The sequence below is a fragment of the Haematobia irritans genome, chromosome 3 (genome assembly GCF_050003625.1).
Source record: "Haematobia irritans isolate KBUSLIRL chromosome 3, ASM5000362v1, whole genome shotgun sequence".
NCBI lineage: Eukaryota > Metazoa > Arthropoda > Insecta > Diptera > Muscidae > Haematobia > Haematobia irritans.
The window spans coordinates 132,314,295-132,370,605 of record NC_134399.1 but is presented as its reverse complement, the minus strand read 5'-3'; the positions used below and the strand labels follow the sequence as shown (position 1 = coordinate 132,370,605).

Genomic DNA, 56,311 nt, shown 5'->3' with positions numbered 1-56,311 from the left:
AGGTCGGATGGTATTGAAAATGGGCCACATCGGTCCACTTTTACGTATAGCCCCCATATAAAGGGACCCTCAGATTTAGCTTGTGGAGCCTCTAAGAGAAGCATATTTCATCCGATCCGGTTGAAATTTGGTACAAGGTGTTGGTATATGGTCTCCAACAACCATGCAAAAATTGGTCTACATCGGACCATAATTATATATAGCCCCCATATAAACCGATCTCCAGATTTGGCTTGCGGAGCCTAAAAGAGAAGCAAATTTCATCCGATCCGGCTGAAATTTGGTACATGGTGTTGGTATATGGTCTCTAACAACCATGCAAAAATTGGTTCACATCGGTCCATAATTATATATAGCCCCCATATAAACCGATCCCCAGATTTGGCTTGCGGAGCCTCAAAGAGAAGAAAATTTAATCCGATCCGGCTGAAATTTGGTACATGATGTTGGTATATGGTCTCTAACAACCGTGCAAAAATTGGTCCACATCGGTCCATAATTATATATGGCGCCCATATAAACCGATCCCCAGATTTGGGTTGCGGAGTCTCAAAGAGAAGCAAATTTCATCCGATCCGCCTGAAATTTGGTACATGATATTGGTATATGGTCTCTAACAATCATGCAAAAATCCGATGTGGACCAAGGTTCATAATTATATATAGCCCCCATATAAACCGATCCCTAGATTTGGCTTGCGAAGTCTCCAAGAGAAGCAAATTTCATCCAATTCGGTTGTAATTTGGAACATGGTGTTAGTATACGATATTTAACAACCGTGCCAGAATTGGTCCATATCGGTCCATAATTATATAGCCCCCATATAAAACATTCTCCAGATTTGACCTCCGGAGCCTCTTGGAGGAGCAAAATTCATCCGATCCGGTTCAAATTAGGCACGTGGTGTTAGTATATGGTCGCTAACAACAATACCAAAATTGGTCCATATCGGTTCATAATCATGGTTGCCACTAGAGCCAAAAATAATCTACCAAAATTTGATTTCTATAGAAAATTTTGTCAAAATTTTATTTCTATGGAAAATTTTGTCAAAATTTTATTTCTGTAGAAAATTTTGTCAAAATTTAATTTCTAGAGAAAGTTTTGTTAAAATTTTATTCGGTTCATAATAAAATTTTCATCATTGTCAAAATTTTATTTCTATAGAAAATTTTGTCAAAATTTTATTTCTATAGAAAATTTTGTTCAAATTTTATTCGGTTCATATTCATGGTTGCCACTCGAGCCAAAAATAATCTACCAAGATTTTATTTCTATAGAAAATTTTGTTAAAATTTTATTTCTGTAGAAATTTTTGTCAAAATTTTCTTTCTATAGAAAATTTTGTCAAAATTTTTATTTCTATAGAAAATTTTGTGAAAATTTTATTTCTGTATATACCACGTATGGACTTACATACAATTTAGAAGATGGTGTTAGGAGGTTTTAAGATACCTTGTCATCGGCAAGCGTTACCGCAACTTAAGTAATTCGATTGTGGATGGCAGTGTTTAGATGAAGTTTCTACGCAATCCATGATGGAGGGTACATAAGCTTCGGCCTGGCCGAACTTACGGCCGTATATACTTGTTTTTTTTTTTTCAACTTCCGATGCAGTCCCTTTGGACAAGTCCACAAACATTTCTTCTAAATAAAACTAAAATTTTTTCCTATGAAGACTATATCAGATTCTGGATTTATAAGAAACATTTAACAGGTTGGCTGATAAGTCCCCGGTCTAACAATGTAAAACACATTTTTTTGTCAAAATTCGTTTTTATTATTCAACCTGTCGAAACCAGAAAATCATATATATGGGAGCTATATCTAAATCTGAACCGATTTCAACCAAATTTTGCACGCATAGCTACAATGCTAATTTTACTCCCTGTGCAAAATTTGAATTAAATCGGAGTAAAAGATTGGCCACTGTGGTCATATGAGTGTAAATCGGGCGAACGATATATATGGGAGCTATATCTAAATCTGAACCGATTTCAATAAAATTTGGCACACTTGACTACACTACTAATTGTACTCCTAGTGCAAAATTTCAACCAAATTAGGGTAAAACTCTGGCTTTTGGGACCGTATTAGTCCATATCGGGCGATAGATATATATGGGAGCTATATCTAAATCTGAACCGATTTCAATAAAATTTGGCACACTTGACTATAGTACTAATTGTTCTTCTTGTGCAAAATTTTAAGCAAATTAACTAAACAACCTCTAGATTTCCAATTGCAGCAAATTGGTCAACAACTATGGTTTCTACAAACCCAAAAAGTAAAATCAGGAGATCTGTTCTATACTAAAACATTGACCGATACTCACTATTTTCGGCATATCTCTTTATGGTCCAAAAATAATGCTAGATTTCGAATTTCATGCAAATTGGATAAAAACTACTGATTCTATAATCCCAAGGAATAATATCGGGAGATTGGTCTATATGGGGGATATACCAAAACATGAACCAATACACGCCATTTTCGGCATACCTCTTTATGGTCTAGATTTCGAATTTCAGGCTAATTGGATAAAAACTGCGGTTTCTATAAACCCAAGATGTAAAATCGGAAGATATGGGGGATATACCAAAACATCGACCAATACGCGCCATTTTCGGCACACGTATTTATGGTCCTAAAATACCTCTAGATTTCCAACTTTAGGCAAATTGGATAAAAACTACGGTTTCTATAAGCCCGAGAAATAAAATCGGGAGATCGGTCTATATGAGGGCTAAACCAAACCATGGACCGATACCCACCATTTGTGGCACACCTCTTTGTGGTCCTAAAATACCTCTAGATATCGAATTTCAGACAAATTGGCCAAAACCCCAAACCGGGAGGTCGGTTTATATGCGGACTATATCAAAACCTGGACCGATATAGCCCTTCTTCGAACTTGAGGTACCTGCAGACAAAAGACGAGTTTGTGCGAAATTTCAGCACGATTGCTCCATTATTGAAGACTGTAGCTTGATTACAACAGGCAGACAGACGGTCATGCTTATATCGTCTTAGAATTTCTCCCTGATCAAGAATATATATACTTTATATAGTCGGAAATCGATATTTCGATGTGTTACAAACGGAACGACAAACTTATTATACCCCCGTCACCATTCTATGGTGGTGGGTATAATTAAGGGCTACGCCACAAAATACCAATATTAAATGCATCCACCATAGGATAGTGGAGTATATTAACTTTGTCATCCCGTTTGTAGCACAACGAAATATTGCTCTAAGACCCCATAAAGTATACATATTCTGGGTCGTGGTGAAATTCTGAGTCGATCTAAGCATGTCCGTCCGTCCGTTGAAATCACGCTAACTTCCGAACGAAACAAGCTATTGACTTTAAACTTGGCACAAGTAGTTGTTATTAATGTAGATCGGATGGTATTGCAAATGGGCATATTGGTCCACTTTTACGTATAGCCCCCATATAAACCGATCCCCAGATTGGGCTTGCGGAGCCTCTAAGAGAAGCAAATTTCATCCGATCCAACTGAAATTTGGTTCATTGTGTTAGTACGTAGTCTCTAATAACCATGCAAAAATTGGTCCACATGGGTCCATAATTATATATAGCCCCCATATAAACCGATCCCCAGATTTGGCTTGCGGAGCCTCTAAAAAAATCATATTTCATCCGATCCGGCTAAAATTTGGTACATTATGTTGGTATATGTTGGTACATGGAGTCACTATATGGTCTCTAACAACCATGCAAAAATTGGTCCACATCGGTCCATAATTATATATCGCCCCCATATAAACCGATCCCCAGATTTGGCTTGCGGAGCCTCTAAGAGAATCATATTTCATCCGATCCGGCTGAAATTTGATACATGGAGTTGGTATATGGTCTCTAACAACCGTGCAAAAATTGGTCCACATCGGTCCATAACTATATATAGCCCCCATATAAACCCTTCTCCAGATTTGACCTCCGGAGCCTCTTGGAGGAGCAAAATTCATCCGACCAGGCAGAAAGTTGGTACATGGTGTTGGTATATGGTCTCTAACAACCATGCAAAAATTGGTCCACATCGGTTCACTTTTACGTATAGCCCCTATATAAACGGACCTTCAGATTTGGCTTGCGGAGCCTCAAAGAGAAGCAATTTTCATCCGACGTTTCTGAAATTTGGTACATGGCGTTGGTATATGGTCTCTAACAACCGTGCCAGAATTGGTCCATATCGGTCCATAATTATATAGAGCCCCCATATAAACCGTCCTCCAGATTTGACCTTCGGGGCCTCTTGGAGGAGCAAATTTCATCCGATGTTGCTGAAATTTGGTACATGGTGTTGGTATATTGTCTCTAACAACCATGCAAAAATTGGTCCACATCGGTCCATAATTATATATAGCCTCCATATAAACCGATCCCCAGATTTGGCTTGCGGATCCTCTAAAAGAAGTAAATTTCATCCGACCAGGCTGAAATTTGGTACATGGTGTTGGTATATGGTATTTAACAACCGTGCAAGAATTGGTCCATATCGGTCCATAACTATATAGCCCCCATATAAACCATTCTCCAGATTTGACCTCCGGAGCCTCTTGGAGGAGCAAAATTCATCCGATCCGGTTCAGATGAGCAACGTGATGTTAGTATATGGTCTCTAACAACCATGCAAAAATTGGTCCATATCGGCCCATGATTATATGTAGTCCCCATATAAACCGATCCCCAGATTTGGCTTGCGGATCCTCTAAAAGAAGCAAATTTCATCCGATCCTGTTGAAATTTGGAACATGGTGTTAGTATATGGTCTCTAACAACCGTGCCAGAATTGGTCCATATCGGTAATTATATATAGCCCCCATATAAACCGTCCTCCAGATTTGACCTCCGGAGCCTCTTGGAGGTGCAAAATTCATTTGATCCGGTTGAAATTTGGTCCGATCGATCTCTAGTTATATACAGCCTCCAGATAAACCGATCCCCAATCACAGACAAATCAAGATTGCAACTCGCGTCAAAAATAATGTACCAAAATTTTAAATTTTATTGCCATAGAAAATTTTGTCTAAATTTTATTTCTATAGAAAATTTTGTCAAAATTTTATTTCTATAGAAAATTTTGTCTAAATTTTATTTCTATAGAAAATTTTGTCAACATTTTATTTCTTTAGAAAATTTTGTCAAAATATAATTTCTATACAAAATTTTGTTAAAAAATTTTTTTCTATAGAAAATTTTGTCAAAAATTTATTTATATACAAAATTTTGTTAAAAAATTTGTTTCTATAGAATATTTTGTCAAAAATTTATTTATATAGAAATGTTTGAAGCGCCTCTTAGTTGGAGAGTAATATTTTGCAAAATCTTCCCAAACATCAAGAATTCTACCAATCTACCAAACAGTAAAAAATCTGCCATTTTTGGTAGAGTCGTATTCATAATTGTATATAGCCCACATACAAGGCGACCCACATATTTCAATTCTGGCTCTATAATCTTTAGTAGAAGTTTCTACGCAATCCATGGTGGAGGGTACATAAGATTCAGCCTGGCCAAACATACGGCCGTATATACTTGTTTATATTTAATAAATTATGTGCCTTTGTTTTGTCACATGCAAAAATCTGAGAATTTGTTATTTTTGTAAATAAATAAATAGGTTTAATTTTGTTTTGTCTAATACAATTTAGATAATTACTTTTTGTGAATAAAACAAAAAAAAAAGAAAAATAAAAATAATCTGCATAAGTTTTCTTAGTTATTAACCACCTATCGAATTATATATGAGCTCATGCACTTGATTTTGAATTAGCTTCCAACTTGTAGTTCATCGTGTAATGCATAATTGCGTATTTCCCTGAATTAATATTGCAAATTAAAACAAAAATAAAAAGAAATGCCATGGTAAAAGTCATTCAGTGTGGCAACAAATAAATTAGCAATAGAAAGTATTTTACTACAAATTGAGGAGCATTTACCATATATAAATAAATATAAGCTATTTTCCCTTACATAAATGTCATTTAGTTTTCAATTGTATACTAATGCATTTAAAGTGAGTGAATACAGTGAAACCGCTCAAACTTGGACACTCTGAAAAGGACTCACCTCTCAAAAGTGAATAATTTTCGTATGATTTTAATGTTAACCTGTCATGAGTGGATACCTTCCAAATAGGGGCAAAATTTAGGCGTTTGTGGTTGTCCACTTTTGTGAGGTTTCACTGTATATATATTTTGTATAAAGACTATAAACATGCATGCATTCAGTAAGTCATCAAATATGTTGAAAGCCGAAGTCAGACCGCTTAGTTCCTCCTTTTTCTTTAATGCGTTGAATGGTATCAGAAAGTTCGGAAAGACATTTTTGGAATTAATATTTGTAATAAAGTTTTTTTCTGCGTGCAATGTTACAATGGAATTGTTCGTGGATTTGTTGCTTAGTAAGAAAATCACCATAGAAATACTTAAAGGAGCATTGAACTCAATCAATTGGGTTAGGATCATAAAAAACTTTATGCCACTGAGCTGTGAAGGATATTTGTTAACTACTTGCCAACAATCGCGGTGAAATTGTTAGCATCCTCACTTTGCCCATAGAGGGTAATGGGTTGACCAAATATCAAAAATGTTTAAAGCGGGCCATTACCCCCTCTCAAGTCAAGAAGGTCACTTGTTACACAGAAAACAAGTATATACAGCAGTAAGTTCGGCCGGGCCGAATCTTCAATACCCACCACCATGAACCAAATATTAGGATTTCCTTTGAAATTTCAGGAGGGCTTGAGGACTTGAGGACACTTCCCGAAGATAAATTTAAAGATTTCACCTATGAGGACTATATCAGATTCTGGATTTATAAGAACCATTTTGAGTTTGAGTTTTAGAGGAATCATTAACATCTCTTGTAAGTGTGCAAGAAAATTATAAAAGAACGTCTTGATTTGAAATTTTAAATCTGTAGAAGTAAAATCTGGAAATTTTACATTGAGTTTCAAGCAATTTTCATGATCAGTGCGCCTTCTACACCCTCAAGAAGTGAATTCGGTCTATATGGAGGCATTATCAAATGGACCGATAAAAACTTAATCCGATACACGTTTTGTGAGCCTAAAATACCAGAATATTTACAATTTCAGGCAAATCAGATAAAAACTACGGTTTCTAGAAACCCAAGGAGTTAAATCGGGAGATCGTTCTTATGGGGGCTATACTAAAATATGGACCGATACTCACCGTTTTCGGCACACCTCTTTATGACCCGAAAACACCTCTACATTTTCAATTTCAGGCAAATCAGATAAAAACTACGGTTTCTAGAAGCCCAAGACCCCCAAATCGGGAGGTCGGTTTATATGGGGACCATACCAAAACATGGACCGATACTCACAATTTTTGGCACACGTATTTGTGGTCCTACAATACCTCTAGATTTCCAATTTCAGGTAAATTGAATAAAAACTGCGGTTTCTATAAGCCCAAGAAGTAAAATCGGGCAATCGGTCTATATGGGGGATATACCAAAATATGGACCGATACTCACCATTTTCGGCACACCTCTTTATGGTCCTAAAATATCTCTAGATTTCCAATTTCAGACAAATTGGATAAAAACTACGGTTCTATAAGCCCAAGACCCCCAAATCAGGAGGTCGGTTTATATGGGGACCATACCAAAACATGGACCGATACTCACAATTTTTGGTACACGTATTTGTGGTCCTACAATACCTCAATATTTCCAATTTCAGGTAAATTGAATAAAAACTGCGGTTTCTATAAGCCCAAGAAGTAAAATCGGGAGATCGATCTATATGGGGGCTATACCAAAATATGGACCGATACTCACCATTTTTGGCACACGTATTTGTGGTCCTACAATACCTCTAGATTTCCAATTCCAGGTAAATTGAATAAAAACTGCGGTTTCTATAAGCCCAAGAAGTAAAATCGGGAGATCGATCTATATGGGGGCTATACCAAAATATGGACCGATACTCACCATTTTTGGCACACGTATTTGTGGTCCTACAATACCTCTAGATTTCCAATTTCAGGTAAATTGAATAAAAACTGCGGTTTCTATAAGCCCAAGAAGTAAAATCGGGAGATCGATCTATATGGGGGCTATACCAAAATATGGACCGATACTCACAATTTTTGGCACACGTATTTGTGGTCCTACAATACCTCCAGATTTCCAATTTCAGGTAAATTGAATAAAAACTGCGGTTTCTATAAGGCAAAGAAGTAAAATCGGGAGATCTGGCTATATGGGGCTATACCAAAACATGGACCGATACTCACCATTTTTGGCACACCTCTTTATGGTCATAAAATACCTCTAGATTTCAAATTTCAGGCAAATTGGATAAAAACTACGATTTCTATAAGCCCAAGACCCCCAAACCGGGAGGTCGGTTTATATGGGGACTATATCAAAATCTGGACCTATATAGCCCATCTTCGAACTTGACCTGCCTGCAGACAAAATACGAGTTTATGCAAAATTTCAGCACGATTGCTTCATTATTGAAGACTGTAGCGTGATTACAACAGACAGACACACAGATAGACGGACATCGTTATATCGTCTTAGAATTTCTCCCTGATCAAGAATATATATACTTTATATAGTCGGAAATCGATATTTCGATGTGTTACACACGGAATGACAAACTTATTATACCCCCGTCACCATTCTATGGTGGTGGGTATAATAATATGCATTTAATACTAGCGACGCCATCTATGTGTCAGACCGGGGAATTATCAGCCAATCTGTTAAATAATTATGGACCGATGTAGACAAATTTTTGCATGGTTGTTAGAGATCATATACCAACACCATGTACCAAGTTTCAGCTGGATCGGATGATATTTGATTCTCTTTGAGACTCCGCAATCCACATGTGGGGATCGGTTTAGATCGAGATAGCAGAGGCCTTAAAGATATCAAAGGAACGTGTTGATCATATCATTCATCAATATTTGGATATGCGGAAGCTTTGTGCGAAATGGGTGCCGCGCGACTCACATTTGACCAAAAACAATGATTCTGAGCGGTGTTTGCAGCTGTTAACTCGTGATACACCCGAGTTTTTCCGTCGATATGTGACAATGGATGGAACATGGATCCATCACTACACTCCTGAGTTCAATCGACAGTCGGCTGAGTGGACAGCGACCGGTGAACCGTCTCCGAAGCGTGGAAAGACTCAAAAGCCCGCTGGCAAAATAATGGCCTCTGTTTTTTGGGATGCGCATGGAATAATTTTTATCGATTATCTTGAGAAGGGAAAAACTATCAACAGTGACTTTTATATGGCGTTATTGGAGCGTTTGAAGGTCGAAATCGCGGCAAACCGGTCCCATATGAAGAAGAAATAAGTGTTGTTCCACCAAGACAACGCACCGTGCCACAAGTCATTGAGAACGATGGCAAAAATTCATGAATTGGGCTTCGAATTGCTTCTCCACCCACCGTATTTTCCAGATCTGGCCCCAGCGATTTTTTCTTGTTCTCAGACCTCAAAAGGATGCTCGCAGGGAAAAAATTTGGCTGCAATGAAGAGGTGATCGCCGAAACTGAGGCCTATTTTGAGGCAAAATCGAAGGAGTACTACCAAGATGGTATCAAAAAATTGGAAGGTCGTTATAATCGTTGTATCGCTCTTGAAGGGAACTATGTTGAATAATAAAAACGAATTTTGACAAAAAAATGTGTTTTTCTTTGTTAGACCGGGGACTTATCAGCCAACCTGTTATATCTGGGTGTGTAAAATATATCTTCGATACAATTTTTTTTATTATGTTATTTCTGTATTTTCAATATTACATATTATGATCTCTCCTATTAGCGACTATTCCTCGAATAGTAAATATATCGAATTTTAAATTTTATAATGAGTTTAACCAACAGTACCAACAGTAGAAAATATTACTACTACTCAAAACGCATGTACTAACTCACAGCGGACATTGATCGTATGATATATCACGAAATTAAAGCTTTTAAAGACATTATATATAGAAAATTTTGTCAAAATTTTATTTTTATAGACAATTTTGTATCTAAAGAAAATTTTGTCAAAATTTTATTTCAATAAAAAATTTTATCCAATATCCAATAAAAAATCCAATAAAAAATTATATCCGGCTATCAATGTAAAACCTTTTTTCGGAGGGTTCAAGTGTGGTTTTTGTTGGGTTTAATAAACTGCCTGAATTTATTCTGATAATTGGTTGATAGTTTTGCTGCAAGTAGAGGATGCTGATGAGGAATGTGGTAATTCCGAAACGTGCGTCCATCCAACCATCTTGCAGTCTATAGGGCTTTGCCCAAATAAATTTGACAAACATTCTTTTCCTCTGTTGGTTAAGCTACTCTTGTAGTTTAGTCAATGTATGGTTTTAAGCTGAAATAAAAAGACAACAACAATGCTTAAAGAACAAAACCAACAATAACAAAACAAAACAAATGCAAATTTTGTTTCTGTAGAATATTTTGTCAACATTTTATTTCTATAGAAAATTTTGTCAAAATTTTAGTTCTAAGAAAATTTTGTCAAAATTTTAGTTCTTAGAAAATTTTGTCAACATTTTATATCTATAGAACATTTTGTCAAAATTTTATTTCTTAGAAAATTTTGTCAACATTTTACTTCCATAAAAAAAAAAAAAATTTATTTCCATGGAAGATTTTGTCAAAATTTTATTTTTATAGAATGTTTTATTAAAATTTTATTTCCATAACATTTTTTTTATACCCACCACCATAGAATGGTGACGGGGGTATAATAAGTTTGTCATTCCGTTTGTAACACACCGAAATATCGATTTCCGACTTTATAAAGTATATATATTCTTGATCAGGGAGAAATTCTAAGACGATATAACGATGTCCGTCTGTCCGTCTGTCTGTCTGTCTGTCTGTCTGTCTGTCTGTCTGTCTGTCTGTCTGTCTGTTGTAATCACGCTACAGTCTTCAATAATGAAGCAATCGTACTGAAATTTTGCACAAACTCGTCTTTTGTCTGCAGGCAGGTCAAGTTCGAAGATGGGCTATATCGGTCCAGGTTTTGATATAGTCCCCATATAAACCGACCTCGCGATTTGGGGTCTTGGCTTATAGAAATCGTAGTTTTTATCCAATTTGCCTGAAATTTGAAATCTAGAGGTATTTTATGACCATAAAGAGGTGTGCCAAAAATGGTGAGTATCGGTCCATGTTTTGGTATAGCCCCCATATAGACCGATCTCCCGATTTTACTTCTTGAGCTTATAGAAACCGCAGTTATTATTTAATTTACCTGAAATTGGAAATCTAGAGGTTTTGTAGGACCACAAATACGTGTGCCACAAATTGTGGGTATCGGTCCATGTTTTGGTATGGTCCCCATATAAAACGACCTCCCGATTTGGGGTCTTGGGCTTATAGAAACGGTAGTTTTTTTCCAATTTGGCTGAAATTGGAATTCTAGAGGTATTTTAGAACCATAAAGAGGTGTGCCGAAAATGGTGAGTATCGGTCCATATTTTGGTATAGCCCCATATAGACCGATTTCCCGATTTTACTTCTTGGGCTTCTAGAATCCGAAGCTTTTATCCTATTTGCCTGAAATTGGAAATCTAGGGGTATTTTCGGGTCATAAAGAGGTGTGCCGAAAACGGTGAGTATCGGCCCATATTTTAGTATAGCCCCCATAAAAACGATCTCCCGATTTAACTCCTTGGGTTTCTAGAAACCGTAGTTTTTATCTGATTTGCCTGAAATTGTAAATATTCTGGTATTTTAGGTTCACAAAAACGTGTATCGGATTAAGTTTTTATCGGTCCATTTGGTAATGCCTCCATATAGACCGACTTCACTTCTTGAGGGTGTATAAGGCGCACTTATCATGATTGAAACTCAATGTAAAATTTCCAGATTTTACTTCTACAGATTTAAGATTTCAAATCAAGACGTTATTTTATAATTTTCTTGCACACTTACAAGAGATGTTAATGATTCCTCTAAAACTCAAATAAAAATGGTTCTTATAAATCCAGAATCTGATATAGTCCTCATAGGTGAAATCTTTAAATTTATCTTCGGGAAGAGTCCTCAAGTCCTCAAGCCCTTCTGAAATTTCAAAGGAAACCCTAATATTTGGTTCATGTTGGTGGGTATTTAAGATTCGGCCCGGCCGAACTTACTTCTATGTATACTTGTTTTAAATTTAATTTCTGTAGAAAATTTTGCCAAAATTTTATTTCTATTGAAAATATTCTAATGTTTATATCTATAGAAAAATGTATGAAAATTTTAATTCTATAGAAAATTTTATCAAAATTTTATTTCCATACAAAAATTTGTGAAAATATTATTTCTATCAAATTTTGTCAAAATTTTATTTCTATAGAAAATTTTGTCAAATTTTATTTCTACAGAAGTTTTGCCAAAATTTTATTTCTATAGAAAATTTTGTCAAAATGTTATTATTATAGAACATTTTGTCAAAATGTTATTTCTATAAAAAAAATTTGCCAAAATTTTATTTCTATTGAAAATATCGTACAATTTTTATATCTATAGAAAATTATATCAAAATTTTATTTCTATAGAAAATTTTATTTCCATAAAAAAAATTTGTCAAAATTTTGTTTCTATAGAAATTTTGTCAAAATTCTATTTCTACAGAAAATTTTGTCAAAATTTTAGTTCTATAGAACATTTTGTCAAAATTTTATTTCTACAGAAAATTTTGTCAAAATTTTATTTCTATAGAAAATTTTATTTCCATAAAAACTTTTGTCAATATTTTATTTCCATAGAAGATTGTGTCAAAATTTTATTTCCATAGAAGATTTTGTCAAAATTTTATTTTTATAGAATATTTTATTAAAATTTTATTTCCATAAAATTTTTTTTCAAATTTTAATTTATGTAGAAATTTTTGCCAAATTTTTTTTTTCTATTGAAAATATCGTACAATTTTTATATCTATAGAAAATTGTATCAAAATTTTATTTCTATAGAAAATTTTGTCAAAATTTTAGTTCTATAGAAAATTTTGTCAAAATTTTATTTCTATAGAAATTTTGTCAAAATTTAATTTCTACGAGTATAGAAAATTTTGCCAAAATTTTATTATTATAGAAAATTTTGTCAACATTTTATTTCTATAGAAAATATTGTAAAAACTTTTTTTCTATAGAAAATTTTATTTTTATAGAAGATTATGTCAAAATTTTTTGCCAGATAGGTGCAATGGTTAGCATGCCCGCCTTGCATACACAAGGTCGTGGGTTCGATTCCTGCTTCGACCGAACACCAAAAAGTTTTTCAGCGGTGGATTATCCCACCTCAGTAATGCTGGTGACATTTCTGAGGGTTTTCAAAGCTTCTCTAAGTGGTTTCACTGCAATGTGGAACGCCGTTCGGACTCGGCTATAAAAAGGAGGTCCCTTGTCATTGAGCTTAACATGGAATCGGGCAGCACTAAGTGATAAGAGAGAAGTTCACCTATGTGGTATCACAATGGACTGAATAGTCTAAGTGAGCCTGATACATCGGGCTGCCACCTAACCTAACCTAACCTATGTCAAAATTTTATTTCTATAGAAATTTTGTCAAAATTTTATTTCTATAGAAAATTTTGTCAAAATCTTATTTCTATAGAATATTTTGTCAAAATTTTATATCTATAGAAAATTTTGTCAAAATTTTATTTCTATAGAAAATTTAAATACCTCTTAATTAGAGATGAATGTATTGAATATTTTACCAAAACATCAGGAATTCTACCAATCTACCTAACACTAAGAAATCTACCATTATTTTTAGAATTATATAAACTGTGCAAACGTGCTCTTGATTCGATCCAGCCATGCCTGTTCCTCTGCCTGTGAATACATTGTCGTCGCAATTTCGTCCGATTGACTACAATCTTGGCACATATATGTGTTTAGGGTCAGAACAGAACCCTATTGATTTTGGAAGAAATCGATGATATACACTTATATGGGCCCAGAGGCCAAAATTTTACCATGGCAAATTTTGTAAAAATCGACTTTATAAATATAACTGCTTGACTGTTTGTGATGCTTGTTGATGATAGTGTATTGGTTTACAAACTGTATGGTCCGCGGTTCGATACACCGTGCGGGCAAAAGGTAAAATTTAAAAAAAAATTACAAAGTTGAATAATTTCTTCTACATTGTTTGTCTAACAGAAAAAGGTGCTAAGAACTAAGAAACCTCGTGAAATTGAGAAAGATGTGGGGGAAGATGCAATTAGCCAGAAAAGAAAAAAATCTTTTATGAGTTAGTCTTTATGAAATTATTTTTATATCAACGTTTATCGCAAAATGTATATACTTTACTTCCAAACAAACTTCCGTACAGCGGAAAGCAAATCGGAAACTATATTTGTGTGTCTAAAATATCGTTTGGGAGGAAGGAGTTATTGTTTTGCTTGTATATATGTATTCCATATAATCGACAATCAATATTTCGATATGCTACAAACAGCATGACAAACTTATCAAACCCCCCTCACAATCCCAAAAATATTTGTAATATTTGTTCTTTTTTTGCATTTACTTGAAACTAATAAAACTTAAAACTTAACACATTATTCATGGAGCTAATTTACTGTATTTTCTTCGTTTAATTTCCAATTGTGGTTCCTTGGTTAAACAGGTAGAGATGTTATTTTCACAAACCAGGTCCTCTAATTTGGCTGTCGTTGAAAATGTGTACCGTTTAATAAGTTTGGCTAGTAGAACTTTCACACTCATATCGGCATATCGCATACCTAGAAAGAATAGAAAATTGAAAAATGAATACAAAGTAAGAGGCTTGTAATACTCATGGCTATTCCGAATATTTAACAAGTATATACGGCCGTAAGTTCGGCCAGGCCGAAGTTTATGTACCCTCCATTATGGATTGTGTAGAAACTTCTTCTAAACACTGTCATCCACAATCGAATTACTTAAGTTGCGGTAACGCTTGCCGATGGCAAGGTATCTTAAAACCTCATAACAGCATCTTCTAAATTGTATGTAAGTCCATACGTGGTATATATTAAATCAAAACAAGTATATACGGCCGTAAGTTCGGCCAGGCCGAATCTTATGTACCCTCCACCATGGATTGCGTAGGAACTTCTACTAAAGGCTGTCATCCACAATCGAATTACTTGGGTTGCGATAACACTTGCCGATGGCAAGGTATCGTAAAACTTTTTAACACTGTCTTCTAAATTGTAAGTTAGCCCATACGGGGTATATATTAAACAAAAAAAGGCCGATTAAATACGTATATAATCTAGTTTGACAAAATTTTCTATAGAAATAAAATTTTGACAAAATTTTCTATAGAAATGAAACCTTGACAAAATTTTCTATAGAAATAAAATTTTGACAAAATTTTCTATGGAAGTAAAATGTTGACAAAATTTTCTATAGCAATAAAATTTTGACAAAAATTTCTATAGAAATAAAATGTTGACGAAATTTTGTATAGAAATGAAATTTTGACAAAATTTTGTATAGAAATAAAATGTTGACAAAATTTTCTACAGAAATAAATTTTTTACAAAATTTTCTATAGAAATAAAATTTTGACAAACATTTCTATAGAAATAAACTTTTGACAAAACTTTCTATAGAAATGAAATTTTAACAAAACTTTCTATAGTAATAAAATTTGACAAAATTTTCTAAGGAAATAAAATTTTGACAAACATTTGTATAGAAATAAACTTTTGACAAAACTTTCTATAGAAATGAAATTTTGACAAAACTTTCTATAGTAATAAAATTTGACAAAATTTTCTATGGAAATAAAGTTTTGGTAGATTATTTTTGGCGATATGGACCAATTTTTGTGTAATAAGTCATCGGACCGATATGGACCAATTTTTGCATGGTTGTTAGAGACCATATACTAACACCATGTACCAAATTTCAACTGGTCGGATGAATTTTGCTCTTCCGAGAGGCTCCGGAGGTCAAATCTGGGGATCGGTTTATATGGGGGCTATATATAATTATGGACCGATATGAACCAATTTTTGCATGGTTATTAGAGGCCGTAAACTAACATCAGGTACCAAATTTCAACCGGATCGGATGAATTTTGCCCCTCCAAGAGGCTCCGGAGGTCAAATCTGGGGATCGGTTTATATGGGGGCTATATATAATTATGGACCGATATGGACCAATTTTTGCATGGTTGTTAGAGACCGTATACTAAGACCACGTACCAAATTTCAACCGGATCGGATGAATTTTGCTCCTCCAAGAGGCTCCGGTGGTCAAATCTGGGGATCGGTTTATATGGGGGCTATATATAATTATGGACCGATATGAACCAATTTTTGCATGGTTGTTAGAGGCCGTATACTAACATCAGGTACCAAATTTCAACCGGATCGGATGAATTTTGCCCCTCCAAAAGTCTCCGGAGGTCAAATCTGGGGATCGGTTTATATGGGGGCTATATATAATTATGGACCGATATGGACCAATTTTTGCATGGTTGTTAGAGACCGTATACTAAGACCACGTACCAAATTTCAACCGGATCGGATGAATTTTGCTGCTCCGGGAGGCTCCCCAAGCCAAATTTGGGGATCGGTTTATATGGGGGCTATACGTAAACGTGGTCCGATATGGCCCATTTTCAATACCATCCGACCTACATCAATAACAACTACTTGTGCCAAGTTTCAAGTCGATAGCTTGTTTCGTTCGGAAGTTAGCGTGATTTCCACAGACGGACGGACAGCCGGACAGACGGACGGACGGACAGACGGACAGACGGACGGACGGACGGACATGCTTAGATCGACTCAGAATTTCACCACGACCCAGAATATATATACTTTATGGGGTCTTAGAGCAATATTTCGATGTGTTACAAACGGAATGACAAAGTTAATATACCCCCATCCTATGGTGGAGGGTATAATAATATACCCCCATCCTATGGTGGAGGGTATAACAAGCTCGATCAAATAGGTATATAATTCAGTTTGACAAATTTTTCTATAGAAATAAAATTTTAACAAAATTTTCAATAGAAGTAAAATTTTCAAAAAAAAAAATGTTATAGAAATAAAATTTTGACAAAATTTTCTTTAGAAATAAAATTTTGACAAAATTTTCTTTAGAAATAAAATTTTGACAAAATTTTCTTTAGAAATAAAATTTTGACAAAATTTTCTTTAGAAATAAAATTTTGACAAAATTTTCATTAGAAATAAAATTTTGACAAAATTTTCTATAGAAATAAAATTTTAACAAAATTTTCTATAGAAATAAAATTTTAACAAAATTTTCTATGGAAATAAAATTTTAACAAAATTTTCTATCTATATATATAAAATTCAATCTATGTTTGTTTATTTGTTTGTTTGTATGTTCCGAGTTAGCTCCGAAACGGCTGAACCGATTTACTTGAAACTTTCAGAGATCGTAGGGGGCGTTCATGTGGTGAAAATAGGGTACCTCATTTTTTGACACCTGGTCGCGGAGGGGGACCTCCCCTTTGTCGGACTTTTTGAAAATTGGACCAAACTTGACCGATTTGGTTGAAATTTTCGTTGAAGATTGGGGTTGGCATCTAGACAAAGATCCGCTACTTTTTATTTCGATATTTAGTGGCCGAGGGGGGCCTCTCCTTTGTTCGACTTTTTTTAAAGTACAATGAAAAAACTAAAATTCTCTAAATTATCTGAGATTTACAGAGAACATGCGGTGAGGTTATGGAATTAATATGGGGTACCCGATGATTTCATATGTGGATGGGGAGGGGGACCTCCCCCTTGCCCTACTTTTTGAAACTTGGAACAAAATTATGCGATTTGCTTGAAATTTTCATTGAATGTTGGGGTTGGCATGTAGACAAAAATCCGCTACATTATTTTTCGATATTTGGTCGGGGAGGGGGACCACCCCTTTGCCCGATTTTTTTTTTGTAAGTTCAAACAAAACTAAACTCCCCCGACAGAAATTTTACGGAAAAAATGGGTTATGAAATTTATAGCAGGTTCCTGATTTTTTAATAAAAATAAAATGGCATAGGGAGACATCCGCTTCTCTTAAGTACATACAGAGAAACAATTAAATTTTACCGAGTTACTTGAAATTTACAGAGGACTGGGGAGAGATCGTAACCTCTGTCAACCGTAATAGTTGATACCTGATGTTGTGATTTTTGGACGGAAGAGAGGCCGCCCCTTTAAGGCTTATAATTTGCTTGACATTTTCTGGGACGTTTAAAAAAAGATACGCTTTCCGACATTTGGTCGGGGAGGAGGTCCTCCTCTGAAACTGTAAAAAAAATGGCTCTATTAACCATGTTCCTTAAACAAAATCTGTCCATAAAGCTCGAAACATAATTGTATAATTAGATATAATGCATTTGGACGTCAATTGCCTGTTTCAGTATCAGGCTAACATGAAATATAAAAAATTTAAGTTTTCTTGAAATTTACAAAAGCAGTGGGGGAAGGTTATGAACGAAGAGGCAACCTTCCTTGCCCCACACTTGAAGGAAAGTTTCAAGAATTTTCAGGGAAGGTTAGGGGTGCTACTCACTACGGTGTTTGTCGATATTGTATCGGGGAAAGTGACGTCCCAAAAATTAAACATCTCCGATCTACTTGAAATTTACAGGGAACGTGGGAGGAGGTGATGAAATGTATACATGATTTTTAAATTAATATATGATTTTTCGATATCTGGTTGGGGAAGGGGAAAATTGAAATAAACTTTGTCGATTTACTTCGATAGAATTTATAGGGACCATTGAGTAGTTGCGAAATTAATATAGGGTACGTGATAGTCCGATATCAGGTCGGCGTGGAGCGAAGGTGGGGAGAGGGTTCCCTTTTTTCCGTGTTTTTTTTCTTAAATTGAAAGTAGAGGGTTGTCCGTAAATGGGAACTCGGTACATAATTTTATGATTTTTGCACAGGCTTCTTTCTGCCAGATTTCTTTTTAGTAAAGAACTTAAATTTACATGAAATTGGCAGCCAACGTAGAGGGTGCATCATTTTCCAACATTTTAGCAAATGTTAATGTGGTAAAATTTTTTACTATTTTTGCTTTTTCCGATTTATTGGATGGGAAACAGTAATTCTTTGTATGTTATTATAATATAGTGCTTAATTTTCAGATATGTTGAGGAGAAGGATACCTTTCCTTGACAAACCACACTTAAAATTCACAAGAAATATTGAAGATTGTCCACCTACTTGAATACAGAACATTATTAAAAAAAAGGGTACACCCTCTCCCGCCGTATTTGTACCTATAAACGAAAAATCAAGTAGTCCGATTTGTTTAAAAGAATTGAAATCTTTTCGAAAGTTTTCAGCACGAAGGATATAGTTGACTAAGTTAACGAAGATGTTCCTCCAAATACGCTTCGGAAGGCGCAGCGAAGCGGGCCGGGTTACGCTAGTAGAAATAAAATTTTAACAAAATTTTCTCTAGAAATAAAATTTTCAAAAAAATTTTTATAGAAATAAACTTTTAACAAAATTTTCTATAGACATAAAATTTTGACAAATTTTTCTATAGAAATAAAATTTTAACAAAATTTTCTATAGAAATAAAATTTTCAAAAAAATTTCTATAAAAATAAAATTTTGACAAAATTTTCTTTAGAAATAAAATTTTGACAAAATTTTCTACAGAAATAAAATGTTAACAAAATTTTCTATAGAAATAAAATTGTAACAAAACTTTCTATAGAAATAAAATTTAAAAAAAAATCTATAAAAATAAAATTTTGACAAAATTTTCTATAGAAATAAAATTTTAACAAAAATATGCTATAGAAATAAAATTTTAACAAAATTTTCTATAGACATAAAATTTTGGTAGATTATTTTTGGCTCGAGTGGCAACCATGATTATGAACCGATATGGATCAATTTTTGTGTGATTGGAGATCGGCTATATATAACTATAGACCGATAAGGATCAATTTTGGTATGGTTGTTAGCGGCCATATACTAACACGACGTTCCAAATTTGAATCGGATCGGATGAATTTTGCTCTTCCAAGACGCTCCGGAGGTCAAATCTGGAGAACGGTTTATATGGGGGCTATATATAATTATGGATCCATGTGGACCAATTTTTGCATGGTTGTTAGAGACCATATACCAACACCATGTACCAAATTTCAGCAAGGTCGGATGGAATTTGCTTCTCTTTGAGGCATCGCAAGCCAAATCTGGGGATCGGTTTATATGGGGGCTATATATAATTATGAACCGATGTGGACCAAGTTTTGATTGGTTATTAGAGACCACAGACCAACACCATGTAACAAATTTCAGCCGGATCGGATGAAATATGCTTCTGTTAGAGGCTCCACAACCCAAATCTGAGGGTCCCTTTATATGGGGGCTATACGTAAAAGTGGACCGATATGGCCCATTTTCAATACCATCCGACCTTCATCAATAACAACTACTTGTGCCAAGTTTCAAGTCGATAGCTTGTTGCGTTCGGAAGTTAGAGTGATTTTAACAGACGGACGGACGGACATGCTTAGATCGACTCAGAATTTCACCACGACCCAGAATATATATACTTTATGGGGGTCTTAGAGCAATATTTCGATGTGTTACAAACGGAATGACAAAGTTAATATACCCCGCATCCTATGGTGGAGGGTATAAAAAGACTACTGAAGTTAATGTCAAACTAAGAGAACCTCTGAATGACAGACTCGGTTATGGAAACATGGAATCGGCTGACGATTTGAACTAAAAACTGAATTGATCAATTCGATGAATTTCAATTAAGTCGGATACAATGGATTGAGTTTTCAAAAATTCGACTAAGGTCATCTATCGCATCGTACTCCAGTTCTACGTTCTTAGGACTGCAGAGAAACCACTGACACATGCTCAGTGAAGCCTCATTCACCTTTGAGGATTGGTTTGGGTGTTCAACCAATGAGTTTTCGGTCAATAGTGTGCTGCTTGTGTACAGTTACTACAGCTTGGGAGCCACCGTGGTGCAATGGTTAGCATGCCCGCCTTGCATACACAAGGTCTTGGGTTCGATTTCTGCATCGACCGAACACCAAAAAAAATTTTTCAGCGGTGGATTATCCCACCTCAGTTATGCTGGTAACATTTCTGAGGGTTTTCAAAGCTTCTCTAAGTGGTTTCACTGCAATGTGAAACGCCGTTCGGACTCGGCTATAAAAAGGAGGTCCCTTGTCATTGAGCTTAACATGGAATCGGGCAGCACTCAGTGATAAGAGAGAAGTTCACCAATGTGGTATCACAATGGACTGAATAGTCTAAGTGAGCCTGATGAGTGAGCTTCGCTTACATTGGCATTGCTAGGAATTCAGAAGAGGGGGACGGGCGGTCATCTTCTAAGATTTCGGTATGCAAATTGCTCAGTGAACTTGAGATTTACATGTAAAATGGGGTTCAAACACTGAAACTTCGGTTGGCAGTTCAACCCAAGGGATTTGGTTTCCCAGCCCAAATTCTTAAAATGTTGGGATCCACGTTTAGTCCTGTCATTTTCATTAAAATGTGTGTGTCGGATACATTTACCTTCTCTCTGCTACTGGATTAGCGATGACAATGAGTATAAAAAAGTCGGCATTTTTAAATATTTTCATTGAGTCTTTGGTCTACAATTTAAGGAGTTCTTCAGTTAATTCCCTAAGAATTCTGTCTGCGGGTCATCCACTGAGACCTGGTTCTGAAACATAAATCCCGATCTGTAGCTTATTGACTAAGACTACATTCTTCCAACACTGAAAGTTTCAACTTAAGCATTCAACCAGGGACTTAGATCTGAAACTCAGTCATTGAAAAATTAGTCTTGATCTGAAGTTTACTCAATGAAACCTTATTCCTCAATCACTGGACTGTGTTCTTCAGTACTTAGAGTTCGGTCCTTAATCGCTGGGATTTTATTCAACCGACTTCATCTTCATTTAGATTTCGGGCCTCCATTGGACCCTTGAGACTTAGATCCATGTTTCAATCATTGAAGTTTCGGTCCGTATCATTGGTCTGCAGTTCAGGAGTTGAGTCTTAAAGCTGATTTTTGATTTGAAGTTTAATAGCTCAGACTTCGGTCAGCAGATCAAAGACTGGGATTTCTTTTCCTGTTCAATCACTGAAACTTTCATTTCGGTCTGTAATTTTGTCACTGTGACTGTAGACCTCAATCACTGAGACTGCGTTGTGCAACTAAATAATTGTCGGCCCGTAGCATTGATAAGTGGTTTAGGAATAGCGGCTTATGTCCGATTTGGAGACTTTCATCTGGAGCTTAATCGTTTTCATCTGGAGCTTAATCGCTCAGATTTCATTCTACAGATCAATCACTGAGATTTGTTCTCCTGTTCGATAACTGGAACTTCCATCTCTCTCCTGTCCAAACACTGAAACTTTCATTTGAGACTTTGGTCGGTCGGCAGATCAAACACTGAGATTTAGTTTTCCTGTTAAAACTTCCATCATGGTCTGTAGTTTAGTCACTGAGACTTTAGTCCTCAATCACTGGGACTGCGTTCTGTATTTAAATCATTTAAAATTCCTTTGCATTTCAATCACTTCGATCAGTTGAACCAATTGAACATCGTTCTCTGGTGTCCGTCCGTGGAATTAGAATGGGGCTTCGTCGGACTTGCCCTGAAGTTAAATCGCTCAGACTATGTTCGGCAGATCAAATACTGAGATTTGGTTCCCCAGTGCAGTCAGTGAAGCTTCCATTCCGGTCTGTAGTTAAGGTTAGCTGATAAGTCCAAAAACTTGGCAAAAACTTGGCTTGATAATGAGTTTCCGGACTCTGCCCCAAGGGAAATCAGCAATAATTGATTGGTATGCAAAATTCAAGCGTGGTGAAATGAGCACGGAGGACGGTGTACGCAGTGGACGCCCGAAAGAGATGGTTACCGACGAAAACATCAAACAAAAAAACAACCCACAAAATGATTTTTAAAGACCGTAAAATGAAGTTGATCGAGATAGCAGAGGCCTTAAAGATATCAAAGGAACGTGTTGGTCATATCATATTCGTCAATATTTCGGATATGCGGAAGCTCTGTGCAAAATGTGTGCCGCGCGAGCTCACATTTTACCAAAAACAACAACGTGTTGATAATTCTGAGCGGTGTTTACAGCTGTTAACTCGTAATACACCCGAGTTTTTCCGTCGATATGTGACAATGGATGAAAAATGGCTCCATCACTACACTCCTGAGTCCAATCGATAGTCGGCTGAGTGGATAGCGACCGGTGAACTGTCTCCGAAGCGTGGAAAGACTCAAAAGTCCGCTGGCAAAGTAATGGCCTCTGCTGTTTTGGGATGCGGATGGAATACTTTTTATCGACTATCTTGAGAAGGGAAAAACCATCAACAGTGACTATTATATGGCGTTATTGGAGCGTTTGAAGGTCGAAAACGCGGCAAAACGGCCCCATATGAAGAAGAAACAAGTATATACGGCCGACGCTTATGTACCCTCTACCATGGATTGCGTAGAAACTTCTACTGAAGATTGTCATCCACAATCGAATTACTTGGGTTGCGGCTCCGGAGATCAAATTTGGGGGACGGTTTATATGGGGGCTATATATAATTATGGACCGATATGGACCAATTCTTGCGTGTTTGTTGGATACCACATTCTAACACCACATTCCAAATTTCAACCGGATCGGATGAATTTTGCTCCTCCAAGAGGCTCCGGAAGACAAATCTGGGGATCGATTTATATGGGGGCTATATATAATTATGGGCCGATATGGACCAATTCTTGCATGGTTGTTAGAGACCATATACTAACACCACGTACTCAATTGCAACCGGATCGGATGAATTTTGCTCCTCTAAGAGGCTCCGTAGGTCAAATCTGGGGATCGGTTTATATGGGGGCTATATATAATTATGGACCGATATGGACCAATTTCTGCATGGTTGTTAGAGACCGTATACTTACACCATGTACCAAATTTCAGCGGGATCGGATGAAATTTGCTTCTCTTAGAGCAATGGCAAGCCAAATTTGGGGGTCCGTTTATATGGGGGCTATATATAATTATGGACCGATCTGGACCAATTTCTGCATGGTTGTTAGAGACCGTATACTAACACCATGTACCAAATTTCAGCCGGATCAGATGAAACTTGCTTCTCTTAGAGGATCTGCAAGCCAAATTTGGGGGTCCGTTTATATGGAGGCTAAACGTAAAAGTGGACCGATATTGACCAATTTTTGCATGGTTGTTAGAGACCTTATACTAACACCATGTACCAAATTTCAGCGGGATCGGATGAAATTTGCTTCCCTTAGAGCAATCGCAAGCCAAATTTGGGGGTCCGTTTATATGGGGGCTATACGTAAAAGTGGACCGATATGGCCCATTTGCAATACCATCCGACCTACATCAATAACAACTACTTGTGCCAAGTTTCAAGTCGATAGCTTGTTTCGTTCGGAAGTTAGCGTGATTTCAACAGACGGACGGACGGACATGCTCAGATCCACTCAGAATTTCACCACGACCCAGAATATATATACTTTATGGGGTCTTAGAGCAATATTTCGATGTGTTACAAACGGAATGACAAAGTTAATATACCCCCATCCTATGGGGGGGGTATATTAACACAAGTCATTGAGAACATTGGCAAAAATTCATGAATTGGGCTTCGAATTGCTTCCCCACCCACCGTATTCTCCAGATCTGGCCCCGGCGACTTTTCCTTGTTCTCAGACCTCAAAAGGGTGCTCGCAGGGAAAAAATTTGGCTGCAATGAAGAGGTGATCGCCGAAACAGAGGCCTATTTTGAGGCAAAACCGAAGGAGTACTACCAAAATGGTATCAAACAATTGGAGGGTCGTTATAATCGTTGTATAGCTCTTGAAGGGAACTATGTTGAATAATAAAAACGAATTTTGACAAAAAAATGGGGTTTTCTTTGTTAGACCGGTGACTTATCAGCCAAACTCAATCAATTACACTGCGTTCTGCAACGCAATCCTTTAGACTACCAATGTATTTGAATTACTTCGGTCTTTAGTTGATCTACTTACACCTTGGTCTTTAGCATCAGCCAGTAAATTTGGGGTGCAGCTTCGGTTGGATTTATAATCACTGAAACTTTGATCCGGACCTGCGTTCTGCAACTAAATCATTTAGACTTCCTCTGCCTTTTACAATCGCTAGGGCTTCGGTCTGGTAACCAGCGTGGTACAATGGTTAGCACGCCCACTACGTTTTAAGAGGGTCATAGAATCAATCCCAACTTCGACCAACCACCAACAGCAGTAGATTTTCCCCTCTTAGTATTGCTGGTGGCATTTCTCAGTTTTGCAAAGCTTGATCACTTTGATTTCGGTCTGGAAACCACCGCGATGTAATGGTTCGCATTCCCGCCTCGTATAAAGAAGTTCTTGGGTTCAATCCTAAGTTTCGATCAAACACCAAAAATTTTCCAGTGGAGGATTATCGTCTCTCAGTAATGCCGATGACATTTCTGGGTGTTTCAAAGCTTTTCTAAGAAGTTCTAATGTGAGAGCTGTTCAGATTCGGTTTTAAAAAGCAGGTACCTTGTCAATGAGGTAAACATAGAATCGGACAGAACTTATTAATAAGAGAGATGTTCACCACTCGTGGTACCATAATGGAGTGAATAGTCTAAGTGAGCCCAAATAACGGGCCACCACTATAGCTAACATAACATAACCTTGGCTTCGGTCTGTATTTAAAAAATCTAGACTACAGATCACCCACTTACGATTGGTTCTGCAACTATGTCACTGAGAACTTGGTCGCGATTGAAACTTCATACCTCAATCAATAATACGGCAGTTTTCAACGCAATAATTTAGACTTCGTCTTCATTGCAATCACTGGAACTTCAGTCTCCAGTTGACCAACCGAGAGTTTGTTCTGCATTTAGACACTGGACTTTATGTCTATCATTGAAACTTCGATCTAAAGTTATCCATTCAGACTTTGGTATTTAGTTTAAGAATGGAAAATTCAATCTGCAGATCAACTGCAACTTCGGCCTCCGTCTGTAAGTTGGTCACTGAGATATTCTTTAATCGCTTGGACTTTTTTCTCCAAATCAAGAGCTCAGATTTCATCTGCATTTAAATCACTGGGGTTTCGGTCTCTAATAGGAAATCTATCTACATATCAATAATTGAGATTTCGGCAAGTAGCTTTGGTCTGCAGTCAGATTTTTAGTCACTGAGACTTTTATCAGAAGTTCAGTCGCAGATCAAATCCTGAGATTTCGTTATCGATTCAGTAATTATAACTTCCGTCTCGGTCTGCAGTTTAGTCACTGAGACCATATTCCTCAGTTACTGACTTTATTTCTCAAGCAATGCTTCAGAGAAGAAATAACATATGATCACCTCAAACACCTTACTGGAATTCAGCCACTGAAACTTCACTCCCAGGCCTGTAGTTACTAACTGAGATTATAGGAATTTTGTTTAGCAAATCAAGGACCCACAAATTATTTGCATTGAAATCACTCAGTCTTCGGTATCCAATAGGATGGGGGTATATTAACTTTGTCATTCCGTTTGTAACACACCGAAATATTGCTCTAAGACCCCATAAAGTATATATATTCTGGGTCGTGGTGAAATTCTGAGTCGATCTAAGCATGTCCGTCCGTCTGTTGAAATCACGCTAACTTGCGAACGAAACAAAATATCGCCTTGAAACTTGGCACAAGTAATTGTTATTGATGTAGGCCGGATGGTATTAGGTTAGGTTAGGTGGCAGCCCGATGTATCAGGCTCGCTTAGACTATTCAGTCCATTGTGATACCACATTGGTGAACTTCTCTCTTATCACTGAGTGCTGCCCGATTCTATGTTATGCTCAATGACAAGGGACCTCCTTTTTATAGCCGAGTCCGAACGGCGTTCCACATTGCAGTGAAACCACTTAGAGAAGCTTTGAAACCCTCAGAAATGTCACCAGCATTACCGGATGGTATTGAAAATGGGCCATATCGGTCCACTTTTACGTATAGCCCCCATATAAAGGGACCCTCAGATTTGGCTTGCGGAGCCTAAACGAGAAGCAAATTTCATCCAATCCGACCGAAATTTGGTAGATGATGTTAGTATGTGGTCTCTATCAACCATGCAAAAATTGGTCCACATATATCCGTAATTATATATAGCTCCCATATAAACCGATTCCCAGATTTGGCTTGCGGAGCCTAAAAGAGAAGCAAATTTAATCCGCTACGGCTGAAATTTGGTACATGGTGTTGGTATATGGTCTCTAAAAACATGCTAAAATTGGTCCACATCGGTTCATAATTATATATAGCCCCCATATAAACCGATCCCCTAGATTTGGCTTGCAGAGCCTCTGAGAGAAGCAAATTTCATCCGATCCCACTGAAATTTGGTACATGGAGTTGGTATATGGTCTCTATCAATCATGCAAAAATTGGTCCACATTGATCCGTAATTATATATAGCTCCCATATAAACCGATTCCCAGATTTGGCTTGCGGAGCCTAAAAGAGAAGCAAATTTCATCCGATCCGACTGAAATTTGGTACATGATGTTGGTATATGATCTCTATCAACCATGCAAAAATGGGTCCACATCGGTCCGTAATTATATATAGCTCCCATATAAACCAATTCCCAGATTTGGCTTGCGGAGCCTAACAGAGAAGCAAATTTCATCCGATCCGGCTGAAATTTGGTGCATTGTGTTGGTATATGGTCTCTAATAACCATGCAAAAATTGGTCCACATCGGTCCATAATTATATATAGCCCCCATATAAACCGATTCCCAGATTTGGCTTGCGGAGCCTCAAAGAGAAGCAAATTTCATCCGATCCGACTGAAATTTGGTACATGATGTTGGTATATGATCTCTATCAACCATGCAAAAATGGGTCCACATCGGTCCGTAATTATATATAGCTCCCATATAAACCAATTCCCAGATTTGGCTTGCGGAGCCTAACAGAGAAGCAAATTTCATCCGATCCGGCTGAAATTTGGTACATGGTGTTGGTATATGGTCTCTAACATCCATGCAAAAATTGGTCCACATCGGTTCACAATTATATATAGCCCCCGTATAAACCATTCTCCAAATTTGACCTCCGGAGTCTCTTGGAGGAGCAACATTTATCCGATCCGGTTCAAATTTGGAACGTGGTGTTAGTATATGGCCGCTAACAAACATACCGAAATTGGTCCCTATCCAATCCGGTTGAAATTTGGAACATGGTGTAAGTATATGATCTTTAACAACCGTGCCAGAATTGGTCCATATCGGTCCATAATTATATATAGCCCCCATATAAACCGATTCCCAGATTTGGCTTGCGGAAGCAAATTTCATCCGATCCGGTTCAAATGTGGAACGTGGTGTTAGTATATAGTCTCTAACATCCATGCAAAAATTGGTCCACATCGGTTCACAATTATATATAGCCCCCGTATAAACCATTCTCCAAATTTGACCTCCGGAGTCTCTTGGAGGAGCAACATTCATCCAATCCGGTTGAAATTTGGAACATGGTGTTGGTATATGGTCTCTAATAACCATGCAAAACTTGGTCCACATCGGTCCATAATTACATCTGGCCCCCATATAAACCATTCTCCAGATTTGACCTCCGGAGCCTCTTGGAGGAGCAAACTCCATCCGATCCGGTTCAAATGTGGAACGTGTTGTTAGTATATGGTCTCTAACATCCATGCAAAAATTGGTCCACATCGGTTCACAATTATATAGCCCCCATATAAACCATTCTCCAGATTTGACCTCCGGAGTCTCTTGGAGGAGCAACATTCATCCGATCCGGTTCAAATTTGGAACGTGGTGTTAGTATATGGCCGCTAACAACCATACCAAAAATGGTCCATATCGGTCTATAGTTATAAATAGGCGATTTCCAATCACACAGAAATTTGTCCATATCGGTTCATAATCATGGTTGCCAATCGAGCCAAAAATAATCTACCAAAATTTTATCTCTATAAAAATTTTGTTAAAATTTTATTTCTATAGAAAATTTTATTAAAATTTCATTTCTATAGAAGATTTTGTCAAAACTTTATTTCTATAGAAAATTTTGTCAAAACTTTATTTCTATAGAAAATTTTGTCAAAATTTTATTTCTATAGAAAATTTTGTGAAAATGTTATTTCTATAGAAAATTTTATTAAAATTTCATTTCTATAGAAAATTTTGTCAAAACTTTATTTCTATAGAAAATTTTGTCAAAACTTTATCTCTATAGAAAATGTTGTCAAAATTTTATTCCTATAGAAAATATTGTGAAAATTTTATTTCTATAGAAAATTTTGTCAAAACTTTATTTCTATAGAAAATTTTGTTAACATTTTTTTTCTATAGATTTTTTGATTTAATATATACCACGTATGGACTTACATACAATTTAGAAGACGGTGTTAGGAGGTTTTAAGATACCTTGCCATCGTCAAGCGTTACCGCAGCTTAACCCTTTCGACCCTAAAGTTGCCTGTGGGCAACTTTTTGTGTTTTGAGACTCACTGTCAGCGTTGTTTTTGTTTTTGTTCATAAAACTGTAACGGTGTCGAAAGCTACAAGTGTTTTCTTCAAGTTGAATGAAAAATCAGCTAATTTGGTTGCCAATTAGCAAAAAAATATTCATTAATACGCACGTACCTCAAGAAAAAAATATTTGCGAATTTAAAAAGAGGTTTTTATACATGTGACTTTTTTCAAAAATTACAACTAATATGTTGAAAGTTTTTATTAAATCTATTGTAGTATATGTCAAATAAAATATTTCTGGAAGTCAAATCTTAGAATTGCAAAAAAACAACAGATGGGACATTTTTAAAATTGAAAAGTTGCCTGTGGGCAACTTTGGGTAATTGTGGTAGTAAAATTACATATTTTTGAACATAAGACCTGGAGAAAAAAGGTTTGAAAAACAATGATTTTGAAAAAATGTTGAACTTCAATTGGGATGTCCCAGTGACGAGAAATGCGGCGATGATGTGGAAAACATATCTGCAGTGCAGTGGGGAATTTGGAAGGAATCGTAAAAAGGGAGGACGCCACTTCTTGGCAACATATTTACTAGTGGATTAGCACGAATATTGACGCTTTATAATACTTTGGTTTTTTACACCGCCAGTTAAATTGACATGGGTTAAAAACAAAAAAAAACAAAACATTTTCGTGAGTCACGCGTGATTCACGCAAAGCCGTGAATGAAATTTAAACGAAATCTCGTGAATGAAATTTAAACGAAACCTCGTGAATGTGCGTGAACGGGATTAAAGAAAAATGTGTGGCGCGTGAGCGTGAGTAAAAATCAAATTGTGGTCGTGATTGTGAGTGAGTAAACTTTCTCCGAAATCACGCTCCCGATAAAAATTTACTTTCACGATCCAACCCACGCTCACGATCCAACTCACGCTCAAGATAAAATTCGCGTTAACCATAAAATTCATATTCACGATAAAATTCGAACTCACGGTAAAACAGACACAAAAAGTCACAATCACGAACAAATTCACGTTCACGATTAAATTCAAGCTCACCGATTTTAATCACCTTTACATATTTAATCACGCTTAAGATTTCAATAGCGTGAGTCACGAGAAATTTCGTTAATTACCAGAATTTTATAGAGCCACGACAATTGTCGTGTTCCGAAAATATTCGTGACTTACGAAATTTGTCGTGAATTACGAAAATTGTAGTGAATCGTGCGAAAGCGTGAGACATAAACATTGTTCATGTGTGAGCGTGTGCGAGTATGACTTTTCATTTCGTGACCGTGAATTCCTACCCACATGGCATGCGTGAGTACAAATATTTCTTCGTGAATGTGATTGAAATTCCACTCACGCGCGCATCTAAGTATATATTTACTGTAAAATAACAAAAAGCTTAACAAAAATCCAATAAAACGTAATACGTCCATCATTACAAAACAAAATAGTTTGTAGTCACAATTGCCCAAAGTTGCCCACAGGCAACATTCTCTACCGCCTAAACGAATGGGCCCGGCGACCCGAAATTTTGGCTAGACGCTTCTTAAATGACTTCAACATGATTAAAAGTAAAAAAATTTAGCGATACCTATAAAAATTCGGGGTCGAAGGGGTTAAGTAATTCGATTGTGGATGGCAGTGTTTAGAAGAAGTTTCTACGTAATCCATGGTGGAGGGTACATAAGCTTCGGCCTGGCCGAACTTACGGCCGTATATACTTGTTATACCTCATATCCTTTCCAGGCAGAGGTAAAAAAATGGTATTGCGCATATATATGATACATACCTATGCACGAACGTACACCTTTGGTAAATGGAATAAAAGCATAGGGATGTCTTGATTTAATTTTCTCCGGTAGAAAATTATCCGGATTGAATTTATCTGCATCGGGACCCCAAATTTCCTTGCTGCGATGCAAATCGTAGATGTCAATCATTATTCTTTGGCCTTCAGGTAACACAGCTCCATTGCTCAGTATTAGATCACCACCTTTTACTCTGCGTCCTACTTGTGGTATGACGGGTAGAAGTCTCAGAGTTTCATTCATAACCATTTCGAGATACCTCAGACGACTAAGATCTTCATAATGCACATAGAATTCACCATCATCGTCATCGGGAAATATATCGCAGATTTCCTCGTATACTTTCTGTTGTATCTCAGGATGAATCGATAGCAATGTTAGTATGAAGAAAATTGACATAGAGCTGGTCTCGAAAGCCTAAACGTGGTACGCAATAAATTAGATTACAATTTTCAATTGACGACAAAATCTAAGACTTACTCCTATGAATATGTGGAATAAGCCATTAGCACTATTTTCTTTTCTATATTTATTACGTTGAATGGCTCTATACACTACATCCATTACGGGCTCAACGTGCTCCAGGTAACTGGGATCCGTACCACGTAGTTGAGAAAATTTCGAAATTGACTGTTGAAAAAAGAATGATCAAATTACTAAGACGCCTACTTTATTAATGCTGCGAAAGAAAATCATTTTGGCTCACCTCTCTCATGACATTAATTCCTAGATCCAAAACTTCCTTTTCCTCCTTATATTTGTAACGTGCAGCAAACGTTCGAATGCTTTTAATTTCATAGATGAAGTTAAAAGCAATTTCGGCGATGTATTTTTCACATCTATTTTGGAGAGAGAGAGAGAAGGGAAAAATAAGTTGAGATTTTGAATGGATGACATATAGAATGTGATTATTGGACCTGTAGCTTGAAAAATAAACAGGAAATGGCAACAGTGGATGATCAATTTTCGAAGAAAATCATCTTCAGTGATGAGGCACATTTTCACCTCAGTGGATTCGTCAATAAACAGAATTGCCGCATTTGGGCGAATGAGAATCCAAGAGTGATTGTCGAAAAACCAATGCACCCACAAAGAGTGACTGTTTGGTGCGGTTTATGGGCTGGCGGCATCATCGGGCCGTATTTTTTTCCAAAATGTGGCCAGTCAGGCAGATACTGTGAATGGTGTTCGCTATCGTGAGATGATAACGAACTTTTTATGGCCCGAATTGGAATATATGGATGTGGACGAAATGTGGTTTCAGCATGACGGTGCCACTTGCCACACAGCTAACGAAACAATGGCTCTTTTGCGCAACAAATTCAATGGCCGTGTTATCTCACGTAATGGCGATGTCAATTGGCCGCCAAGACCATGTGATTTGACACCGTTGGACTTTTTTCTTTGGGATTATTTGAAAGAAAAGGTGTACGTCGATAAGCCAGCAACAATTCAAGAGCTAAAGGATGAGATAATTCGGCACATTAACGGCATAGAACCTCCATTATGCCTCAGCGTCATCGAAAATTTGGACCATCGGATGAAGGTGTGCCACCGAGGTCGCGGCGCCCATTTGGCCGATATTTTCTTCCACACATAATTGAGTAATACCAATATATCATAATAAAATAAAACAAGTATATACGGCCGTAAGTTCGGCCAGGCCAAATCTTATGTACCCTCCACCATGGATTGCGTAGAAACTTCTACGAAAGACTGTCATCCACAAATTTCAACTCACATGGTTGTTAAATATCATATGCTACAACCACGTACCAAATTTCAACCTTCTCCAAAAGACACCGGAGGTCAAATCTGGGGATCGGGTTATATGGGAGCTATATATTATTATGGACTGATAGGAACCAATTCCTGTATGGTTGTTGGATACCCTGTACTAACATCACGTACCAAATTTCAACCGCATGGGAAGAATTTTGCTCTTCCACGGTGCTCCGGAGGTCAAATCTGGGGATCGGTTATATGGGGCCTATATATAATTATGGACCGATATCGACCAATTTTTGCATGGGTTTTTGAGGCCATATATTAACATCACGTACCAAATTTCAACTGAATCAGATGAATTTTGGTCTTCTAAGAGGCTCCGGAGGTCAAATCTGGTGATCGGTTTATATGTGGGCTATATATAATTATGGAGCGATGTGGACCAATTTTTGCGTGGTTGTTAGAGACCATATACTTACACCATGTACCGTTTATATGGGGGCTATACGTAAAAGTGGACCGATATGGCCCATTTGCAATACCATCCGACCTACATCAATAACAACTACTTGTGCCAAGTTTCAAGTCGATAGCTTGTTTTGTTAGCGTGATTTCCACAGACGAATGGACGGACGGACATGCTTAGATCGACTCAGAATTTCAGCGCGACCCAGAATATATATACTTTATGGGGTCTTAGAGCAATCTTTCGATGTGTTACAAACGGAATGACAAAGTTAATATACCCCCCATCCTATGGTGGAGGGTATAAGAATAAGCTTACTCGACTAATTTGAAACAAGTTACATGGTCACCATCCAAAAATAACATTTTGCTCTTGAAAAATGTTGAAGGTGATCATATTCCTTTTCTGGGTGTATAAAAAAAATCACTTAGACTTCGATCGGATATTTGAATCTGTATTTCTAACATTGAAGACTCCATGGGCTGAGGACATGATACCATTACTGTGCAGACTAAACTAAAGAATTAGATTCGATAAGAATCTAATGAGAAATATCGTTCACATTTTTTATCAATAATAAGAATCATAGTCCATGCGATTAAGTCGAAATTCATACACTTAAAATTCGAATTCAAATGATTCAAAACTTCAAGTTTCTAATAAAAGTTATAAAAGATGAAGATAATGTTTTGTTTTGACTAATGTCCATAATATAAATACACAATACCTACCTCGCAACTGCAGCTGATAGTTCCTTAACGTCAGTTTCAGTGGCAGCCATATCTCGGCCAGTTATCGTTGCTGTACAAAATGGAAAAATTATAAGAATATTTAAATGTTTTAAAATGAATCACGCCGAGAAGGAATATGATCACCTCAAACATGTTGCAAGAGCAATATGTTATTTTTGGAGATAAACCGCATTTCCATATTTAAGAACATTAAAGGGTACATTTTTATGGGAGGTTTGTCACAATCTGAACAGAAATGTCCCATATTAGGAGCTATAGTTGATTATGCACATACAGAGTTAGTATCTCACTAATATTGAGTCCATTATTAAACAAGTAAGTAAAATAGAAAGTCGGGCGGGGCCGACTATATCATACCCTAAACCATCCCTACTGAATTAGTAAACATAAGTATTTGTGCGGTAACATTGGTATAGATTTGGGAGATAAACCGCATTTCCATATTTAAGGACATTAAAGAGTAAATTTTTATGGGAGTTTTGTCACAAACTGAGCCGATATGTTTGATATTAGGAGCTATAGTCAGTGTTGGCAATGAAAATTTTCGGCCGTAAGTTCGGCCAGGCCGAAGCTTATGTACCCTCCACCATGGATTGCGTAGAAACTTCTACTGAAGCCGATGGCAAGGTATCTTAAAACTTCCTAACATCGTAATATATACCATACGTGGTATATATTAAACTAAAAAAGGCCGATTAAATACGTATATAATTAAGTTTAAAGTTTGTATAGAAATAAAATTTTGACAAAATAAAATGTTGACAACATTTTCTATAGAAGTAAAATTTGAAAAAAAATTTCTATAGAAATAAAATTTTGACAAAATTTTCTATCGAAATAAAATTAGGAAAAAATTTTCTATAGAAATAAAATTTTGACAAAATTTTCTATCGAAATAAAATTAGGAAAAAATTTTCTATAGAAATACAATTTTGACAAAATTTTCTATAGAAATAAAATTTTGACAAAATATTCTATAGAAATAACATTTTGACAATGTTTTCTATAAAAATAAAATTTTGGTAGATTATTTTTGGCGCGAGTGGCAACCATGATTATGAACCGATATGGACCAATTTTTGTGTGATTGGGGATCTGCTATATATAACTATAGACCGATACGGACCAATTTTGGCATGGTTATTAGCGGCCTTATACTAACACCACGTTGCAAATTTCAACCGGATCGGATGAATTTTGCTCCTCCAAGAGGCTCCGGAGATCAAATCTGGGGAACGGTTTATATGGGGGCTATATATAATTATGGACCGATATGGACCAATTCTTGCGTGTTTGTTAGAGACCAGATTCTAACACCACGTACCAAATTTCAACCGGATCGGATGAATTTTGCTCCTCCAAGAGGCTCCGGAGATAAAGTCTGGGGAACGGCTTATATGGGGGCTATTTATAATTATGGACCAATTCTTGCGTGTTTGTTAGAGACCACATTCTAACACCATGTTCCAAATTTCATCCGAAGGACAAATCTGGGGATCGGTTTATATGGGGGCTATATGTAATTATGGACCGATATGGACCAATTCTTGCATGGTTGTTAGAGACCATATACTAACACCATGTACCAAATTTCAACCGGATCGGATGACTTATGCTCCTCTTAGAGGCTCCGCAAGCTAAATCGGGGGATCGGTTTATATGGGGGCTATATGTAATTATGGACCGATATGGACCAATTTTGGCATGGTTGTTAAAGACAATATACTAACACCACGTACCAAATTTCAATCGGATCGGATGACCTATGCTCCTCTACGAGGCTCCGGAGATCAAGTCTGGGGAACGGTTTATATGGGGCTATATATAATTATGGACCGATATGGACCAATTCTTGCATGGTTGTTAGAGACCATATACTAAGACCACGTATGAAATTTGCTTCTCTTAGAGCAATCGCAAGCCAAATTTGGGGGTCCGTTTATATGGGGGTTATACGTAAACGTCGACCGATATGGCCCATTTGCAATACCATTCGACCTACATCAATAACAACTACTTGTGCCAAGTTTCAAGTCGATAGCTTGTTTCGTTCGGAAGTTAGCGTGATTTCAACAGACGGACGGACGGACGGACATGCTCAGATCGACTCAGAATTTCACCACGACCCAGAATATATATACTTTATGGAGTCTTAGAGCAATATTTCTCTGTGTTACAAATGGAATGACAAAGTTAATATACCCCCATCCTACACTGGTAGAAAAAGTTTCGTTAATACGATGAATTTCTACGTTGTATTAACGAAATTCTTCATTAAAAGTCAGCCAACGTAGCATTTCGTTATAACAACGTAATTTTACGTTATATTTACGAAACACTTTATGGAATACATTTCGTAGTATTAACGAATAATTACGTTGCTATTACGTAGCCTTTTCGTTGTATTAACGAATATTATTCGTTGTATGAATGAAATTTATTCGTTGTATGGGTGCAGCTTATACGTTGTATGAATGAAAATTATTCATTGTATGAATGAAAGGCGAACGTTGTATAAATGAACACAAAAGTTATATTAATGAAACCCAACCAATTAGCGCATTTGAGTGTAGTAATTGGTAGTGTATTATTTTTTGTTAAGATCTTTGAAATATGGTTTATATACAGTAAGAAATAATATATAATGATAAATTAAGTAATATAATGAACATATATTGTGACTTTCACTTAAGAAAAGAAGCCTCTTATTTCTAAGATCAAAAAATGATAATCGTATCACCGTGTCCATTTATCCAAGTTTTGTGCAACCAAGGTTCATCACCGTAATTGTTCCGCTTTCTTCATCTGAAAGTTCACTTCCCCGGGGCATTTTCACTAAAGATTAAAAATGTACACTAAATTTCTTGCGAGTATACAAAAAACACCAATTTAACTAACCTCACCCATCTATGTTTATTATTCACAACGAAACTGTAATGAGCGTGTGCACTCTTCAGCGAAAAGAACGTAAATGTTGTTAATGTTTGCCCATCAGGCAAGTTTTCTGTTGAACTTTTTACCGTTTGTTTTTCAAGACGCACACGCACACATGTGCTTATTGCCATACTAAGATGTGTATGTACCAATTACATACACGCTAGAGAGAGAGTATGAAGAGACGTTTTAGAGAGAGAGAGAGAGTAAGGAGAGGCAGAAATACTCAAACTCCCATTCGTATTATTAATGAACATATTTCATTAATTGACGAAATATAACAATCTAAAATTTATTTTTTAACGAGCCATATCATTATATTAACGATCGATTTCGTTTTATAAATGAAATTTTCAATTCCAGTTTCAGAGTATATAAAACGACTGTTCAGTTTAAAAGTTTCCAAAAGTTACTCTCTATGTGCAACTGGTTATAATAATTTCATCTTGGAAAATTTTTTTATTCTAATTCTTGAAAAAATTACAAAGTTAATATTCGTAATATTAACGAAACGTGTTTCATTAATATAACGAAAAACCAAAACACAAAATTGTCTTTTAACGATTGATTTCGTTGTATTAACGATCACTTTCGTTCTTATAACGAAAAATTTCGTAATATTAACGAAAAATAATCAACGAAGCCCGTTCGTTAATAATACGAAACATTTTTCTACCAGTGTATGGTGGAGGGTATAAAAATGGGGATATCGGTCTTTATGGCGGCTATACCAAAACATGGACCGATACGGACCATTTTCGACACACCTCTTTATGGTCCCAAAATACCCCTAGATTTCCAATTTCAGGCCAATCGGATAGTAAATATCAGAGACCGTAACGGTTATAAGTGCTATCAAAAAAGTTATTTTTTAATCGTTATTTTGTGACTAAAAAAATAAAAACTCGAATGAAACTGTTAAAAAGATAGTTTTATTTATCCGTCATAAATAAAACACTTTTTATGAGTTTTATTTTTCCTTCAGAAAATTATACTCTTTTTTGGAGTTTTATTTTTTTCTTCGGAAAATAAAACTCATTTTTAGACGATAAAGGTGAGTACTATGTTCGGGGTTTTCACCAAAACACTAAATTAAAAGTACAAATATATTTAGGAAAACGATTATATTTTGATCAAGTCTTGCAAAATAATGGATGGAAAAGATCCAAGCAATTGATTGTAAATAATTTTATATTTCTAAATTAATTAATTAAAGAAAGTAACCGTGAAAACAAGCTGGTTTTCAGCTTGAAAACTGAACATAGTACTCAGCTTAAGTTAAAAATTATTTTAGGAACATGACTAGTCATCTTAATTTACCTTTACCGCAGACGGGATGGAATTCATCCTACTTGATGCTAAAAAGCTTAATGCGTTATAAATCCTTCTGATTGAAAAATGTCGATGCCGCGCTTAATCTAAGTCTGTCAGAATGGGAAAGCCCTCTTGGAGCAAGCAGAGCGATTATTTTATAGCGATTTCTTTAAAATATGGCTTCAAATGAAGCTAGAAATTCGTCGAAGCCGCCAGCTCAGAATTTCTGACAATATTAGAACGGCGTGAAAACTTGCTGCTAAAAAATCCAACACTCCTTGCAGGCTTATATTTGGATCCGCGTCTTCAGCGCATCATAGCGAAGGAGCCTGCAACCCAAGTAAGCGTGGGAAGAGCATTCTCTGCTCCTAAATTGGTAATGAACGACCTGTGTTTAAATCTTTCCGTTGAATATTTGGAAAAAATATGTTCGTTAAATTAAATATATAAATGAATACAAACTTTATGTGAGATAAACTCAATAAAACAAGAAATTGTAAAAAAAAAGAATATGAGTGTTATTTAAGACGAAAAAAATAAAACTCCTGAAATGAGTTTTATTTTCCGAAGAAAAAAATAAAACTCCAAAAAAGAGTATTATTTTCTGAAGGAAAAAATAAAACTCATAAAAAGAGTTTATTTATGACCTTTTATTTTTACGGTGAAAAATAACCGTTAACTTTGGAGTTGGGAGTGTTTTTTTAATATCACCATAGATTCTGAAAGAGCTTTCCGAGATGAATCTATTGGTATATGACAATATAGGTCTCCGTTGACTCTAACATGAAGAGTTTTTGAGTTTAAATTTTCTGGATAACAGTTATTTACGGTCCCTGGTAAATATAGTTTCTAGACGCCCAAGAAGCAAAATCGGGAGATCGGTCTATATGCAGGCTATACCAAAACATGGACCGATAGGCACCATTTTCGGCACACCTTGTTTTGGTCCTCAAATACCGCTAGATTTCCAATTTCAGGCAAATTGGATAAAAACTACGGTTTTTATAAGCCCAAGACCCCAAATCGGGAATTCGGTTTATATGGGGACTATATCAAAACTTGGTCCGATATAGCCATCTTCAAACTTGACCTGCCTTCAAACAAAAAACTAATCTGTGCCAAATTTTAGGACGATAGCGCCATTATTCAAGGCTGTAGCGTGATTACAACAGACAGACAGACGGACATGCTTAACATCGTCTTAGAATTTCTCCCTGATCAAGAATATATATATATATATATACTTTATATAGTCGGAAATCGATATTTCGATGAGTTACAAACGGAATGACAAACTTATTATAGCCCCATCACCATTCTATGGTGGTGGGTATAAAAATGGTTCTATGTGCTTTATATGTTATAACGTGGAAAATAAATTTGTATCAGAGAGAATAAAAAGACAAGAGGACGAAACTGTGAAGCGTAACTGTGTCAGTAGGTGGCAGTCATGAGGAAAATTTCTCTAATATCATGCAGTTTTTGTCGGCCCTTCTCTCACATATCGTACAGTTTGCGTCGGCGACACCCAGTTCAGTCCTCTGCCGGCTTTACGAAACGTAAGGAAAATAGGATTTAGAACCTACTTTGTAATTACAAATGCTCTTTTATATAAATCTTTTCATTCTATTAAATTTTTTGACAGACAATTTGCCGATAGGTTAGGTGACAGTCCGATGTATCAGGCTCACTTAGACTATTCAATCCATTATGATACCGCATTGGTGAACTTCTCTCTTATCACTGAGTGCTATCCGATTCCATGTTAAGCTCAATGACAAGGGACCTCCTTTTTACAGCCGAGTCCGAACGGCGTTCCACATTGCAGTGAAACCACTTAGAGAAGCTTTGAACCCCTCAGAAATGTCACCAGCATTAGTGAGGTGGGATAATCCACCGCTGAAAAACTTTTTGGTGTTCGGTCGCAGCAGGAATCGAACCCACGACCTTGTGTATGCAAGGCGGGCATGCTAACCATTGCACCACTGTGGCTCCCAAAAATTTGAGTAAGATCAGTTAATAAATGAGGTCAAAAATAAGGTTTTTTTAAATCGGGCTATACATATATATGGGAGCTATATGTAAATCTGAACCGATTTAGATGATATGTTGAAGGTTAGGTTTATATTACAGAAACTAACATTGTGCTAAATTTGTGTAAGATCGGTTAATAAATGAGGCTACTATTGTCAAACATAAAGTTATTAGGGTAAATTTTTGAAAAATCGGGCAACACATATATATTGGTGCTATATCTAAATCTGTACCGATTTCCATAATTTTTTGCATATATATTTAGTACCATAGAAGATTAGAGTAAGCCAACTTTTAGTAAGATCGGTTGATATATACGATTTTATACCCAAATTTGGAAAAATCGGGCGAAACATATATAAGGGAGCTATATTTAAATCTGAACCGATTTCGATGAAATTTTACACATGCTTACTAACTGTATGACTGATTCTAGCCAACTTTGAGTTCGATCGCTTAATAAATAAGGGTTTTATGGCCAAATTTAGGAAAATCGAGCGATACATATATATGGGAGCTATATCTAAATCTGAACCGATTTCGATGAAATTTGGCAGGCTTGAAGAGTGAAAAATATTACTTTGTACCAAATTTGACGACCATCGGTGAGTAATAAAGCTGAACGTGACCCTATTTGTCAAAATGGGGCGAAACATATATATGGGAGCTATATTTAAATTTGATCCGATTTCTTAAAAATTCGTCCTTGTGCCCAAAAAACACTCTGTACCAAATTCCATCATTTTATATAGAAATAAAATTTTGACTAAATTTTCTATAGAAATAAAATTTTGGCAAGATTTTCTATAGAAATCAAATTTTGACCAAATATATAGAAATAAAATTTTGAATGAGGATCAATAAGAAAAAAATTTTGATAAAATTTGCTATAGAAATACAATTTTACAATTTTTTCTAATAGAAATAAAATTTTGAAAAAATTTTAGAAAAATTTTTGTGTAGTAAATAAAATTCTGCAAAATATTCTACAGAACAAAATTTTGACTAAATTTTCTATAGAAATACAATTTTGACAAAATTTTCTGTAGAAATAAAATTTTGACCAAATTTTCTAATAAAAAAGTCTATTACTATAAAATTTTGGCAAAATTTTCTATAGAAATAAAATTTTGACAAAATTTTCTATAGAAATAAAATTTTGACAAAATTTCCTTTAGAAATAAAATTTTGACCAAATTTTCTAATAAAAAATCTATTACTATAAAATTTTGGCAAAATTTTCTATAGAAATAAAATTTTGACAAAATTTTCTGTAGAAATAAAATTTTGACCAAATTTTCTAATAAAAAAATCTATTAATATAAAATTTTGGCAAAATTTTCTATAGAAATAAAGTTTTGACTTAAATTTTTATTGAAATAAAATTTTGAAAAAATTTTTGTGTTACAAACAAAATTTTGCAAAATTTTCTATAGAAATAAAATTTTGCAAAATATTTTATAGAAATAAAATTTTGACTCAATTTTCTATAGAAATAAAATTTTGACAAAATTTTTTATAGAAAAAAATATTTCTATAGTTATAAAATATTTTGAATAAATTTTTTATAGAAATAAAATTTTGACAAAATTTCCTATAGAAAACAACTTTAAAAAAAATTTTCTGTCAATATTCCACATATGTATATGGCCTTAAAATAAAATTAAAAAAAAAAATAATTTCGATTGTGCGACATATTTCAAATAAATTGATATGGGCATTAAAATGGATCGATCCAGCCCATCTGCTAGTCTAACATTCTAGGAAACATAAAAAGATAGCCGTAATTGGAAGTTGATTTTCATTTACAATCATGCTGTACATTGATCGAATGAATAACGCAATGGAAACTAATTTGCGTAAAAACTTGCTTAGTTACAAAAATGTGAAGTGTTTTAAAAAATTTGGTTTAGCCTGAGCCGGAGTCGAGCAAAATTTTTACGACTCCGACTCCAGCAAAATCTTCAGACTCCGACTCCAAGACTCCGGCTCCGGCTCCACAGCCCTGGGTCTTATACAAACACCACGTACCAAATTTCAACCAGATCTGATGAAATTTGCTTCTCTTTGAATCTCCGCAAGCCAAATCTGGGGATCGGTTTATATGGGGGCTATATATAATTATGGACCGATGTGGACCAATTTTTCCATGGTTATTAGAGACCGTATTCCAAAAGCATGTACCAAATTTCAGCCGGATCGGATGAAATTTGCACCTCTGTGAGGCTCCGCAAGCCAAATCTGGGGATCGGTTTATATGGGGGCTATATATAATTATGGACCGATGTGGACCAATTTTTCCATGGTTTTTAGAGACCATATACCAACACCATGTACCAAATTTCAGCCGGATCGGATGAAATTTGCTCCTCTGCGAGGCTCCGCAAGCCAAATCTGGGGATCGGTTTATATGGAGGCTATATATAATTATGGACCGATGTGGACCAATTTTTCCATGGTTTTTAGAGACCATATACCAACACCATGTACCACATTTCAGCGGGATCGGAAGAAATTTGCTTCTCTTTGTGGCTCCCCAAGCCAAATCTGGGGATCGGTTTATATGGAGGCTATATATAATTATGGACCGATGTGGACCAATTTTTCCATGGTTTTTAGAGACCATATACCAACATCATGTACCAAATTTCATCGGGATCGGATGAAATTTGCTTCTCTTTGTGGCTCCCCAAGCCAAATCTGGGGATCGGTTTATATGGGGGCTATATATAATTACGGACCGATGTGGACCAATTTTTGTGTAGTTGTTAGAGACTATATACCAACATCATGTACCGAATTTCAGCCAGATCGGATGAAATATACTTCTCTTAGAGGCTCCACAAGCCAAATCTGGGGGTCCGTTTATATGGGGGCTATACGTAAAAGTGGTCCGATATGGCCCAATTGCAATACCCTGTGACCTTCATTAATAACAACTACTTGTGCCAAGTTTCAAATCGATAGCTTGTTTCGTTCGGAAGTTAGCGTGATTTCCACAAACGGATGGACGGACATGCTTAGATCGACTCAGAATTTCACCACGACCCAGAATATAAATGCTTTATGGGGTCTGAGGCCAATATTTCAATGTGTTACAAACGGAATTACAAACTTTATATACCTCCATCCTATGGTGGAGGGTATAACAAAGCAACTAACTTACCAAATGAAATTGTCAACGTCAATGTTCGTATATATAATACAAGTGGAATATCTACACCAGTTTCAATATCCCCATCGATATAATCAAAAATACACGACTTTACACGACTATTTACGATTGGCAAAAAGTCTTGTAAGTTTGAAATTTTGAATGCACCATTCATTACTCTTCGTTCGCGTACCCATTCTTCGCCTGCAATAGAAAAGGCCATTAGGATGTCATACAGTCACTCAACACTGACTTACCATTTTGAGTTATTAATCCATTACCAATTGTATAAGTTAATCCATCATATATCACATCCAGTTTATCAATACAAAGTCTTGATGTTAGTATCTCCTTAATGATAACCGGATCAGAAGAAAGCAGAAAAAGACATGGACCAGTGTAGAACAATACATTTTTACCATGTGTTTCGGTAAGCCTTGTAAATTCACTGACGACTTCTAAAATTAATAATAAAACATTTGAGTAGAGTAGAAAGTCGGACGGGGGCGACTATATCATACCCTAAACCATACCTACTGAATTAGAAAACATAAACATTTGTGGGTTATCATTGGTAAAGGTTTGGAAGAAAAAGCGTCCCAGCAAAACAATGGAAGTTCTTCTAAAGGCACAACTTTAAAAGCTCTTCCAAAAATGTCCTCCCACAGATATTCTTTATTTTAACTGTAGAGGAAGTTCAATTGAGTCAATTTTTTTTAACTCGCTTTTTTCATATTATTAATAGGAAATTTAAATTTTTTTGTTTCAAATGGGTTAATAACAGTTCAGAAATAATAAAATGGTACAAGTTGCTGAAAAAAAATGCTAAATACTTTCTAGAAAAATTGCGATTTTTTGAAAACATTTGATGTTAAACATTCCAGACACGCGTTGTAATGCATTAAAAGTCATAAAAAAATTAAAAATCATTTATTTGTCAAAATATGACAAAACTTCTTAATTCTCACCCAAAACACTGAACTGGGATCACACCTTAAGAAGTGATGCAAATTCAGTTCAAGGGCTGTTGAAATGGTGGACATCCGTCCTATGATAAGCCCATGTTAAATTCATCGCTTCTGCACCAATTTCGCACCACTTCCGGATCCAAAAAGAACATTTTCACTCCTTTTTTTGGTGACGCTTTTTTTGCTGGGGTATTTCCATATTTCAGAAAATTAAGGCGTATATGCTTATTTGAAATTTGAGTAACATTGGTTAATAAATAAGAGTATTATGGTCAAATTTGTGAAAATCGAGCGATGCATACATACAGTGGCATGCAGAACTTAGTACATAATTATTTTTTTTGTTTTTTTTTTTCAATTCTAAACGAATAACAAAGCAGCAATAAAGAAACTCTAAATAATTTTATTTTTCCTTTATTCCTTCTTAAATTCTAAATAAAACAAAAAAAAAAAGTTAAGAATTCAGAGAGATAAATAAATATAACAAATAAAACAAGTATATACGGCCGTAAGTTCGGCCAGGCCGAATCTTATGTACCCTCCACCATGGATTGCGTAGAAACTTCTACGCAAGACTGTCATCCACAATCGAATTATTTGGGTTGTGGTATCTTAAAACTTCTTAACATCGTTTTCTAAATTGTGAGTTAGTCCATACGTGGTATATATTAGACAAAAAAGTTATGAATAGATAAGTCTAAGCCAGAATTGAAATATGGGGGTCGCTTATATGGGGGCTATATATAACTATAGACCGATATGGACCTAGTTAGGCATGGTTGTTAACGGCCATATACTAGCACAGTGTACCAAATTTCAATAGAGTCGGATGAAATTTGCTCCTTCAAGAGGGTCCAAAACCAAATTTCGGGATCGGTTTATATGGGGGCTGTATATGATTATGGATTGATATGGACCACTTTTGCCATGGTTGTTAAATATCATATACTACCACCACGCACCAAATTTCAACCAGATCGGATGAATTTTGCTTCTCCAAAAGACCCCGGAGATCAAATATGGGGACCGGTTTATATGGGGGCTATATACACAGAGAATACAGATTGGTTGTGATAACCGAATTTATTGCCAACCTCATTTTGGAGGTTGTAGCAACTATCTGTTGGCAGTTGTGTCACCTGACTAATTCGGTCGACCCAATCGAATTATGGGAGATGCAACTAATACTCAATATGGTATTGATTGTGTTAACCTATGGAATTGGTCGTTACTACCTTCTTTATTCGGTTGCATTACCCAACCTAAATAGCACCCACAACCGAATTGCAGATTAATGTTTTTCCGAAAAATATTCTATTTTATTTAGATATATTTATTTGAGATTGATAGAGAATAAATGAAAATATTATATATCTATATATTAATATAAATGAAAATAAACGATTCCTTTAAACAGTTAAGTATCCGCGACGGTTTTAGATGAAGCTCATGTAGCCTACTGCAGGATTGTCGAATGAACGGGCAACGCAGATTGAACCGCTGGTAACTTGGAATCCATCAGTATTTTTTACCTGACTCGCGGAATTGGGTATCCAAAAACCATTGTAGGTGTAATACATTACTGTATTACAGTCGTCAACGCACAGAAATAAATGTTACTCATGACCAAGGACCTACATACATTAATTAAATTATCGCTTTAAAACATTTTTTGATATCTATAAAAAGATAACTCATACTGACCATGTTCAGCGCATCAGAATTCAAACTGCAACTTTAATGGTAAAGGTTTTTGTGAAATTAAGTGTCCAGTCTGGAGAGTAAATTAATATTATCAGTGAAAATTACAGCAATTTGATCATAAAAATTTACCTTTAAGATGTTACCAAAATTATGCCCCTTTTATAGCCAAATCTTGATCTTGCCTCGATTTAATAAAAAATCTCTTCTAGTAATTCCTATAAAATATTTAAATAATGTAGTAAACAAAAAAAAATTTTGGTTTGACTTTTATAGGAAGAGGTTTTTGTTTTTTCCTCGACAACAAATATAAATAATTTGTCGTTGACAAATATTAAAATGACAACCAAAAATATTTCCAATAACATTCGGTTTGTGCAACCGTATGGTTATGATGAGTACTGAATGAAAGTTGCAAAATGTTTTCTTGGTAGGTTGTATCAACCAATTTCCAATAAAATTATTCATAGTTGAAGCATTTGGTTAACCCAATCATTTGTCTATTATCATAAATAACATTTTCTTGATTCCGCTCCCAAATGGTCTTAGGAATAGAACCCATGTTGTAAATACGGAATATTTGTTGATACAGTTGATATTTCGTTCCATAATTAGAATGTTCATTATTACAACCGATTGCTAACCAATCTCTTTTCTGTGTGTATAATTATAGACTGATATGAACCAATTCCTGCATGGTTGTTGGATACCATATACTAACATCACGTACCAAATCTCAACCGAATCGGATGAATTTTTCTCTTCCAAGGTGCTCCGGAGGTCAAATCTGGGGATCGGTTTATATGGGGCCTATATATAATTATTGACCGATTTCGACAAATTTTTCCATTGGTGCTTGAGGCCATATATTAACACCACGTACCAAATTTCAACTGAATCAGATGAATTTTGGTCTTCCAAGGGGCTCCCGAGGTCAAATCTGGTGATCGGTTTATATGGGAGCTATATATAATTATTCACCGATGTGGACCAATTTTTGCATGGTCATTAGAGACCATATACTTACGCCATATACCAAATTTCAGCCGGATCGGATGAAATTTGCTTCTCTTGGAGGCTCCGCAAGCCAAATCGGGGGATCGATTTATATGGGGGCTATATATAATTATGGACCGATGTGGATCAATTTTTGCGTGCTTGTTAGATACCATATACTAACACCATGTACCAAATTTCAGCCGGATCGGATGAAATTTTCTTCTCCGTCTGTTGAAATCACGCTAACTTCCGAACGAAACAAGCTATCGACTTGAAACTTTGCACAAGTAGTTGTTATTGATGTAGGTCAGATGGTATTGCAAATGGGACATATCGGTCCACTTTTACGTATAGCCCCAATATAAACGGACCCTCAGATTTGGCTTTCGGAGCCTCTAACAGAAGCATATTTCATCCGATCCGGCTGAAATTTGATACATGGTGTTGGTATATGGTCTGTAACATCCATCCAAAAATTGGTCCACATCGGTCCATATTTACATATAGCAACCAATATAAAGCGATCCCCATATTTGGCTTGCGGAGTCTAAGAGAAGCACATTTCATCCAATTCGGTTGAAATTTGAAACATAGTGTTGGTATATGATCTCTAACAACCGTGCCAAAATTGGTCCATATCGGTCCATAATTATATGTAGCCCCATATAAACCGTTCTCCAGATTTGAATTGCGGAACCTCTAAGAGTAGCAAATTTCATCCGATCCAACTGAAATGGTGTAAGTATATGGTCTCTAACAACCATGCAAAAATTGGTCCACATCGGTCCATAATTATATATAGCCCCCATATAAACCGATCCCCAGATTTGGCTTGCGGAGCCTCTAAGAGATGCAAATTTCATCCGATCCAACTGAAATGGTGTAAGTATATGGTCTCTGACAACCATGCAAAAATTGGTCCACATCGGTGAATAATTATATATAGCCTCCATATAAACCGATCACCAGATTTGGCCTCCGGAGCCTTTTGGTAGACCAAAATTGATCTGATTCAGTTGAACATCGTTACGTGGTGTTAATATATGGCCTCAAACACCCATGAAAAAATTGGTCGAAATCGGTCCATAATTATATATAGGCCCCATATAAACCGATAACCAGATTTTACCTCCGGAGACCCTTGGAAGAGAAAAATTCATCCGATTCGGTTGAAATTTGGTGCGTGATGTTAGTATATGGTATCCAACAACCACGCAAGAATTGGTTCATATCAGTCCATAATTATATATAGCCCCCATATAAACCCATCCCCAGATTTTACCTCCGGTGCCTTTTGGAGAAGCAAAATTCATCCGATCTGGTTGAAATTTGGTACGTGATGGTAGTATATGATATTTAACAACCACGCCAAAAGTGGTCAATATCAGTCAGTAATCATATATAGCCCCCATATAAACCGATCCCGAGATTTGGTTTTGGAGGATTAGTCCACACGGATGAAAAAGACTGTTTTTCATATGTTTGGCTATAAACATTATATGTTTGGAACACAAATTTTTAAACACAATATTTTTGAGTGCAAGCATATAATGTTCATAAACTAGCATAACATGTTTGGGACATATATGTTAATATGTTAGAACATATTATGTTTGGGACATAAAATGTTTGTAATTATAATATGCTTGGATGCAAACATATATCAATTTAGAAATAGCCTATAAACATATATGTTTTTAGTAGCTTGGAGCGCTATTTAACAGGGAGCGATATTGAATTAAGTTGGTGGTTGTTGCTTGTTATTACAAAATTAACATTTTATTTTTCCTTGGGCAATTGATCTGCTACTTCTTTGATCCTTACAAACTGTGTGGTCCGCTTTTCGAATTCCCGTCCGGCAAAAGGTAAAATTAAAATAAAAAAAATCATAAAATTGAATAATTTCTTCTACAATGTTTGTATTACAGAAAAAGGTGCTAAGAATTAAAAAATCTCGTGGAAGTGAGAAAGATGTGGGGGAATATACAATTAGGCAGAAACAAAATTTTGAGCATTCAGGTCGAAAACCTATGTTGTTAGCACCTATATTACCTGTTTATTTTCATAATTCATTATGATTGTAAATATATAAATAAATAAATAAAATTTTGAGCACAATATTGTTTGGGAGAATTTTTTTTAAGCATATAATATTTTTGGGTGCAAAATGCATCCAAACATATTATATGTTCACATAATAACATATTGTTTTTTGGAAGACAACATTATTGAATTTGGATGCAAAAATACAAAATGTTTGGAACTTAGACTACCCAAACATATATTGTTTAGCGATTTTTTTGAGCGTGCATATCAAGTTCATAATTGTATATAGCCCCCATATAAGTGACCCCCATATTTCAATTCTAGCTCTCTACGTACCGTGCAAAAGTCCATGTCGATTCATTCGTAATTATTTGTTTGACTTACCTATACATACCTTTTTAGTCTAATATTTACCGCGTATAGACTAACTCACAATTTAGAAAACGATGTTAAGAAGTTTTAAGATACCACAACCCAATTAATTCGATTGTGGATGACAGTCTTTCGTAGAAGTTTTTACGCAATCCATGGTGGAGGGTACATAAGATTCGGCCTGGTCGAACTTACGGCCGTACATACTTGTTTTTTTCTTTTTTTTTGTTATTTGCACCTGCATAACACTAGGCAGTCATTCCTGGGATATCATCTACAATAACACTATAGGGGTATATCTGATTCACACCACAATATGTTGTTCACTATTCACTCTCTTCGAAGTTCTTATCTTATAAATTTTTCGAATTAATTTAAAATATCCATGATTCCTAGAAATGCCTTCCCTGTATTTACCTTTAGCTCTTATTATAGGACCAAATCCTAAAGACATATGAAATTTGTTCACTGGAAAGTGTCTGCATAATGCAATTGAACGCCGATTTCGCCAACGACCATAGATCCACATAAAAATTAATCCGACTAAAAAAGAACTTAGTAATAGACTCATTATAATTGTATCGTATATGTTTAGGGACTAGGAACTTCAACAGTACTGGCATTTGATTAAATGTCAATGGCATATTTATCAACTTTGTAATGAAATATTGTCATTTATATTAATGTACGCTTAGCTTATTAATATTTGAGTTTAGTTTCTTTTGTAGCCATGGCTTACGCTGGAAAAAAAGCATGCCTCGTTCCAAAGATTTTGTCGTTCCTTTAATAATTTTGGCTTTAATTCCGAATCATACACGCAGAAAAAAAAACGCTTGGAACAGGGATGTTAAAGTTGGTACAATTCTACTATATTTGGTACATTCAACTTCTCAAAAGTACCATGATACTACAATGACCTATTTGGAACACATCAGTTCGTCTTCAAAATACGTGAGAAGCCCAACATAAATTATAGTGTAAATATATTTTAGCTATTGACCAAATTAAAGGGTGATACGGTCAAAATGTGGTCAAGGGAAAACGCGTGTAAATCGGTGAAATCGTTTATTTAAAAAATCAAATGAAATTTCTTTTTCAAGTTCAATTAGTATAAAATTCAGGAAAAATATTCAGTTAGGCTTTCGCTTTTCCGAATCCGAATTGCCGGGCCTCACGCTTGACACCTGCCATCAGATTTTGTACAGCCACCTTGTCCACCTTCTTCGCCGCAGAAAGCCAGTTTGCCTTGAACTGCTGCTCGTTTTTAGGAGTTTTTTGGTCTTCTTTAGGTTCCGCTTGACAATAGCCCAGTATTTCTTAATTGGGCGGAGCTCTGGCATGTTTGGAGGGTTCTTGTCCTTGGGAACCACCTGCACGTAGTTGGCGGCGTACCACTCCATGGCCTTTTGACCGTAATGGCAAGATGTCAAATCCGGCCAAAACAGTACGGAACAACCGTGTTTCTTCAGGAAAGGCAGCAGACGTTTATTCAAACACTCTTTCACGTAAATTTCTTGGTTGACAATCCCGGAAGCTATGAAAATGCTGCTTTTCAAGCCACAGGTACAGATGGCTTGCCAAACCAGATATTTCTTTGCGAACTTTGACAGTTTTATGTGCTTGAAAATATCTGCTACCTTTCCCCTTCCTTTTGCCGTATAAAACTCCTGTCCCGGAAGCTGCTTGTAGTCGGCTTTGACGTAGGTTTCGTCGTCCATTACTACGCAGTCAAACTTCGTCAGCATCGTCGTGTACAGCCTCCGGGATCGCGCTTTGGCCGTCGTATTTTGTTTATCATCGCGATTTGGAGTCACTACCTTCTTGTAAGTCGATAGTCCGGCTCGTTTTTTGGCTCGATGCACGGTTGTAGACGATACACCCAGCTTATTTGCGGCATCTCGGAGAGAGAGGTTAGGGTTTCGCTTGAAACTACCGGCAACTCTCTTTGTCGTCTCAGCGGCTTCCGGTTTTCGATTTCCCCCCGAGCCAGACTTCCTGACGACAAACGTTCCCCAAACACTTTAATTACATTTGTAACGGTTGATTTGGCAACTTTTAGCGATTTTTCCAGCTTTGCGTGCAAGTAGGTCGTATTTTCGCGATACGCGAGCAAAATTTTGATGCGCTGCTCTTCTTGCTTGGACGGCATTTTGGCAACTGAAGAGTGAATTCCAAAATCAAAATAGGAGCAACATTCTACACACACACACACCTTCAAAATGAGGGGTGTTCAGTTTTTTTAAATGCAAAATTGAATGAAATACGTCAAGTTTTTATTGACCAAATTTTGACCGTATCACCCTTTACAATCAAATGGGATAAAAAATGTCCATTTAAAATTTAGAGTTTAATGTGTATCTGACAACAAATTATAAATATGCAAATATGCAAACATCATATTTAAAATATTCAAGACATCAAATATGGTGCCCACATACACTATTTTTATACCCACCACCATAGAATGCTGACGGGGGTATAATAAGTTTGTCATTCCGTTTGTAACACATCGAAATATCGATTTCCGACTATATAAAGTATAAATATTCTTGATCAGGAAAAAATTTTAAGACGCTATAGCGATGTCCGTCTGCTTGTCTGTTGTAATCACGCTACAGTCTTCCATAATGAAGCAATCGTGCTGAGATTACACACAAACGTCTTTTGTTTGCAGGCATGTCAAGTTCGAAGATGGGCTATATCGGTCCAGGTTTTGATATAGTCTCCATATAGACCGATCTCCTGATTTTTGCCTGAAATTGGAAATCTATAAGTATTTTAGGACCACAAAGAGGTGTGCCAAAAATGGTGAGTATCGGTCCATGTTTTGGTATAGCCCCCATATAGACCGATCTCCTGATTTTACTTCTTGGGCTTATAGAATCCGTAGTTTTTATCCAATTTGCCTGACCGATTTCGACCAATTTTTGCATGGTTGTTAGAGACCATATAATAACACCATGTACCAAATTTCAGCCGGATCGGATTAAATTTGCTTCTCTTAGAGGATTCGCAAGCCAAATTTGGGATCCGTTTATATGGGGCTATTCGTAAAAGTAGACCGATATGGCCCATTTGCAATACCATCCGACCTACATCAATAATAACTACTTGTGCCAAGTTTCAAGTCGATAGCTTGTTTCGTTCAGAAGTTATCGTGATTTCAACAGACGGACGGACATGCTCAAATCGACTCAGAATTTCACCACGACCCTGAATATATATACTTTATGGGGTCTTAGAGCAATATTTCGATGTGTTACAAACGGAATGACAAAGTTAATATACCCCCATCCTATGAAGGAGGGCATAAAAACGAATTTTAACAAAACAAGTAAGGAAAGTCTAAAGTCGGGCGGGGCCGACTATATTATACCCTGCACCACTTTGTAGATCTAAATTTTCGATACCATATCACATCCGTCAAATGTGTTGGGGGCTATATATATATAAAGGTTTGTCCCAAATACATACATTTAAATATCACTCGATCTGGAAGAATTTGATAGACTTCAACAAAATCTATACACTCAAAATTTAAGTCGGCTAATGCCCTAGGGTGGAACACAATGTTAGTAAAAAAACAAGTAAGTAAAGTCTAAAGTCGAGCGGGGCCGACTATATTATACCCTTCACCACTATATACACAAACATTTGTGTTACCATCTCAACTACTTCAAATTTGCTGGGAGCTGTATAGAGGTTTGCGTTTCTAGATACAAATACTTTTAATGGAGACAATTTTTTGTATTTCTACAAAATCTGTAGAATTAAAATTTAAATCGGATAACGCCCTGGGATGAAACATAATGTTAGTAAAAAATATGGGACATATGAAGCGAGAGAAATTTTAATGCAATTGTACAAAAGAGCATTTATGATTTATCAGGCGATACATATGTATTCGAGATATAGGAGAATTTTAGTAATATTTACAATTTTTGCTACTCATCAGTGGTGATTTTACAAGGATATTGGTTAGATCCCGCCAAGATATGTGGTCAAGTGTGGGTTGTGATATATTATTTGGTCAAGTCGGGCGACTTGGAGCCTTATTTAAAACTCAACCGTTCTGTGGAAATTCTGACATGGAATTTTGGCCATATTTGTATAAACCGGAAAAACGAATATATAGAGGCTTTATCTAAACCTGAACCAAATTAGATCAAACTTGACACACTTAAATATCATACTAAATATATTCTCCGTTGAAACTATCCAGTCAATTGGAGGAAAATCCCATTGAAAATGGGTCTAAAATATGAAAAAGTCTACCATATTTCCCCATTTCTGGTGTACGTATATATGAGAGCTATATATAATCTGAACCGATTTTGACTAAATATGACATGCATAGTTAGAATAATAATACTGCAATCTATGCAAAATTTCACGTAAATGGGAGTATAACTTTGGCTCCCGTGGTCATATGAGTGTAAATCGGGCGAAAGATATATATGGGAGCTATATCTAAATCTGCACCGATTTCAACCAAATTTGGCACACTTACCGATACTATTAAACGTACTCCATGTGCAAAATTTGAAGCAAGTCAGAGCAAAACTCTGGCTTTTGAGGCCATATAAGTCCAAATCGGACGAAAGATATATATGGGAGCTATATCTAAATCTGAACCGATTTCAACCAAATTTGGCACACTTACCTATACTATTAAACGTACTCCTTGTGCAAAATTTGAAGCAAATAAGGACAAAACTCTGGCTTTTGAGGCCATATAAGTCCAAATCGGACGAAAGATATATATGGGAGCTATATCTAAATCTGAACCGATTTTAACCAAATTTGGCACACATAATGAAACCGTTAAACCTACCTCTCGTGTAAAATTTTAAGCAAGTCAGGGCAAAACTCTGGCTTTTGAGGTCATATAAGTGCAAATCGGACGAAAGATATATATGGGAGCTATATCTAAATATGAACCGATTTCAATCAAATTTACCAAGCATTGGTAGAATGTCAACTCTACTCTTTGTGCAAAATTTCACGAAAATCGGTAGTAAACTTTGGCCTCTTTTGCCATATGAGTCTAAATCGGACGAAAGATATATATGGGAGCTATATCTAAATCTGAACCGATTTGTATAATATTTTGCAAGTTTTTCGAGACTCATAATATATTCGGATGTACGGAATTTGAAGAATATCGGTTGATAAATACGCCAATTATAACCAGATCGGGGATAAATATATATGACAGCTATATCTAAATCTGGACCGATTTTTTCCAAAATCAATAGCGATCGTCTTTGTTCCCCAAAACGACCCTATGCCAAATTTGAGGACGATCGGAGTTAAACTGCGACCTGTACTTTGCGCACAAAAATACATGAACAGACAGACAGACGGACAGACAGACAGACAGACAGACAGACAGACAGACAGACAGACAGACAGACGGACATCGCTAAATCGACTCAGAATTTACTTCTAAGACGATCAGTATACTAAACGATGGGTCTCAGACTTTTCCTTGTTGGCGTTACATACAAATGCACAAACTTATTATACCCTGTACCACAGTAGTGGTGAAGGGTATAAAAATATGGGAAACGTTTAAATCTGAAGCAATTTTAAGGAAACTTCGAAGAAGTTTATTTATGATTTATCGCTCGATATATATGTATTAGAAGTTTAGGAAAATTAGAGTCATTTTTACAACTTTTCGACTAAGCAGTGGCGATTTTACAAGGAAAATGTTGGTATTTTGACCATTTTTGTCGAAATCACAAAAACATATATATGGGAGCTATATCTAAATCTGAACCGATTTCAACCAAATTTGGCACGCATAGCTACAATGCTAATTCTACTCCCTGTGCAAAATTTCAACTAAATTGGAGTTAAAAATTGGCCTCTGTGGTCATATGAGTGTAAATCGGGCGAAAGCTTTATATGGGAGATATATCCAAATCTGAACCGATTTCAAGCAAATTTGGCACGCATAGTTACAACGCTAATTCTACTCCCTATGCAAAATTTCAACTAAATCGGAGCAAAAAATTGGCCTCTGTGGGCAAATCAGTGTAAATCGGCCGAAAGCTATATATGGGAGCTATATCTAAATCTGAACCGATTTGGCTGATATTTTGCAAGTTTTTCGAGACTCACAAAATATTCGGATGTACGGAATTTGAGGAAGATCGGTTGATATACACGCCAATTATGACCAGATCGGTGAAAAATATATATGGCAGCTATATCTAAATCTGAACCGATTTTTTCCAAAATCAATAGGGATCGTCTTTGAGCCGAAACAGGACCCTATACCAAATTTTAGGACAATCGGACTAAAACTGCGAGCTGTACTTTGCACACAAAAATACATCAACAGACAGACAGACAGACAGACGGACATCGCTAAATCGACTCAGAATTTAATTCTAAGCCGATCCGTATACTAAAAGGTTGGTCTATGATTACTCCTTTTTGGCGTTACATACAAATGCACAAACTTATTATACCCTGTA

General features: G+C 36.0%; 1 protein-coding gene across 1 annotated transcript; it reads right to left on the bottom strand.

Annotated features, from left to right (window-relative positions):
* Nucleotides 1-14,556: 14,556 nt before the first annotated feature.
* On the bottom strand, nucleotides 14,557-50,429 carry LOC142230079 (putative cytochrome P450 313a4). The gene is made up of 8 exons (XM_075300707.1): nucleotides 50,241-50,429; nucleotides 43,995-44,195; nucleotides 43,750-43,941; nucleotides 34,281-34,350; nucleotides 32,062-32,194; nucleotides 31,836-31,985; nucleotides 31,337-31,772; nucleotides 14,557-14,792 (listed from the first exon to the last, which is right to left on the bottom strand). Exons 1-8 carry the CDS (start codon nucleotides 50,392-50,394, stop codon nucleotides 14,614-14,616), a joined length of 1,515 nt encoding a protein of 504 aa, XP_075156822.1. The 5' UTR covers nucleotides 50,395-50,429; the 3' UTR covers nucleotides 14,557-14,613.
* Between the last annotated feature and the right edge of the window lie 5,882 nt (nucleotides 50,430-56,311).

Bases quoted from the DNA above. Each gene is read 5' to 3' on its own strand.
- LOC142230079 (XM_075300707.1), bottom strand. From the start codon at position 50,394: ATGAGTCTATTACTAAGTTCTTTTTTAGTCGGATTAATTTTTATGTGG. The intron at 34,351-43,749 runs GTAAGTTAGTTG...CATTTTGTACAG, and splicing joins GACGTTGACAATTTCATTTG to CAACGATAACTGGCCGAGAT. The intron at 31,773-31,835 runs GTAAGTCTTAGA...TACCACGTTTAG, and splicing joins TATTCCACATATTCATAGGA to GCTTTCGAGACCAGCTCTAT.